Raw genomic sequence first — 72,089 nt, forward strand, 5'->3', positions numbered from 1 at the left:
CAGATGCAAAGTTACCAGCCTTGTATGCTGTAATTGTCTGAGGATTTTGTGTCCACATTATACGACAAGAAGACCTGCAGAGTTGCTGTGTGACACAGCATCATTTCACACTCAGTATAGATGTCGCTTGTCAACGGAAGTCGTCTCTTTGTACCTATTTGATTTGCGCAACGAATGTTTATCACTGTCTTCTCAAACGATGAAGAATTGAATGGAAAAACAAATATTTAATGGGAAAAATAAAGATATTTTCATATTGAGACTTTATTAAAATCTAAATTTCCTTGAAAAGTAGGAAAGTAGATGATTGGATGGACATTGTCTGTTCATATCAAATTCCCAGAGTCGTCACAGATTTGCAAGTGGATTTGTGTCCAGACTTTGACTAGGCTGCTCAAAATCAGGCATTATGCTTTGCACTAAACCATTCCATTGTAACTTTGATTGTGTGTTAGGTGTTCTTGACCTGCTTGAATGGTGAGCCTCCATCCTACTTTGAAGTTATTTTTCAGGATTCCTCTGTGTTTAACTCCACCTAATTTGTGCTCTGTAAGAGTTTTAAAGCTGGGATACAGCTGCCTTAAATTTCCCAAGAGCTTTATCTTTGACTTCACCTCTGCGTTCCTTGGTCTTTATGAAATTGTTTGTTCACTGACGTTTTCCAACACATCTCTCATCTGTTTTCACAGAACAGCTGGATAGAAGAACAGCTTAAAACCAAAACGAAATACTTTGAACTGTGTCATTTTAAAGGGTCAAAATGAAGAGGTGCAGGACTGTGTGATCATGTGAACCACATTTCTACTGTTTTCTGTTTCATTCCTCTGCCATTGTATATGGACAAATATTTGATTGTGACTGAAGCTGGAGAGTACAGTAGAGCAGAATCCTTTGTGTGCTGTCCCTTAATTAGAGGGGGAGGGCTGAAAAGAGCCCTCATTATGACATGGATCCACAGTTTCTGAACAAAACAGACACCCACTGATTGGCTCTGATCTTGGAAAACCCTCTGGTCTCATTGGGTCTGAGGGACCTGTTCAGAGCCTCATGTGGTTCTGGTGACCAACAAGAACACAGAGCCAGGAATGTTCCAGTGACGAGGTTAGCCAGATGGAGCTGCAACTATGCTGTACGGACTGTCCTTGCTATGAATATTTCAGGAAACACAGCTAACATCAAGCCATAAGTACCGTAGGTTTAATATGATAGTTATTTTTAACTTTTCTTTTCAGTTCATTGACTACACTTTTCTGATACGTTTAACCTCACATCCCTGAAACAAGGAAGTGGACCAGAAGCAGTGATGTTGGCTGTGTGGCTCTATGCATGTTAATCATTTATGTTTACGGCTCTGTCAGGATCATAACTGGGAGAAACAAGAACCAAAGGTCTCATCGACACATCATTGCGAGGAAGCCCTCTGCCAATCTCACCAGGTACGTTTGGAGCTCCACAAATTAAATCTCTTTAAATTTAGTTGAAATTCTAGCTTAATGATCTTATTTTTACCATATAAAATTTTGTTTTCACTTGTACTTATGTAATTCCAGAGATATCAAAATACAATCAGCTTATTTTTGAAAAACAATTTTTGAACAATATTATTTTCAGCACCTCAGTGCTGACATGTTAGACTCTTAAATTTCATCTTAGTGGACAGGAGGAAAGCTTAACCACGGTTTGAGGTGTTAAAAGCTCAGAATTCAATTATTCACATCAAGTTTCGTAATTATCAAAATTCCTACATTGAGCGGTTCATACACAGTGGAATATGTTCTGTCTGTTTTCCACATAAAGTCAGAAATTGTTTCTTTTTTCACACTGTACTTCGGAATTAGAAGAAGCTGCCAATAATTCAGCTTTACTGCAATAAATCCCTTTTAGGCGTTTTAACCGTTTGCTTGCTGTCATTGGTTTGGGTGTGGCCAGACAAACATGTTGCTGTTAAATTTCAAGTAATATTAATCAATGTAAAATGGCATTTGAGTCATTCACTGTAGAAGTTGCGGTGATGGCGTACAGTCACTGACATCACTTATAAGATTTAAGGCTTGATGTTATATGACCCAATGGTTAATTATTTGTTTTGCCTCCATCTTGTTTTTACTTTTCTTTAGTCTGAAAAAAGAACAGGTGAATCTGTTTGTTCAACTGAGAAATAAAATGTGACAAATAGATTCAGCTATCAACTATTATCTCAGAAAACTTCAACGATAAGAGTTTTAAGAAAACTTGTCAAAAAGAATAGCCATGTTTTTCAGTGCAAATAAAATCAGGACAGTTTAGGCCACATTATAAGTCATCTTCGTGACTTAGAAACACACCAAAAGAAAGATAAGTTGATGAGACATGATTGTACTGATGTCAGAAATCATATGAAAGGTCGTTTTCTTATCATGCAATAAGATATCTTGTTGCAAGTAGATGGAATGGCCTCCAGTAAGTCAAGAAAGATGCTTCCTCATTGCCTTTCAGAACTATAAGCTTATTTTATGGTCTTCTTTAAAACTCACGTCAGTTTAGTAAGATTTTCCATTTTTAAAACTCAATTATGACCCATTAACATCTTTTTTGTGCCCATCCTGATTGGTCATCTCTTTACTTAACTTAGACAAGTATGAAACTTGGGTTTTTCACCCGCAAGTTTAACCCAAACTGAGTCTCCTAATGCCCTCGTTACCTTCAACCACTTTTAGACATTAATAACAGATAATAGATATATGTAGGTATGTGGCATTTAGATGTGTTTTCATCTTTCAGTCTAAGATTTGCATTCTTGAGATGGAAGAAAGCAGTCTTTTTTATGTCTATGAAGCAATTGGATCACATGTCATTGTTCTGTATATGTAAATGTATATGGAGTGCATTTAAAAACAGAAGTAAGCTTTTCTCTTACTTCTAATTCTAACAAAATAAACTGGTTGACACTGAACTGAGTCACAAAAGCTAACTTTTTTTTAAATTCATTGTCTTATTGAAAAAAAAGGCCAGCTCTAGTTTTTCTTGCACAATGTTAGAAAGCATAACAGGCTACACTTATTTTTGAAATAGTATAGACTTTGTAGTAAAAGATCAGCTTATTTGCATTCTAACAAATGATATATGTGAATGTCAGATGTCGCTTTTTAATGTTGATGTGACAGTTTTAATTAATTAGTACTGCTATTTAGATTGTCTTGAAGTTTGATGAGCAATAAAGCAAAAAAAAAAAAAAAAAAAAAAAAAGATTTCCTGTTTATTTAATGATTTATGTCATTTACAGCCATGGGTGGGCTAACAGGATGGCTGCTATTACTGTGCCTTGTCTGCTCAAGCAAAGGTAGGCTTTCAGTTTATTACTGAACGATTCAATTTTCTGTTTTATCTCGACGTTAATCATTTGATTAATATTTTTACTTAGTGAATTATTTCATAACTATCATCAAATTATGTGCCACATAAATACAGTTGTTCTTGAAATTGTTATTAATAGATTTTATATTAATATTCTGTCTTTGCAGCCAATTTAGGTCCTATAATTAACCAAATGATTTTTGAAATCTGTGAGGATGTTCCTGTCGGTATGTACTGTGTTTGTACTGTGAAACATTTCTCTTTTACATGTGAACGTAATTGTGTGTTCACACATCCACCTTTTATTCCTTACACAGGTTCAGTAGCTTTTACTATACTAGCATCCGATCCAGAAGGAGATACCCTGACTTATGCACTGTCTGGGATCAATGCTGGATTCTTCGAAGTTAATTCAGCAAATGGGCAGGTGACCGTGACTTCTGCCCTGGATAGAGAGGTGAGATATTAGAAAATAAGAGACTTTACTTCATTAAAAATGCTCCTTTAGACTGAACATATATATCTATTCATCTGCTACAGACCATGGTCACGATGGGACTCGGTGTTTCTGTTTCAGATGGTTCCAATACTGTAAGTCAAACTTAAGCAACTACTTATTTTCCTAAACATCAGTTTTATTTGTGTACTAAGTGTGCATCCTCTCTTTCAGACACCAGGAACAATAACTTTAATATTACTGGACGCCAATGACAACAGCCCTGTGTTTGAAAATCCTTCTTTTGACATTACAGTGCCAGAAGTAAGCAAATAACATTAAAATGTTATATTTGATTTAAGTCATAGTTTTTGATCCAAGAATTAAATATTTTTTGAGTCTAGTTTAGGTTTCTGGAGTTACTTCTGAAGGAAAGCGTGACTTTTATTTATTTATTTTTAAATATGGTCTTTTCTTTCTGCTTTTAGAATACAGCAGTAGGATCGTCATTGTTTAAATTTACAGCAAATGATCGTGATGAATCAGATGCCGGCGTTGTCAGATACTCAATCACCGAGGTAAGGTTCTGCTGTAAAGCATCTGACTTCATCTTTAATTTTAGTCTTTAATATGCTTCAAAATAACACTTTTTACATTCTTTCCAGATAATACCACCGCAAGGAGTTGATGTGTTTGAGATCAACGATGTTACTGGTGAACTGAAGTTAAAGAGTCAGCTTAATTACAACACACTGAGCACATTTTATCGGCTCAAGGTTCAAGCAAGGGTGAGTGTGATGCTTGAAGATCTGAAATTTTATATTTCCGACAATTAAAATGAAACATGCCACTTATCCAAACACAATGACTCAAATGCTGCAATCATCTGTCTGTATCTCCAAAACACTTTCATTCTAAAATGAAATAAAAATATTTCCCTGAGTATAACATGATTAGAGACTTCTGGGATCTGGGATCTTGCTTTTTCCTTTTTACATTTTCATTAAGTATCTTTAGAGAGGATTCGCTTAAGAGCTTTTTAAATTGTCATTTGTATTGTTATTGGCAACTATTCTCATCTCATATAACTTCCTATAAACATTTCACCCACATGAAAGAAACAAATCACAAGCAGTGCAAAACTTTCAGTGTCTTTGAGAGATATTTATAAATATAAATATGAAATAATAATAAATGTCTCCTTCAGGATCTTGGAGGCTCTTGTACTGGGGATAAGGTTTTCCAGTCAAAAAGTGTTTTCTCCTTCGTGACGGTTGAGGATGTCCCAGACCTCGACCCCGTTTTCATCGGTGGTCCGTATGTAGGAAGCGTGGAAGAGAATTCTCCTGCAGTGAGTTTTTGTTATCGACTAATAAATGTATATGCATTACAGCAACAAATAGCAAACTTCTTTTATTTTATTTTTTTACAGTAATTTTGATTTAAATAGCCATAAAATGAGGTTTGTCTGAAAGTCAGAAACACTTTGACACTATAAATCCTATTTCTTCCCCTTTATCAGGACACGTCTGTGTTGCGAGTGTTCGCCCTCGATGAAGACAAGGGAATCAATGACGATATCATCTACAGCATTGAAGGTAGCTGCAAGGAATGTCACACCTTGTTACTGATGGGAATAAATAAAGTAATGTGTTCTGTTCCTGTTTCAAAGCTTCCTCAGCTGATGGCTTGTTCAAAATCTCAACGAATGACGGCATCATATCTGTGTCATCGGGAATTGACAGAGAAGTTACTGGTGACAAAGTAACTCTGACTGTGAAGGTAACAAACCAAGAAAAACCACTTGCTGGCCTCTTTTTGAAATATGTAAAGTCAAATGTTGGAATTCAAGTGACAGGCACGATGATTAATGAGATTAATTTAAGACAAAATGTGGGACCAAACATGAAGGTATTTTGTATTTGAATCAACAGGAATACCATCTGATTTTACAATAATACATTGTTTAAATTGTTGTTGGAGAGCATTCAGTTTGAACAAAGTTAAACTAATAAATCGGGCCCTAGTTTTTTGTCTTTATTTTCCCAACAGACGACAAGAAATATGATAAAAAAAACAACTAATGTCAGCTGTTTAATTTTAGGGCACCGAGTCTAAACCGAACGTCAACGGACAACCTGCCAGCGCAACAGCAACCGTTGAGATCAACATCGGCGACGTCAATGACAACCCGCCTCAATTTTACAAGTGTGAAGGCTCCTGTGTGCTAGAAACTCAATTCACAGGCGACGTCTTTGAACACTCATTGGGGGCAATTTCCATTGGCATGACAGTCAAAGATCCAGACAAGGTGAGAAACAAAACCAGTGCCTTTTTAACAAATGGCAAGCTCAGAGTGACAACGACTGCTCTCATGTTTTACAGTCTGTGCAAACCGAGCTACGGTTGGAAGGAGAGGATAAAGACGTGTTTTCTGTGGAACACTCCGGTGCTGGAGCAGAGAGCACCGTTCAGCTTCTTGTCAGGCAGCCTGAGAATCTGGATTATGAAGAAAAGCAGCAAATGGTTCTTCAGGTAACTGAGAGCGAATAAAGTAACAGAGTACAGTCGTCAATCTGAGTTTGGTTTCACATGCATGTGCCATGTTGCAGGTGATTGCTGTTGATAAGGGCAAACCCACTTTCCAGTCCACTGCCACAGTTACAATTATCATAAAGGACACCAACGACAACAGCCCCACGTTCCCACAGGACACGTACAAGATAAGTGTGGCTGAGCACTCTCCTGTTGGGACAGAGGTGAAAATAGTCACGGTAAGACCACAACCATCTGGATACTTTAATCAATTGAATTTTGTTCAAAAATTAACTTTGGGAGCATTTGCATTGTTTTTCCAGGCAGATGATCCTGACACAATGGATGCAGGCAATATCACCTACAGTCTTCTTCCAGAGAGCATGTATGTGTACCCTGATCACATTTATTCTGTTCAGTTTAATCTTCATGAGAACTTTTTATTTTGTAATTCAACGTTGGCTGATCCAAAACACCCCACTGAGCGGTTTGAACCTGTCTTTCAGACTGCAGTACTTTGACGTTGAGCAAAAAACGGGGAAAGTCTACGTGAAAAATCAGACTGTCCTGGATCGCGAGCTCAGATCGCTCTATTCAGCCACCTTGCAGGCCAGAGACACGGATGGAAAGCCCGGCACTGCGGTGCTGGAGATCACTTTGACAGACATCAATGACCAGCCACCAATCATCAACAGAGAGACGTACCAAGAGTTTGTCGATGAGGGTGGGAAGCTTGAATTCCGAATTGAGGTAAATAAAAAGCCGACTGTAATCTCATTGTGACACTTGGGAGGAAAGTTGCAATATTGCAAACCTCTTTTCTGATATAAGCTACTTTATTTAGGACTCACTCATCATTTTCATCCTAAAATGAGTAATATTTAATTGCATGTTTGAACAGAACTTTCAGTAAAAAAATGTGAATACAATACTGTTATTTTATCCTGTTACCAATAAAAAAATACATTGTCAGTGTGACTTAAAGATTTAAAGAATTAATAAATAATTACATTTTTCAAGTATCATTTAAACTATGTTGTGAATGTAGTAGTGATTTTTTTTAAATGTGTCTATATCTGGTGCATTTGATGCTTGTCCATAGATCATTAAAAAAAATGCAACTCCTTAACAGTTACTTTTGTGCTTTTCTTTTCCAGGCTACAGACGGAGACGAGGCTGGTACAGTAAACAGCCAGATTGAATTCAGCATTAAACCGAGCACACACAGTAGCAGCTTCAGCATTGACCCGAACACAGGTGTGTTTACAAATAACGGCGAACTGGATCGGGAGGCACTGGATCCAAAATCGAATGGCAGGATAAACCTCACAGTAATAGCCACTGATAAGGGAACACCTGCGCTGTCAAGCTCCGCCTTTGTTATTATCAACGTGGTGGTAGGTGCTATAATCGTTTATGTCCATCATAAATTACCACATTTTATCGAGATGCACAAACTTAAATGTATATTACTGGGATTTTATTTGATACAACTACCTAAAGTTGCACATAAATGTCAAGCAAAATATAAAGATACACTGTTTTAATTTTTTTATTAAGAAAAATTGTGGAAAATGTGGTCTGCTTTTATATTTAACTTGCTTTAAAAAACACCTCTAAATAATATCCAGGAAAACCAATTGCTTTATGTGGTCACCTAACTAGTAAACAGTAATAGTCTATGCTGCAATTAATGTATTTACTGGATACAAGGCCTCTGATTTTTTCCCCCACTGAAGAAGATTAATTTTACATCCAGCTTATAGAGTCAATTGAATTTAATCGTACAAACACAAACGTGGAAACAATGGACAAATGCATGCCACACATTTCATAAATGCTTCACATCTATGCACTTTGTGTTGATCTATCCCAAAATATCCATAAAATACAACAAAGTTTGTGTATTTTAAATGTTAAAAGAGGAATAAATTCAGTGGGTATGAATAATTATGCAAAACACAGAACATGAAGGCTCACTTTTCCTTTCTGATGGATCTTAGGACATCAATGACAACGGCCCAACTTTCAAAGCACCATCCTACAATTTTTCTGTCAAAGAAGGAGAAAAGGGCAAGTATCACAGCTTAAAAACATTTGCTTCATCCCCAACTACGTTGCAGGACTATAACATTTTCATTCATTCATTCAGGCGCATCTGCGGGTCTCATTTACGCCGAGGATCTGGATCAAACAGCCGAATTCAACCGCATTTCTTTCAGCATCATCGATGGGAGCTTTGGCAGCTTCATTGTGCGAACCTCGGCAGAGGAGAAGGGTTACAGTGGCAACATCATGGTGGACCCGGACATCGAGCTCGACTATGAGACGGCACCCAAGAAGTTCACATTGCGGGTGGAAGCTGCAGATCTGGAGCTGGAGAAAGCTTCAACGGAGGTGGTGGTGAATGTGCTGGACGTGAATGACGAAAGACCAGAGTTCACGTCGGTCCAAGACGTTTCTGTGGCCGAGGACGCCACCACAGACACGCTTGTTGGGACCTTTGTAGCTCAGGACAAAGACACCAACCATTCACTGGTGTACGAGCTGGAATCTGTCAATTGCAAGTGTAGTGACAAACTGGAACCCTGCAGCTGGTTCACCCTCGAACCGAATGGGGACGTTCGAGTCGGTCCAACAGACCCTCTGGATTATGAACAATGTGACCAAGCTGTGGTAAAGGCTCAGGTGGTGGACTTGTTCACGGAAAAGGGAGAGAACAACAGCGTTACGCCAGGTCAGGACTGAGTTGTTCACAATTTTATCTCAGTAGCAGAAAGTTGAAATTATAGTCCAATGTTGATTTCATAAAACCTGAAAAATTGTTAAAATCTTTCCTGCTGGGTCTTTCCAGGAGAAATGGTGATCAGCATCAAAGACATAAATGACAACAGTCCTGAATTTATTTACTCCGACGCTGTATATGGTGAGTGACGCTTTCAGAATAAATGAATATGTAGCTATTTTCAAAGGTTAGAAAGTTAGTAAGCATATTTAAATAATTCATATCTAACAAATCGCACACAATGAACCAAAAGGAGACAGAATATTAGACTTGATCATTTATGTGGTGAGAAAAATATCACAAGAAATGTCTTTTATATTGCTTTTTAGGGTTTGTAGGTGTTTTTTTTTCCTTTTTTTGTTACACTCTGCTACTAAGAACTCAGATGGATTTATATACTTTTGCAAATGTTGCTGTAAATATTTTTATAAGAAATAAACAGCATATTTAAGTAATACGTCACATATTTGGACAAAGATGAAGAAAGATTTCCAGGCATCCAAATTTTTGTATTTGACATTTACTGACACGCATAAGTTGTGTGAAAGTCATGGCTTCAAGCTATTTTTTTTTTTTTTTTTAATAGTTAATACTTTTAAAAAATGGACTGTCTCCATCTTTTCTTGCTGCTTTAGTTGTGGTGTCAGAAAGTGCCAGCAAAGGAACATCAGTTGCAGGAGTCACTGTGAGTATAGCCGAACAACAAATCATAGTCAACTTTTTTCTATATTCTGTATATTATAGCAATTATCTTTAGATGCTTAATTGAGCTTCTGTTTCTGCTCCCAGGCTTCAGATAAAGACTCTGGAGAGAACAGGGTGATCAAATTTAACGTAGACAAAGTTCAATTTGAGAACAGGCTCACAAACACTACTTCTGACACGCCCAGGATCCTGTTTGAGGCTGTCACCACGCAACAACAAAATATCTACGTTGGGATCATTCAGTAAGTGGGAAAAAAAAAAAAAAACAACCTACCAGAGCATTTTGACACCAAATCAATACCTGCTTCACATATTAAGTCAGACGCCGCTTGTTGATGACTTGGAACTCGTTGTTGTGTAATTGCTGTACTTGTTTTGTCCTCTTCCTTCAGAACCACAGAAGGTCTTGATCTGACACTGAAGGGGAAATATTTGGTAACGGTATCTGCAACGGACACCGGCGGCCTTTCCTCCACCACCGTACTGGAGGTGAGGGACTGGTTGTGAATCCATGACTCATACAAACATGGCACAGGGTTTGAAATGTCTGTGTTTCCACTGCCGCGTTATCTTTGGTTTTGTTTTTCAGATTTTCACCATTGACGAGGGCTTCCGAACTGAACTCCAGTTTAGAACTACAGTGACTGAGGTCGAACAGTCACTCAGTGAGATCAAAAGGTGAATTTCTTCTGTCAATATTTTTTTTTTTTTTTTTTTAAAAGCTAAGAAAACTGTTATATTACACACACACACACACACACATATATATATATATATATATATATATATATATATATATATCTATATATATATATATAGATATCTATATATCTATATCTATATATATATATATATATATATCTATATATATAGATATCTATATATATATATATATAGATATATAGATATATCTATATATATATATATATATATTATATATATATATATATATATATATATATATATATATATATATATATATATATATATATATATATATATATATACACGTGTAGAAAAAAATCAGTTTTGATTTCATTACTTAATCTCCTTCAGGGAACTCTCAGCGGCCACCGGCGCTGCAGTTGACATCGTTTCAATCAGAGACCAGCCTTCAACATCCAGGTAAATTTTTTTTTTCCAGCTAATATTATAGTAATGTCTCTGGCCAAAACCAGCAAAAAACTAAACAAAAAAAGTTTATTTTTAAAAATATGTATAGATATTGATCACTAGGTGGTGACAAAGATCCTATTAATGAAGCACATCACAACATGCAATAAAAATTTAAGAAATTGAGCTTTCATCTTAAAATCATATTGGATGAAATTATGTGATACAATGTTTTTTTTTCTCTCTTTTCTCAGGAACACCCCACAGTCCTTCATGGTGGCATATTTCATCTTTTTGAATGGGACAGCTCTCACTTCTTCAGAAGTAGAAAAGAGGCTTTCTGATCAAAATCATTTTCCTCAGCTGTATGCTCTGGGCCTGATAAATATCGTAAGCATATTCTGCTTTCCTAAAAGTGATGCTGCTTTTCTCTGAAGTGATGAGCAACAAGTTAAAAATGTAAGCCTCAATCGCTACAGATAGTGGTGATGAGTTTCCTACATTCATTTCAGGGTAGCGTTCCCGTCACTGAAACAAAACAGAATCCCGTAGTATACGGTCTGCTGGGAGTGGTTGGTGGTTTCGTCATTATACTGGTTGTACTCACGACTTCGCTTTTGTGCACTCGCAGAAAGTAAGAGAAAGAAATTTGGCAGAATGCATAATTAGCTGGAAAACTTGATATTAATGCAACTTTTTCGCATCACAGCTACAGAAGGAAGCTGAAAGCAGCGAATGCCATGAAATCGGCAACTATGCTGAACTCTGACAACCAGAAAGGCGGTGCTGTCGTGCCTGGGACCAACAAGTACACCATGGAAGGGTGAGCCCATTAAGAAAATGAATGAATATATCTAATGTACCACAAAATATTTAGAGGCACTTTACATACAGTGTGGGGGCCAATATGGGATTTTCTGGCCTTGAAAGAGCCATGCAAAGGGGGCTTTTTGTGTGTGACCCAATTGAGTTGACTAAATAAAAGCCATATTGGCTAAACTGTTATAAGTACATGCATTTATTTAAGGAGGGTAGAATTTTGAGTAGAAATTATACATTTCTACATTTCTACTCATGTTCAAGATAATGAAATTTGATTAATTTATTTACTTTAATGAATTAGCTGCTAACAGTTTTCTCTTAAGTCAATATGCACTTTGAAGACAACAGTCAATACTTTACATTTTATTAAATAAATAACAGTTTCACAAACATTTTATTGACAAATTGATATCGGCATATATTCAAAGTTCTCAGTCCAGAAATGTCTTTCTTGACTTACAAATGATCCATACCTCTAAAAAATTAAAGTAATCCTTTAAATTTTGCAACTTTTTTACTCTGACTGGAAGGAGCGTCAACATTTTGTAGAGTTTAAAGATCTGAATTGAATCTGATAGAGATAGAGAAAGCTCTAAAAAAGAAAAAAGGGTCTTCCGCCATGCACTTAGAGCTCATCAGCAAAGACAAATCAGTAAAAACATACAAAAAATCTGGTGTGCAATTTTAAGCGAGAAATGTTTGATGAGTGTAATATCAAAACACATTTTGTCTCAAACAAACTTACTGGCTGAAATTAGCTGAAATTGCCGGTGGAATAAATTATTTCATTTCATTACAAACTAAGATCAGTTTGTACCAAATACACCATATTAATATACAAGCTTAGTGTTTCAGTCATGATTGTGCACAAACCATTCATGACCAAACGGCTTCTCTTCTCTGTCCTGGTTGCTTCTTTTTGTGTTGCCGCTGTCCCTGCAGCTAAAGGTTGATGCAAACTTTCCTCGCTTACTTCAGATCAGAAACATTCCCAACCACAAAACCCTGAAACAGTTATTAAACTTTAATAATTAAACTCATCAAAACATGTCACCTCTACCATTCTCTGAATACAGCACAAAACATGAGGACAAAAGTTGACCTAACAAATATCTTCATTTAAATTCTAATCAAGATGGTCAGAGAAATGTAAGAAAACAAACAATCTACTGAAGAATGTGGTTACATTTTGAATATTCTTAGCATAAACATGAACAAACTTACAATTTTTAAAGTTATGGGGTTTAATACATAATGTTTCTTTAAATCAGATTTGCTACAAAAATAGCATGGCTAATATGGCTAATATGTTAATGGCTACAAATGACTACCAACCAAATTAACTGTAAATAGTGTGGTGTAAATCTCTCACTTTTTGTCTTTGTTCTGTTTTCCATTGCTAATCATAACTCCACTGCAGTGCCAACCCAGTGTTAAACCTGAACATCCCGTCAACCATAGCCTTGGACTTGGATTTAAATGACGAAAGCTCAGATGCAGACAAATCCAGGTAAAAAAGATAAATAAAAAATTAACTTTATCATCAGAATTTGTCTAATCTATGGCAGTCGTGGATTTTGAGCTGGGATTGCTTCCAGGTGAACATATTGTCACTGCGTGCTCCCGGCGGCATGTTTGACATAATGTTTCCTGCCACACCATGAGACATATGTTCAAATCAAAAAACTAAATTGAATGCTAAAAACATATCCTCCTAACTGTTTTTCCTTTTTTTCCCCCTTAAAGCCTCAACTCCCTGGATCACCACTATGACATAGCCACATATGAACATGATACAGATGATGACAAGGTGAGTTTGCACCTTAAAGTCTATCTCGACTTGGCCTCATCAACTGGAATGCAGATTAATTCCAATTTGCTTATCATATTACAGAAAGGGATCATGTGGGACAAAGACATCGATGAGTCGTCGGAGTACAATGAACCTCTGGGTGCAGCGCTCGCCCAGTTGGGTCAGAATAAGAAAAGCAGCAAAGCCAATACTGACCTTGGGGTTAACAACCCGATGTTTAACTCAACAGATCTGTAACATTAAACAGAGTAACAGCGATGGACAAAATCATGCAATCCAAATCAAACGCAGCTACTGGCTTCAAAAAGGTCTTTCACATGAAAACTGGAATGTAAACTTAAGTAAGCCTGTAAGGAGTAATATAAATACACTTGTACACAACAGTTTTAACACAAAACTCATGACTATATTTAAACATTTTTCTCAGTAAAATCAAATGAATAAAAACAATTAGGAATGCATTGAAATTAAGATTTCAGTTTGGCTTTTGAATCAGTTCTGCTTTCCAGACATTTCAGACATCAGCCCTGGTGTTGAACGTAAGATCTGCGCATAAATGACAAATACATACAGCTTCTAGATTGTTTATTTGATAAGTTTTTCAGCTTTAAAGATGTAGGTTGTAGAGTCTTGTTCAGAAAACACCAGAGAAAAACAAGGAATAAATAGGCATGGGCAGTATGTCAAACTCATGGTATGTAACGATAAAAGCAAAAATCTCTTCCAAAAAGGCTAAATTTGATAAGCAATTTGTACAGCAAAGCATGCAAAACATGTTTTTTTTTGGCACACCGAATCACTTCAGCACACCATGTTAATTTTCCTTGCAGATGATGCTACAAAATGAATCCAATTGAAAAGCAAGAAAATACAAAAATGCAAAGTCTGTGTATGTTTGAAATCCTTATTTATTAGTCAGTGGAAATCTTTCTCTGATTGTCAGTGTTTACCTTGAGTACTGCTGATGAAAAAAAAAAACTCTCTCTCTCTCCATATATATATATGTATATTGTAATGACTGCTGACAACTTAATGAATGTATTACATGTGCAATCTGTGAATAAGGGTGGTTTGCTTGTAAGTGGCTCTTGAGAACACGACACTCATTTCTGAAATAAAACACGTAGAATCAATTTTCAAAGCAGATTTTACAGCTGAAATACGTTTCATTGTATTTTAACACAATAATGAGTGATGGCTAAGCATAATCATACTTAAATTAAAATAGGAGTTGCACAAAAGCCTGGGAACTATTATGCACATACATCGAGATGAACTATGTAACTCCAAATTCTCGCACGTGCCATGAAAATCACCTCAGCACTGAACTGACAGGACATACAAACCGTCCTCACCTCTCTCAGCTTTAGTACCATGAGTCAGAGGAAGGAAAAGCTTGTTGCCATGGCGTCACTTGTCTGAGGTGCATTAAAAAATATCAGTAGCTCAAATGACTCACTGGATGACTGAATGGGCTGAGCAGAGAAGAGAAAAACAAAAAAAATAAAAAAAGCAAAGCCAACAATGACACTGATGCATCACACTCATAGTAACTCCATTAAACTCGACAATTTGTTGAAGTGACGTCACAGCAACTTTTACTAAAAGAACAACGACAAAATAAAATAGTATGGCTGCTTCTTCGTGCTCCGTGGCTCGGCCAGGATAAGCCTTTTGAGCTTGTTTGTCTCGTGTGAGGGTGTGATTCGTTTCTCACCCCGTCCAACACTAAACTCAAGCTGTGGTAAATCAGAGTATCACAGCCACGCAGATCAGATGGGATTTTTTCTCCGGCCAGCTGTTGTGATCCAAGACCGCCTCCTCTGTCATTCGGTAGTGTGAGCTTTGGAGCAGCAGTGTGGCTGCTGCACGTTCTCCATCAACAGCCGGAAGGGGTTTCTCCTGCGCCGGCTTGCTTTCCCATCGTGCTCCCCTTTCTTTCGCCCCCGGCGCTTGCCTGAACCCCCGCAACCCGGCTCTGCAGGCAGGGGGGACGCCGCTGCGGTGAGTGGAGGTGGCGGAGGCAAGGTGGACAGCTGTTTCTGCTTCTGTACCTGCTTCTCGAGGTGTTTCTGGATGGCGGAGCCCAGCACGGCAACTTCCACCACAGCACCGTACACCTCCCAGGTCATCCCTTTCTCGTCCCAGCTCACTTCCTGTACTGGTTCCTCACACTTCTCCTCGTCGTTTTCCTCACAGTTTTTTACATCCTTACTGTCCTGCCCTACACTTTCTTTCTGGGTTAATTTCTCCACCTCTTTGGGTACTTCCTTCATATTCTCTGTGAGCTGTTCTCTATTTTCCTCCTCCTTCTCCTCCACTATCTTCTCTTCGATGCTCATCTCCTTCTTTATCTCTGGAAAAATTGTGGCGACTGGAGTTCTCGGAGTCATGGGCGCTGTAGCAATGGAGCGAAACTCTTTTGTTTCTGTGCTCACACCTCCACATTTCCCAAGGGAGTTGGGGAAGTAAAAGGCCTGGTCCCCCTCAGGAGGGGTCATGGGACTGGTGGCCACAGACTGACACTGCACCACCTCCAGGCTCACTTGGGTTCGGATGTTGTGGCAGCCGAAAGGAGCTGGGGATTCGGGGACTGGAGATTTTGGCACGGATACATCTTTCATGTCCACTCGTGCACCTTTGAGAGCCATGACCTCTGAATTGTCGGGTTCAGTGCAAACGTTTGTTTTCCCAGGTAGTTTTTGTGGCTGCTTTGGGCTTGATTTTTCCTGAGCATGATCAGGAGCTACTGTGGAGGCCATTTCTTTTCTGTCCTCACTCTTTATGTTGCTGATGTTTTCTTCACTTTTCTCAGTTTCCTCTATTTTCGCCATGTCTGGCTCCACGGTCTGAAAATGTGGCTCATCTTCCTCGTCATTGTTGCCATAGTGAGTGACCAAGATTGTAATGTCTTGATCCATGCTCCCCATCCTCTGCTGCTTGCATTGCTGGGTACTGTCCTCGAGGATCCCCTGGGAATGTTTTACAGCAGTAGCAAGACCACTGGTGGAACTCCCTGCAGAGTCATATGAACATTTCAAAGATTCGTCGTTTTTTGACACTTCTTCGGTACATTTTGTCGTTGTGCAACTCTTCTTTTGACCAGCCTCTCTTTGCTTCTTCTCATTTTTTGTTTTCTCCTCCTTTTGCCCCGTCCCTCTTCCAACGAGCACTGGGAAAGCCGTGCTTGATGGTGTCTTTGGCGTCATGGGGGACGTGGCGACAGAGCAGAACTCCACTTGTTGACCAACCTGCAGTTCTGCATCATTGGTGCCGGCAGCGGACGCAACAGGACGAGCCCCATGCTTCCCAAAATTGCTTGGGAAAAAGAAGGAATGATCTCCTTCAGGAGGAGTCATGGGGCTGGTGGCAGCCGAGCAGCACTGGACCACTTCAAGGCTCACCTGCGTGCGCATGTGTTGCTGCCCAAAAGGGGCAGGAGAGCGAGGGTCGGAGGGGTCAGGAGTTGATGACACAGGGACAAAGATGTTCACAACATCTGCTCCGTTTCCTTTGTCAAAAGCCATGTTTTCACCTTCAGCATCTCTGTTACCCTGGTTGTTAGCAGAGACTGTGGCTTCATTTTGCGTAGCTACAGTTTGCAGGGCCACAGGCATGTCATCAGGCTGTGCACAGTCTTTAACTGGCTCAGAGACTAATGGGTCAGTGCTTTTGTCATCGACTTCGCAAAGCTCTGTATCTTTGGATTTTAGAGTTTTCTCACTATTCCCAACAGAGCCGGCATTCATGTGGCGTTTCGACTGACAGTCCTCCGAAGCTGTTGACTCTTGACATGTGCGTAAGGGACATCCCTCAGCGGCAGATCTGCTGTCTGAGTCTTCAGAAAGTCCCTCATTACTTGTCTTCTCGCAAGGCTGGTGGCCCTCCGTGAAAGCTCGCTTCTCGTCTTTAAGGCTTCCCATTCTGTCTCTTCAGTAAGGTGGTGAGATAACCTGAGGGGTATAACACGGCACAGACACACTGTTTGTGCAAACTGTAACCAGAGACCAACCCACGCATGAGCGGAGGAGAAAACAATAGCTTCATCTTTATACAAAAACACATTTTCTGCGGTACAGAAATTGTCATAAAATCATTGTTGCTACTTTCTGGAAATGTGGGGGTTATTTTAGCATAAAAAATACTTTTGCTAAACTCTTTATTTAAACTACTGGTATACCATGAATTCCTCTCCCACTGTTTGATTCGATACTAAGCCTCTCAGCTTAAGACGGCATCATCATACCTCACATTTGAATTCTGTTTTAGTTTTATCTCATCAGAAAATGCTACATGCCATGCAGAGGAATCCAAATTGAACCAACTTAGAAGAAAGAATGAGAAAACGGCTGAAAACGTAGCGCGGAGACCTACCTCAGCAGCAAAGTCCGACCTCTCTGCAACACTTCTTCAGAACTGGGTCAAACATGGCAAAAATCTCAACCCCCTGAGTGAGAGCAGCGTCTGTCCGTGCATCTCGCTTCCTCCCCCCCAAGTCTGATTGATTCTGATTGCACTAGCTACAGGTTTGTCTCTAGAAGAATCTATCTTAGACAATCCTCGCTCTTTCAGGCTGTGGCTGTCTATGGGAGGGAGGGAAGAGAAAGCTTCACATTTCCAGTTTCCCTGGAAACCAGCGTTGAGCTCTGGTAACCGAGTGGTAATGTGATGACAAAATCTGTGCTCTGCTCTCTAGTCGGACGTAAATCAGTGTAATTAGCCGCAGGTTCTCACCGCCACACAATGGCAGACAGTGAACTTTTGATCTGACATAAGTGGCTTTTCACATTAAAGAAGGCTCTTGTAATGAGAAGCTCATGCGGGGTGCAAAAGTTTGCGAACGTGTGTGTGTGGTCAAGCAAAACGTCGATCCGCGAATGTTTTGCAGGGGCCACGCGTTTGCAAGCCCTCAGTGTGACATGTGGAGATTAATTGCATAAAAATTCCTGAAAAAGTCATTCACATTGACATTGTTTACAGACGTAATATGTAGGATATAAGAGGGATTTTCTTCTGCTTCCAAAATACAATAAGACAGAAGAGCATTTCAGCTTGAAGGAGCCTGGAGGAAGCAGTGAAGAGCCTCCCACACAGCGAGCCGCTTCTAAAACCAAGGCTTTCATCCTGTTCACCCTCATCCCTTCACTCCAGCATTGTGCTTCTCATAGGATTCATGTGTTATTCTGGATGTGTATGTATGCTGTATTAAAGAAAACAAACCAAAACCCCTCCTCCGTCTTGGTTTCACCAGAGCTGTGAGCATGGCAGGAACAGCATGTTCTGGCAGAAAGGAGGCTCGCGCTCCATCCACAGCCAATCACACGCCGGCCCCGAGTTCTGTTGCCTGGCGACCATGCATTTCGACGGAAATGGAGGGAGGCGTGCGGCTGAGCGCGAAGGTAGACGAGCTCTGGTCGCACTCCCATCGGGGAGCCATCGGCCCGCCAAAGGCCAAGTCCTCAGCAATGCGCCGGTAATGATGACCGTGGTGATTCATTGATTGGAGCTTTCAGCGAGTGGCTCCACAGTTAGCAGCGGTGTTAGCTGCACGGTGGGGGTGGCGCGTTTTCGTGAGCCTCATAGGGCAGAAGTTGTTCTCTGTTTTTATTTCTCAAAAATAAATGCGATACACTCGAATGAAAATCGATACAGGCAGAAAACCGGAAGAAAACACATCTCTTAAAAAGATTCCATTCTGGAATGTTTGCATAACAAAACAAAAACAAAACAACAAACAAACAAACAAAACAAAACAAAGAAAAACCCTGCACGTTGAGAGTTTCCATCCCACACGTGATTGGTTGTCTTAAGCGTCATCGTGAACGATCAGACGTTCAGCTTGAACTGTTCATTTGGGCTCCATCTTTTGTCCGAACTCCTTGATGGTGTCCGTGGCCTTGTCGGCAGCTTTTCCGATGACAGCCTGGGTCTGCTTGCTGGCTTCTTGTGCAGCTTTAACAAATCAAAACATATATCGGCTATATATATCAACAAAAACAGAAGAAACATTCTCAGGAAGTTAAGCAAGTCATTCTCACAAAATAAATTAAGTTAGGCAAAATTTCACTCAACATTTGTTCCTGACATAAAGAGTAAAGTAACTTGTGAAAGTAGTTTTGTCGGCCAGTTTTCCCTCCTGAGCTATGGATTTCTACAGCTGCTCCAGAGTTACTTTTCAAAACTGGGAAGTGAAGTGTATATTATGTTCACTTCCCAATTATGAGCGACTTTGTTTGAGTCTATAAACTATAATATCAGTACAGTACATTGCATTTTGTTGTTGCATTCTCTCAAACTGCACAAAATATAAAAGGTGGGGATAATTTTGCAAGGCACAGAATCTAATTCTTAGTATAAAGAAATCATTTCACAAAAAAAAACATTTAACAAACTTTTATTTTACTATCAAGTGAGTAAGTAAATACTAGTTATATAATAATTCAAGAGACTTTCAATCTGAAGGTTCTAATCGCTCGCTTTTTGTATTCTTTATGGCAAAAACCTGACTTCTTTAAAGTAAATTGCATATTACAACTATTCTTCATGGCAGAAGCAATATGCATGTTACCTGTGCTAACGGTTTCTTTGGAGGAGTCTGCCACCTGCTGTACAGCCTCTTGAGCTGCCTGCACTGGAAACGCATCACAAGATCTATTGGAGGTTCACCTCAAAAGCTGAAAACGTGTCACGCATTTCACATCTAAAAAGACACATTGCTGGATTAGTCCTGTGTGATTGTACCTGCGGTGTTTGAGACCCCCTTTGCAGCCGAGTGGCTCGTTCCTTTCAGGCTCTCGAAGGACTTCTTAAACGAGGCCATGGTTCCTGTCTTTGACTCTGCAGCTTCCACAGATCTGTGTGATCCACGAGGGACGGGAGGGACTGTTTAAAACAGGCCCCCTTTACACACACCCACCTATGTGAGCCCTAAGCCTGCACGCTCCAGTCGGATTAACTGAGACAATGCTCCCCTAGGCCCCCCAAAAAAGGGCCAGTTCAGACTGGCATCCTAAGAATGACAGCATTCCTGCCAGGGGGCTCGAGCTTACTCAGCAGATTTTCCACATCCAGACCAAACCCCCCAGACAGGACTGAGCAAAAAACAAAACAAAAAAGCTACAATGCTGAACAATGAGGCAGACAGTCATTTCAAGCAGAGAAAGAATGCAAAGAATACATTTTGTTTTTCAAACTTTTTATTTACAGAGGATTTGCTGTCTGGCTTAACACATAAACCTTTACAGAGACAAGACCTGCAATTTAAAGCACATATTGATCTGACAACCATTATGATTCCAAGACAGAATATATTGACTTTAATTTGTTAAAATCTTTATTACACACAAACACACACACGCACAAGCGCACGCACACGCATACAAACATGTACACTCTGTTGGCTCTTAACAGATAGTGTAGTGGAATGATTTCACGAGTAACTATAAAGATACGATGTAAAAAACTCTTACTTCAAAAACAAGCTCATCTCCAAAGAAATCCAAAAAAGAAAACAATAAGAAAAAAGAAAACACAAACAGGCATTATCGACATTTAAGAGGATATTATTGTTCTCATATCTGCTTGCAACAGGTCATATTTACTCATTTATTGTTATTTTTTCACTCCCAATGTCTCATTGGAAGTTGATGAACATCTATTGCACAGTTCTAGATACATATACGCACAAGTACAAAGTCACAAGTCCTGACTCTGGTCTCATTTCATTGGGAGGGAATCAAGGAAATGAGACCGAGAGGACAAATCCTACGTTTCATTAAATACTTACACCCAACACATTACATTAATAACATGACATTTACAATATATAATAATATTAAAAGATTTGTCTTGAAGGAAGAACATTTTTCACTGGGAATGCTTATCTTTTTTGTTGGATTTTTTTTTTTTTTGCAACAGGGATATAATTGTAATAGTTTCAGCATTTGTCCTTTTATTATTAGAAATGTTATTGTGCTGCTGGTTGGATGATGGTTTGGACTTTTGCATTTATGCCTCTGGCTCGTAATCGTGGCTCTCCTGGTGGAAAAGAAGAACAGGAGATGAGTGTGAGAGATAGACAGGTCATATTAGTTGCACTTGAAGATTGTAACTAGTGGTGTTGCCACTAGTCGCTTGTACTGGGACGTGTGTCTGAGAACGTACGTACTGTGTGAAGAAAAAAGCTGGTCAAATTTCGACAAACTTATCTGAAGATTCAATAGTAAAACACAGCAAGATAAATTTTTATATGATGATAGAAAAGTTAGACTGCTTGGAAGTAAAATATAGAAGAATAACTTAAGGATTATGTACATATCAAACTATGTTTGCAAATTAGATGGGATTGTGGAGCCAGTCTAGGTCAAATATATACATACAAATAGGTAATGTTGCACACTGCATACATGTTTAAACCTTTATGTTGGTTTGTTTTGGGGAGATTCAAGGATTTCACAAACATGAATGAAAGAATCAAAAACAGCAGTCCAGGTATGTTTTTGATAAGGGAATAATATTATAACAAGCGTATGTAGCACAAGTGACACATAAAACACAAAAAAAGTTGATTTTGCATACAACCCTCTAAGTATCTTGGTGTTTTGCTCATGAACTGATGGTGGACAGACCACCATCAGGGGTCCATTTGCAGTACAACAATTGAAACCCCATCATGAGAAAGGAGCTCTACTTTGAGGGGATCTTAAAATGTTGCTGGGAAAAAAAAAAAAAAAATATATATATATATATATATATATATATATATATATATATATATATATATATATATATATATATATATAATATATATGTATATATATTAGAATTGTTGCCAAGAGTGATGTCACTCTATTGCAAATGAGCTTCTGTGATCCAGCCAACAGATGGCAGCACAATCCTGCACGAGCAGAAAGGGTGAGTTGTGTGCACATTCCCTGTCAGCTTGTAATACATACTGCTCTACTTAGCACAAAAAAAAAAAAAAAAAAAAAAAAAAACACACACACAAAAAAAACAGTAAATGCACATAAGTTCTTCTGGTTTAAAATTAATGCAACAAGAAAACAATGATGCCCTGAAAAAGGGTTTTAAGGCGGCTTTCACTGTGCAGCAGTAAGAATTTGTATTTACAACAACACAGGGAGACCCTGACATTACCCACAATGCATGAAGGCATAGAGCGTCATCGCCACACCCATTGAGACAGAGCTCGCACATCGCTTGTGTAGCAGAAAGTGGGGGAGGGGAAAGAGATGCAGAGGAGTGGGAGGAAGAAGAGACGGAGGAGAGCAAGGATGATACATGATAATGCCTGTAGGAGCCTGTTACAGGATTCAATTAGAATTTATTATTACTATTTATATATTAACCCATGCAGAAAAAAAAATAAAAAATAAGAAAAACACCTGTAAGCAACTACACTGTAAGGTCTTCAATCCTTATCTAATTTTGCTTATTAATTTAAAAAAAAAATCTTAACTAAAAATCCCAGAATATCATGACATATTTACTACTGAGGCTATTCAAAATCTGCTTCCAAAGCCATTGACTCTGTGCAGTCTGTCTTGCCCCTGACAGTCAAATTCCAAAAATAACCATCTGTGTCGGACTCACATCCTGCCTGTATCTATGAACAGATCGACAACGCGCACACACTTCGCTGCTGGTAGGTGGTGGTATAGTCACTGTACTCCATGTACCCTGTGTGACAAATGGCTGGGAAAGTCTTCTGATATTATTCCCAGAAAAAAGGAAATAAAAAAAGAACAGCGACCTCAGCGAGGTAGTATTTGAGAGAAAGACAAGTGGAGGGCAAGTGAGGAGGGCTATTGAAATACAATCCAGCTTGAATGTGAAGCCATGCAAAGCTTGTGAATATCGACGTGCCTCCATCTACTGTAAGTGAATGGACTCGTCCCTGCCTGCGACCCAGTGTCTTACATAACACACAAAAATGCTCTCTGCAGTACAGTCACTGGTTCATGTGAGCATGGTGAAAGAACAGACATGAGGGAGACATTCAGGCTTATGTTGTGCAGATTACCTGCTGGGACTCATCATATGCCTCCCCTTCTGGCTCCAGCATTGCCTCTCCTTGGCCTTCCATGGCCTCCTGCCCGTACTCCTCAGGCTGCAGAAAAGGGGAGAGAGAAAAATGAGACGGTGAAAGATTCACAGAAGCCGAAGAAACTAAACATATTGCTTATGAAGCTACAAGCTTCGACATGTGTTTAAAAAGTGAAATGTTCTCTTCAAAAAGCCCCGTATCTCTCATTGTGAGATCGATTTCAGTTTCTCTTTAATATGAGAAAAGTAAAGTAAAGACATGCAAAACACAATAAAAACCAAACCCATGGAAATCTTTACATTTGGCTTGGGATGTGTTGTCTTTCACTTAGTCAGCTCCAATTTCAGATCAAACCTAATGAAAAGTCAGATTGTTTTAGGAAGACTGATATTTCGAATCAAACCTGTTCTCAAAATCCAGCATGGTTGCCTTAAGCCTAAACAACTAAAACAGTTACAGAATTTTATTTCAGCACTTCTGTCAGTTTGCGTTAGGAAAGTCTCCCACGTGACCCTGTGTTCCAGTTTCAATGCTTTATTTGAAAGGGAAATCAAATGTTGTGGAAAAGCATCCAAAAATCGTTACAACCCATTGTGGATGTAATTGCTGTGGGCAGGAATGAGCTCCAGAAGCAGCCAGGCTTGCAACAAATCTAAAAAAAAGCCTCTGACTGAAGAAACTGTTGCTAAAAGACAGGACAGTACCATGAGTGTCATGACATGCATGTCCAGGATGACATCAGGCGTTGGCAAGCAGATCTCAGTTCCCATTTCACAAGAATAATTAAATGCATAATGACGATATCAGACTGAAGACAAAGAACAATACTTATATTTTCAGAATGTGCTCAAGCTGTGCATAAATATCACTGGAAGTGTTTTTATTACATTTTAATTGGTCAATATTGGGGTGTTTCTCATCAAAAATTCAGAGATGGTTTAATCATAGCTTCTGTTTCAATGAGCTAGAAATTAGAGCCACTAACAAACAAACACTTGATCGATTAGTTAATAAGCTATAAAAGAGGTTAATAGGGGTATAGCTCCATGTTGTACATCATGATGACAGTTAAATTTTACAAAACTTGTATTTGCCTAAAGTCAATGAACACCAGCAAGTGAATTTTGTCATGTTGATTATGAAAGCAGGTGCTAAGCCTGCCACTTTAGTCTGAATGAATCCATTGAAAAGTCTCTTTATTTCCTTTCAAACCACATTTATAAGGACAATTCATTCATGGGTTGAGCAGCAGTGACTAAGTGGATTGCATGCAAATCATCTTTGCTTTTGGAGAAGGCCTCAGAGAAAATGCAAAACTTGCGATCACAGGAGTTTACCGTTCTGCAAAAAGATCTAAAGGCTCTGCTACCAGTGGCAATCAGACATCTCCTCTCTTTGGAACCAAACATTAACTTCTAAGGTGATCACATCCAGTTTGTTGCAGTTTTTTTTTTTCCAGAGAAGTCCTCCATGGTGTGAGTTGGAGAAGATAAAATGGACTTCCTGCTCACCTCAACCACAGCTTGTCAACCACACTGGCTGACTTGTGTGTTGCGCTGTGAAAACACTTTTTCAACTCTGCCGCTTTATCCACAAATGGATTTTAATCATGAACGTGGCATTTTAAAGGGAAATAAATAATAGGTTGTAAAAAGAACAAAGTTCATCATATCCACTGGCATTACTTGTTGACATAGTCAACCCATAAAGTCTATGTTGGAACTATCAAAATAAAATAAATGGAATCTTCAAATCCAATGTTTGTTTTAGACATTTGTGTTAATGCAATGACACTGTAGCGTTAAAACAAAGTGGATTTTAAATATCTGGATTTGGGTGTTCTTCGAATTAAGAGGGAAAATAATTTCAAAGGGTTTTTGTGTTTCTACAATGCTGCCAGACATGGCCTGAGCAACTGATGCACATTGTGAAAAACGACACTATTCACAATTTGCATCAGCTTTTCACCCACCTGCTTTGGCTAGCCTTGAAAACAAATCTAGTGGGTCACACGTCATTTATTTTTAAACCCAGCACTAATCAAGTCAATTAGGCCACAGAGGAAGAACAGGCTGTAATCCTATGTGCTCTGGCAAGATAGTGTCTTTGCTGTAAATCCACCAATGAGATTAACATGGCCTTAGGGGATGCACCAAGGGATACCACCACAAAGACACACCTAATCAAATGGATCGCTGATTGTGAAAAAGTGAACGTGACTTGAACTGATTTCGATAACATTTTATGATTGTATTTAGGTAGACAGAGTAGAACCATTTCAATCTGATGTTGACAAAAATGTTTATGTCATAATATTTAAAAAGTTGTTTTTCATGTTCTCAAAGTATAAAGACAAGATTCTACTTTTCATTTTTCTAACTATATAGCCAACCACGTCCCTTACTGTACTGAAACACGCAGAGCATAAACTCCTCAAAACCTTTTAAGGTGTCCATAAGCCAGCAAGCCATTAGCAGGTTATCCTCTAAGATGAGTTAGTCAGCAAATCTCAGAGATGGATTGGATTAAATTGAGATTAGAGGTACTTTGAACTCATTCATCTCCTCTTACTCTTTGCCATGGACCTCAAAACGTTACTGCTGCTTTTAAAACTTGTAAAAACATCTTTTAAATCTGTTTATGTGAAAAGGTTTTTGCCAAATTTGTAGCGTGAAGTCTTGATATCCGTCCTGCAGATAATATGACTTACTTACGAATAGTTCCTAAACTATTTTATGAAGAAAAAAAAAAACAGCTAGAAATGTTCTGACAATAAGACATTCTTCTATAATTTGATCATTTTCAAATTTCTGGTGTGGTTGTTTTAATGTTTTGAGTGATTGGTGTGTCAGTGCAGGCAAATTGTTCAATACAGTGTGAACAGTGCAGCAGTCTGCTGTTTTATCCCTTGTATGTATTGAACAACTGAGTGGGCAATTAGAACAAGCTGTTATTATATTAAGACCAGCAATGTGGGATGAGACAGCTTACTGCTGCACAGACAATCTGAATAGTTAGACCAAGTGTGACTTTAATAACAGTGGAAGACCAGTTTTTATATCAGGTAAAGAAATCACATAGGATCACAAAATAAATTTCACTCAAATTTTATTGATCTACTTTAATCATGTACCCTAAAAATTTACTTTTACTTTAGATTAGCCATAAATGTTTTATTTTAAGCTGATGACATCCTGAATCGTCTTCAGTGCCTGGCGTTTTAATGAACTTCCATTGTGAAAGTCAAAGTCACAAATGCTGAAATATAAATATATTTAATGAAGTCTTTGAACGTCAACAACTTCCACCTGCAGGTACCTCATCTACATGGACGACGTGTGTTACGTTATGTTCTCTCTGAATATAAAGAAGGCGGTAGAAAAAGACGATACGTTAATTTTTTCAGTTGGTTCTGTGATGTGCTTCCAAAACTTCGGCATGTGATTGGCCGATCAGGCTCCCTGAAGCTGCTGCCTCTGGTGAGACGTGCAGCGTGCAAACTCAGACAGGAACCGAGAGTAACAGGACACGGTACCAACAAGGACGCTGCCCATTTAGAGCAAAGCCTGATCGACTTTTCATACAATAAATGCCTTTGTGGCCATTGTACACTTTACTGCTTTCATCTAATTCTAATGAGAAACTCTTGAGAAGTTTTGCTTGTTTTGTTTTCCCTCTACACTCCATGTGTTCAGTCACATCATTTTAATGCTTGAAAAACAAATCCCTTGCAGGGTTATAGTTGAATTGGCATAATTCCTAAATATCACTTGTTTTGATATTTTAAAAATGAGTCATTGAGAAATAGAGATTGGGGTTGAGATCCTAAAATCTCAGTATTAGATTAGGTACATAAATCTCCCTTCATAATACACTTATAATAGCTAATGATATAGCATATGTGACTCATTGAGACTAATTAAATATGTGGAGTACAATAATTTAAAAAAACCCATGTTCACCTACTATTGTGTTATTTTATTGGCATGTTGGTTTCATCACAGTGACAATAGGTTAGGTTATCATTTTAGTTGCTGGCTACAGATTCTTCCTGCTTATCTATGTGACTGAAATGTAAGACTGTACAAGTGTGATTTTATTTTATTAATTAATTTAACTGAATGGAAGCACACAAAGCAGTTGTGGAGAGCAGGTGTTTACATTTTTATTTTAAATGTATTTTTATTTCGGTCAAATGCTTTTTAACTTGATTTTCACTAAGTGTTACTGACCCTTTAAGATCTACGGTTTTATTATTACTGAACTCTGTGCCTGTGTTCAGTCATTCATTACTTGCAAATATTACAGGATTTTGTTTTATTTTTTGCGTTTCAAATACTTTTTCTTTCCTTATCGTCTTGTGATGTCCTGTAAAACAACAGGCCTTGTTCAGATCTTGGATTACAATTTAACAAACTCTGTTTTTGTGAAATTAAATTTACTTTTTAAGAGACACTTGGCTGGGGTAATAGATCTGTGCTTAGATTCTTTTCAACCCACAAACTAACCATGGCGAGATTTTAGACTATGGGTGCAGGACACCGTTAGCGTCTATGATTCCAGCAGTTCAGCAACTCTTGAAAAAGAAAAATCCATCTCATTTGATGGGGGTGTTTCTGAACAGACCCTCTGCACTCACGTTCATGTCAGTTGGGAATTCGTCCTTCTTCCCCAAACCAGTGGCAGCAACAATGTTCCCCATCGCTCCGGTGGTCTTCTCAGCCACTGCAGACACACACACACACACACACACACACACCCCCCCCCCCCCACACACACACACACACACACACACGCACACACACATACACACACACACACGTATACATAAATGTAACTGTATCCCGCTAGACTCTACAGACACACTACAAGCAAAATGCTGTCCTCTCGTGTTTCATAATTGACCTTCACTTAGCCTCGTAATGAGTGAGCTTTTAAATTATTTAGGTTTTGCTACAAATGATTATTTCTTAGTGTAATAACGACACTTTTAAAATGAAAGATAAGCTCGAACTCATCTGATTGAAAACAAAAAATCCAATCGTTTGTCCAGTCAGTGCTGAAAACAAAACTCGTAGGTAATGGAAGAATGATGATTTAGCTACTTTATGAAAAATTAAGTCAATGAATCAAGAAAAACTGTAAATAATAATTTTTTAAAATTATCATGTTGACTCCTCCTGCAGTAACAACAAGAGGTGAGACCTTTCCAGATAACATAAGTTGAACGTGTTACTGCGACAATGGTCTGTTTTATCCATTTAAACAGGCCAGTTTTATGTCTGAACTGTCAAATTAGAAAATGTTGGGAATTGTAAAGCCCATACTTAGTATCAGGGTCTATTTACTCCAGGGGGAATACACTCAGAGACGGTTTCAGCTAGCAATGCTAACCCCGCTAACCACGCTAAATGCAAGAATAAACTCCTAAAGACAGTTTAGGGATAATTTTGTTGAAGGTGAAATCCTATTTAACTGCAGAGCTGTGCAATGACCGTTCTGCCTTACTCACATTGTGTTGCTGCCTCTACCTCTAGGACAAATGATTTATGATTGTTCACAGAAAGCCTGCTCCTTTTTGGATCAATGTGTTCAAAAAAGATTTCTCAGCTTAACAGTTGATCATAAATTAAAGCTATTTTCTCAAACATTTGGCTGATATTGATTTTGAGTTGGATCCTGTATAACATAAAATAAAATAATTAAAAACTAGTACAAAGTGCCATTTCACTGAGTATTCTGTGAAATGGCTCGTCAACATTTCAAGATGTGCAAAGCAGAAAGAGAAAAGTTATTCATGTAAAGAAATGTAGTGTTCTTCTATCAGAGTTGCTTTGAAACCCCTGTTTCATAACCTGATGAATTTTGCTGTGTTTGTACATTTTCACTGATTCAGAAAGAAGCAGCTCTGTAGCTTCCAAATGTTTCTGTGAAAGCCATTGTTTTATTATCATAAAACATTTTGCTATTAAGCCCACACCAAGGGGTGAAGCTGCACACAATCAGACACTGTCCACAAAACCTCTCGTCTCTGCATCTCCAGTTAACGTGTTATTGATGGATGGAAACCTCACCTGTGCCCACACTGTCTTTGGCCTTGGTACCTGAAATATGGAAAGAGGGAAGAAAATTGGTCAGAAAACGAACTTGATTCCTCCAGAAACTCTTTGCTTGTGTCTGCGTGGGTAAAAACATATGTGCTAAACTTTGTCTCAGTGAACTGAACTGAGTCGCGTCCATTCAGTCTGCATTTCAATTTGTGTCCGGTCGTCGTCCGGACACGCAGCCAGACTAATTGAACGCTTTTCTGTATTTACTTCCGAGGTTCTTCTGTGAGAGTATCGCTACCAGACAGAATGAGCTTAAAACAAAGTGCAATTTTTCTTGTATTATTCACTGACCCCATGAGATAAATGAGAGGCATTAACCTTTTAGGTTTCTCACTAGTTATATAGGGAGAGGTTATAAAACTTTATAGCCAGTTTAAACTACAGTGCAGCCATTGTTCAAGTCTCTGACCTTTGGTAGACCTCATTCATCTACGCTGAACTCCATCGAGCTGTTAAGGCAATCTACTGTGTGCCTACTGATCACTCAGTGCCTGTCATCCCATGTGGTGCCCAGCACACCCTTCTTTTGGCCACTGAGTGCTGAAGAAAGACAAATGTGGATGAAGTACAGAGATGTCTCTACAAAGGTTGAACCTTGAAAGAAAACATATCAGAGTGGTGCAAACATACCACGGCTGTGATTGGAATATCAAGATGATACCAACATGCATGGAAACACATGTAAAATGCAGAGTTATATAAGAACACGCTAAAACAAAACACTGAATTTAGTATTCCCATGCAATATAACTCATTTGGATATTTTCTAAAGAAATGGGAGTGACTCTTTCTTTTTGGCCTTTCAGCCTGTAAAGTGTTATCTCTCAAATAAATAAAGGCCAAATAAATAAAGTTTTCCATGCATTTTCAGTAATCTGCAATGTATTACTATTGTATTTAAATATGTGTGTTGTAATCGCCCCCAAAGTTATTATTTTTTTCTGATAGAGATACTTTAAAAGTCTTTAAAAGTCACAGTTGCACACGCTAACAATAAATATAAGATTTCATTAGTGACTTAATGCAAGAATTCAAATCTTGTTGCTCCATTGAGTTCTTTCAAACTGTGGATTTAAAAGTATTGGCAACCTTTTGGAAAACAGATTTGATGAGAAAACGGCCACACAATCTCGAAACATTTGCTTTCCACACAAAAAAGAAAATGTGCATATGAGTTACAAAGTGCTTCTGTTGATCAGAAAGTCGAGGGGCTTTTTAAAGTAATCTAAGACTCTCTGTCTTCCTGAATGAGATGTAAAATATTGCACAGTGGGGAATTTCTCATAGCTATTTTTCAAAAGAGCTACAAAAATACAGTTCCCTAACCCCACTAATGTCTACAAGTGTTTGAAACAACTGGAACTCCAACAAATGTGGCAAGACAAGAACTGAAGTTAATCTTACTGCCACACAAATAAAGTAGTGTGGCAATAAAATCTTAAGAGCCCTTCAACGGAGGATGGCAGACCATTCTTTCAGTGTGAAAATACTGTTACAATTAAAGTTTAATTTTATCTAAGGGATTTTTCACATGTTTAGCAAGCACTTTTTTCACTTTATGACTTCTCTGACTAAAAATACAATTAGTATCATCAATATTTAAGCACAGAAAAGAATTTCCAAACGTCGATGTAACAGCAATGATTCAGAGAAGCAATACGTAAGTTATTCTATTCTTATGGTAGACATGTGGTATATGAATCAGTGAATTTGCCTGTTTACTGCAACATGAGTTGCATACTGCTTCCTCCTTGCCGCTCTCATTTTGCTCAGCTGGGTGGGTGGTCTTCAGTAGCAGCAGCTGTCAAAAGGAAGGTCTCAGATGAATAAAATCGCTGCTACCCCTCCTCCGAGAGGAGCCTCCAAGCAAACACATGAGCAGTTTTCCAGGGCACCACCAGGCCCAACATGCAGCGACAGAGAAGAAGCATAAATCGGCCTTTTCTTCCTTGCTTCCAGTGTGGGAACAATGGAAATGAGTCTGCACATGTTGTGACTGCAGACTGACACATTTGGAGTCCTGTTGAAAGTCTGGGGCACTGTTCTAAATGTGCTGGGTAGTGAGATGTCATCTGCAGACTGACAAATCTGACAATGTTGGCTAAAAATAGGCAAGGTTCTCCGAATGCGACAAAAAGAGCCAACCACTACAGAATAAACAAAACAAGCTGATGAGTTAAAGGGGGCGAGGGGTTCATGTGTGAGTGGAAATTTGGGTCTTGACAAATGTTCAGCACTTTGCCGCGTTGCTCGGTTTCTCTGAGAGACGAAGGCATAAATCCCATCTCATTATTGGGGGGATCATAAACAGAAAAATTTCTTAAGACCAATTCTGGAGGCGGTTGCCGAAGTTACAGTGAACTGTAACGTAAAATGTGGTTTAGAAAGTTTTTAAACCACATTCATTTTAAACCTTTTCACACTGATATTAATTAAAAGCAAACGTTTCTTCAGTGATTTTTTTTTTGGGGGGGGGGCAATTCTTGACTTTTCCAAGATTAAGGGGTGGGGGGCTCCGGACCCCGACCCTCCTGGATTTACGCATTTGCTGAGAGACACAGGCAAACTGAACGATATTTGTCAGAGTTGGTGCTATTTTTAGCAGCAAAAAATCTATAACACACTGCTATTCTTACTCCCTGAACTTCATCACATTGTGTCACATTACAGCCATAAATCTCAATGTACTTTGGTGAGAGTTCAGGTCACGGCCCAACAAAAAGTAGAGCATAAAATGGAAGCAAGCTCAGATTTAGAGATTGAGAGTTTTGTTCAGTCGTTCCTCAGATGACAAGCTCTGTCGTCCGGGAAAGGCTTGAAATAGAGCTGCTGTTCTTTAATGCCTCACTTTGGAGATTTTTCAGGGCTGTATAGCCCTGCTAGCCAAAGAATCCCTTGGGAATCCTCAGCGTGAGTTGGAGACTGTCTCTCTGATCCTGCGCTAATAATCCAGTCATTAATAAGCAGAAAATTGTGGATGGATAGTTCTCCTGTCAAAAGATTATCCCTCTTGAGCTGTGGGGCTGCAGCTCCCCCAGAGACACCAGTGGTCCCTTTTGCTCCTTCGTTTATAAATAATCTCCTTTTCTTTAAACACATATGGAATCTACATATTTACAAGCTAGGTGACTTCTGAAGTGAAATGGGTGAACTATTTAAGGCTTTCAGATGAAAGTGGGTCGAACACAAATGCCTGTCATACTTTTTCTTATCTTTCTTCTTCCAATCAGCAATTGGAAGAAGTTCATGGCCCGGTGCGGCACTTCCTGATCTCATAAAATTCTGATGTATGATGTTGAAGTCTATGATGTGACAAAATAGGAAAAAGTTCCAGAACAATTGAAAACTTTGCAGGAACAGCCTAAGAAGTTCCCTAAAATTACGACTTTTTAAAAATATTTAATAATCCCCAGAGTATTTCAAATTAATATAATTTGTCATTACATAGAGACATGCATCAGTTTTTATTTCCTCTATGATGTGTTGTACATGTAATTTTAAACAGCAACTCTTTGGATTCAAAAGTGGCAGAGTGAAGCACCAAAACAAAACAAAAAATAACTCAAAGAAACAGATCTTAAAAATAAAGGGAGGATCAAGTCTTTATCATGCATGAAGATGATTTTGCTGCTGCAGGTTTGGCTCTTATTTTTGAACCATGAAAGAAAGTGATCAGTCAGAAAGTCCATATTCTTTCCTGAGGTCATTTTCACACCTTCATGGACTCTGAAGGGGCCAACCAGCTCTCTCTCTCTTTCTCCCCATGATTTCAGCCCAAAGCATGACTCCACCACCTCCTTGCTGACATCACAGCCGTGTTGGGATGTAGTGGCCATCTACTACCACCAATCCACTACTGAGTCCATCTGGACCATCCAGGGTTGTACTGCAGTCATCAGTGAACAAGTCTGTCTGAAAATTAATCTTCATGTACAGCTCGGCCCACTGCGACCGTTTCTGCTTGTAAGCTGGTTAGAGGTCCAATAGGAGGTTCAGGCACCACAAGCCTCTGGAAGATCCTCCACCTTGAGGTTCCAGAGTCTCCAGCAGCTTCAAGTAACTGTTTGCTGCTTTGTAGGAACATTTTAACAACTTCTCTCTTAACCTGATGAATTTGTCTAACAGAAACCTTCCTCATTTTGCCTTTATCTACACAAACCCATCTTTGTTTTGAATCAGATTCTAACAGTACGATAATAACACTTCAGTTTTCATTAAATATCAAATGTTTTCATACCTTGTCATACGGCTCTACACTATCTGATGATTTTCGTTAGCAGAGATCTTTCCTCTTTCCCATATTGCTTGAAACCTGTGGCCTGCTCAATAATGTGGAACATCCTTCTTAAGTAGATTTACTTTAATTGAGCTCATCAGACAAACTAATCAACCAGCTCTCTGAAATTAACTATAGTGATTCAGAGTCCTGACACACAATACCATCTATAAATTTAATAGCACAACAAAAAAATGTGTCTTTATGACACTTAAATCCTATTTGCATAATAATTTGAAACACAGTGGATATATACATACATTTTGTCTGTTTAACCAGTTTGACCAGCCTTTAATAATCTGCTGCTGTGCGGGGAGAAGAGCTCCTTCTTGATACACACCACCCCAACCCTGTTTCCTCCTGCTTATAACATATACACACAAATGATGCCAGAAAAAAAAACACATGAAACCTCTGCTAAACCTGATGCATTATTTACGACTATGGCACTGCTAAAACTTACAGCGAATGCTGGGCTGCTGTGTTCGATCTCATGGGAAACTCGAATGTATTCCAACTCATTTTTGCTCTGCAGACGTTAGTTAAACGTAATCACTGATTGGTTGATTCATCATATTTCTGTTATAAGGAATATGACGAATCTCCCTGTCTGATGATGAATTAGTCTCAAAGAGCTGTGGAAATGTCCTCCTGTTGGAATACAAATTTGACCAAATGTTAACCCCAAGCACTCTTCTTTCTCCTGATCACTTTGTGGGAGAAATATTACGTCCACTCAGTCAGTGGGAGAGGTTACTGTATAAGTGACACTTATTTTTTCATTTTTTAGAAAATATTGAAGAAGGGTTGAAATGCAAAAATATGTTTGTCTTGTATCGTTTGTAGAACCGATACAAGACAAACGTGGGTTGTATAAATCAATCAAGACAATCAAATAAATCAAGTCTCACAGAACATTTAGATGATTTGCATGAAAAATAACCAGCAAGCATCACCCTGAGAGCACCTCACCTACAAACATGACTCCTTCCTTGGTCTTTTCCGCCGCCACTGCAACTCCTTCCTTGGTCTTTTCTGCGGCCACAGCCATCCCCTCCTTTGCTTTAGACAAACCCTTCATAAACACATCCATCTTGGCCGAGCTACTGTGGATAGATGGACCAGATGAGCAGTCAGTGACAATGGCAGACCAAAATGAGCTTCAACGTCACATATATTTTAAATCCTTATCGCTCATGTGTATTTTTGATTATTTTGCATCCTAGTGCTTGGCTAGCTGTGTGTTTATGAAGCCTTGATGTAATTTAGTGGAACACTAGTTGGAGGTGGTGAAACAGGCAGCACCGCCTCCTGTGGTAGATCGTGACGGCTGCAGTTACACAGTCAGCTGCCAGTGGTAAAAAATAAAAAATAAAAAAATAAAAAACCCTCTCTGCTCACTCATGCATTCAACCCCTTTTTTGTCAAAATCATGTCAGTGCATGAAATATTTATAGGGAAAAATATATTTGAATGAAAGGGCTGGTCATGGAAGAGCTCCTTAATTATTGCTCGAATTAAATGTTACTCCAAGTGGCAGCGAGAAGACAGGACTCCACCTGGTCTGTTTTACACACCAGGGACCACACAGCATATACTATATTACATTATATGAGGAGGTTGGACATAATGTATATTTTAAGGGCCACACTACGTTGCTGGAGGAAGGGAGGCACGATTAAATCACCAGCACAAGAAACAGTCTACTATGAAACGAAAACCAGCCTCAGATTAACAGCTTGGACTAATATTAGGCGCCAATCCCTTCGGAGACTCTCTGGATGGTGCAGGTCAAGCATTCTTCATCCAGCATCTGCAGCCTAATTAGATGCATCAAGTTACACCATCTCCATCGCGCATCCGTCTTTACGCACACATTCTTTATTATTATTTTTTTTTCCCCGCCGTGCTCCAAATTCATCGCGGTCTATAAATTTACATACATCTACTTTCTCCACCAGCTCCGGGTTGCTCGATGCACGGCGCAAACTATGTGCGACGACGCTCCCGGGCATGGCCGTCAAATGGTGGTGACCTCTACGCGCGCAGCCGTCAAACACGAACAACGAGACGGCTCGCGGAGAGTCGTCCTTACCTCTGCTGCAGATCGCCTTCGACTTGTCCCCTTATGGTCCGGTCACACCCACGCGCGAAAACTACCGTCTGACTCGGAGGTATCTCTCAGATGATCTCTCGTGGGCCTTCCTCCAGCAGATCTCCACCGAAACAGGGACGGCCCCCTTTTACAGTGCGGCTCAGAATATCACGTATGCCGCCCTCCTTCCTCCTCCTCCTCTTCCTCACGCCCCCCCCCCCCCCCCACACTACCTCTTCCCTCACCAGTCCCCTTCTCCATCGATCAGTCCAGATGCTCCTGCAAAGGAAATCAATTTAACATAGCCCGTCTCATCGTCTGCTTTTTTATTTATTTATTTGTTTATTTATGTATTTATTTTTTATTTCCCTCCACACGTCAAACACAGTAGATACATGTAGCGCGGAGGCGCATTTGTGTTTTCTAGACTCAATTATAAACTTTACACTTTTGAATTTTGTGGTCAACAAAGTTAAAAAGCGTGGATCATTTCCACAAAGCGTGGAAATGATCGGGGTCTTCAGCGCTCCGAGTCGCTCGTTTGGACAGCATGGCCACGGGACGGAATACACGACCTCACAGTGTGAAAGTTGTGTCAAAGGCTGGATATTTATTTATTTATGTTCTGCTCTCGTTGTTTGAACTGAAAACACGATTTGATGCACATTGTTGTCAGAGTTGTCATAATTAATGCAAACTAGTTCATGTTTGTCACACTTTTAAACTGAAAGGTCTCAGTATCGACTTACTAATACGTCTCTTAAATGCACAATGTGGGGACACCAAAGAGGATTAATGCTGGTGGCTATTGGGCTACACTTGTAATATAGCAAGTAGCTTTTAAATAAAGTTTGGGACACCTAATTTTGCATCCACACTTGACGGCGCATTCAGACATGCGTCCCTTAATTTAGTAAACACAGCACAACAATTAAAATGAAACACAAACTGAAAGATACATCTGGAAAAAAAACAAAACAAAACAGGCAGCATCCAACAAGGTTTCATTCAGATTAGTCCGTCCAGTTCCCATTACAGCTGTCAGCCCTGCTGATTGCTGGCCCACGTTACCATGTTGATGAAAAAGGGTTAAATCCCCTCCACCCCAGCCCCGTCGTCCCCTTTTCTTTTTTTTTAAACCCTCAGTCGCTGACGTACGCCCAGTGACGATATCCTCCACGTGAAACGAAATCCTGCCTTTTTTTTAATACCCCCAGCCCACCACCCTTTTTCCTTCCCCCCTCCTCCTCCCAGTTTGAGGAAATCCCAGACATGAGTGGGCAGCCTGTGGTTTTCATCCAGTTGCTGGATCTGACCAGAATGTGCCACATTCTGCAACAAGGTGACCTAGAAAGGAAAGAGGACGGGCAAGAAAGGTATAGGTTTTTTTTTCTGAAGCCACGCACCCTCAGAATCTCGATATCATCACCTCCCAAAAATGAGCTACAGTTAAAATAAATGAACGAATAAATAAAATCCCCTTGATAATCACAGTCACGGAAGATCTCAGCTCTTCTTGGTACTGAAATGAATTGCTGTCCATGGTGCTGATCCGCCATGTCCGGTGGAGCAACAACATGAAAACAAAACACGAATAACCGCAGTCAAATTTTTTTTCAACAATCAACATCTTTAAATAAAACTGTATTATGTTTTAGTTAGTATTTAATCAACTGAAACACATTTATTTGTCGCATAAAGGGACATTAAACGTGTTCAGTGGCTCTCCTTTGGTTTGTCCTGTTTTCTTGTGAGCGTAGTCTGCCCTCTTGTGGCTTTACGCGACAAAGACACGCTGATCATTTTTAAATTGCGTTCTTTCAGGAACGAAGAAAGTCTTTGTGAGGCCAGGATGCTCCAACAAAAATAGATAAATAAATAAATAAATAAATAGATAAATAAATAAAAACTAATAACTATTCTAGTTTTTAATGGGCAGCTTTAAGCAGCTGGCAATTCTTTCAAGAAACTTTGAGCAGATCTAGTTCACATTAAACATTCATTGTTGACGGCCACTTAACCACAAAAAGAGAAATAAAACTGCAAGTGTCTAAAATATTGTTTCTGTATCTCCCTTGAACGAGCTCTTTCTTACAGAATTGCATGGAAACAATCTAAACATGGATTCTTTATGCCTTTCACACAACAGTTAACAACTCCAATGCAAAATCCAAGCGGAGTGTAGGGTCATTTCACAACCTTGTTTTCTGTCTGCCATTTGGGGTCGGGGTCCGGCAGGAGGACCGGGCCATCTGATGTCGGGTCTGGGATCCGGTGTGGTTTCATGGCTCGGTGTCGTCTGCTCTGTTGCGACGTGCTGTAAGGTGAGGGGCTGGATGTGGTGGGGGGTGTTTGCAGTGGGGCTGTGTGTTTAGCTCGTGCTGTGCTCTCATCAGCTTTTGTGGTGAATGAAAAGGTTAATAAATCATGGAACCGGGCTTCCCACTGTGGGTGTGAGATTCTTTGCTTCTCTGCTCGGGGGCATATGTTCGATGTTTGTGTGCTGGTTGGGGGTGGTCTGTGGGTGAACTCATGTCAGAGCTCATTGGGGGTGGGAGGTCCATGGAGTTGGGGTAAGAACTCACTGGGAGTTTGACAGTGTTTATTCTGGGGGCTGCTCTATTTGCCTGGCTCATGTGGAGCGTGTGGACTCTTTCAGACCCCGTCTCTGGATGTGATCAGCGTCTGGGCCCAGTCACTCAAGTGATGCCTGCTTCTCATCTGGGATGATGGGCTTCTCTGCTACTGGAGGTTTAGGTGGGCTGCTCTTCTCCACCCTGGAATGACAGGAACCTCTCCTGGGTCATCGGACGGGTTGCCCCTTTCGGAAAGAGTTACCTGTACCTAAGAGTACAGAGTTCAAGTGGGTGTATGGAGTCCAAATTTGAGTGCCTTAACATTAGGTAAAAAAAACTTTTATTTAAAATATTGGTTTATACATACATACACACAAATAGTTCTTAGTTATAACATATTCTGATTATTTTATCTTTTTATTTTAATAATTTTTTTATGACGGTTTATTATTTAAAAAAAAACTTGCCTTATAAACATAAGTGTACAGACGAATCTTTGACCCTGACAGCAGAAAGGGGCAACACGTTTTCTCTCCCTGTCCAATGATTTTAATTCATCGAATAGATTACAGTAATGCTCTGCTTTCTGGTTTTCCCAAAAGATCAATGACTATATTATAGCTACTTCAGAACTAGACAAATGCAGAAGCGAACTCACATCACACCAATTTTATTCTTTCTGCACTGGCTACCTATCCATCTTTTAATTTATTTCATTTTATTAGGGAGCCCTAGTTCCCTGACTAAAGACACCCAAGTGTGTTTAACCCCAGTTCCCTAGTTCCCTGACTAAAATGGGTCTTAGCTCACCCTGTTTTCCAGATTTATTTCAGTCACACAGCCCCTCCAGATTCAACAGATCTTCTGCACAGGGTCTTCTGTTCATCACCGCTCCGCCATCCATTCTTGACAGCTGGTATCAGGTTTTTATACCAATGTAGAAATATGTTTTCACCATAGAGGACACATGGACAAACATTTTAACGTCGGTCTCCTCTTTTCAAATAAAACTCTTCCAAAATTCTTATGGATCGTTCAGATATAACTTTTCCAAATCCAAAGAACAGTGCACCATCATTTATCCACAGTTTAATTTATTATTTTACATCTTAATCTTTTTAGGATTATCAGAGCAGTTCTCTGACTTTTACAACTGTTTGTGCCATGGTAAGCAGCAGCAAAGCGCTGTGGCTCATGAAAAATGTATTTTGTCATTTATGGTGTCTAAACTATATCACTGCATCCTTTTATTGGTTCTGTTCTTATTTGTATGTTTTTACAGGAATGTCTACATTGAAAAGAAACCACGTTTATTTGCATATGCAAAGGCCTTGCTGTTCAAAAATGTCAGTGCTGGACTTATCCCTTCATCTGTTGTTATTTTAATACCTGAACATTAGCAGGCAAGTATTATTTTCCTAATACTCAGGCGCTGCCTTTATTTTTAATTTTGATATAAGTTACCAATCTATTGTTGCACAGAGCTCTTACAGATATTAGATAGTATCCACACAGTTATGTCTAATTTTGAGAAGGACTGAGAATTTCATAAAGATTTATTACAATTTTGCAGTCAAAAAAATTTATCACACAAAAGGGACTTTGAAAAAACAAAAAAACTTCTAAAGGACCAGTATTATATAACTTCTGGGCATAGCACCACTTTATAGCCCAATCAAGTAACTATACTACCTTGAGTTGTTGCCGTGTAGATCAAACACGACTTGAAAACAATTTGATTTTGCAATTTGACGCCTTGAAATTGGGCCTCTGTCTCTTTAAGAAGCTCCTGCACATCAGTGACATGCTCCCTTCACCACATCATCGCAACAACGTCCCTCTACTTGGCCTTTAACAACAATTTACTAGCATTGCACTGGAAAATAGTTCATATAATAAGCTCAGCAGATGCACAGCTCCACCAGGTGTTTGCTAATTGCTGCTGCCGCTCCTCTGAAGTTGCTGAGTCGGGGAGTCGCGAGGGATGCCTGCTCTGTGAGGCGGAAGCTCGGCTGGAGACTCCAGCTCCGAGGAGAGAAGGCGGCGCCCGGTGAGACTGCATGTTTCTGCACCCAGAATAACTACCAGGGGAGATTAAAGGATTTCTCAAACATGCATGATATAATCAAAGCAACACTCCAGGTATGTTTTTGATGAAGGAATGACATTATAACATGGTATAAAGCTCAAAAAAGTTGATTTTACATGACAACGTCCCTTAATGTTGGAGATTTAGGAGTTCTTGTTGTGATGGGCAGATACCTTATTTACCTGGTTGGTGACCCATTTTATTTAAGAATCATTCCAGTGACTACATCGCAGTTGGATTTGGTTCTGATTGTCCCCCCCTCAGTAAAAAACTTTTTCTTTTTGACAGCATTTTAATGATCAACATGGCCTATAATCAGCTCTCAGTAGGATTAATTTTATTTAAATTAAAGGAGCTTGCAGTTTGCTGCTAATAAAGGTCCAGTGGGCGTCCTTCGAGGATTCAGTTTTCCAGTCCATTTAATAAATATCTCTTTACTACACTAAATTGCACAACTCCGATGTAAACAACTTTCATTCTTGTAGTCCCTTTGAATTGAGACTCTGTGGATTGGAATAATATCTGCCCCTTAACCCCCAAAACGCTAAGACATGCTCACTGGTGCACAGCTGAACATTGTATTTGCACCGGTTTGTGCGCACTGGCTCATGCAAATGAGTGACATCTGAAGGAGGCTGAGCAGAACTCCACAGAGCCAGCAGGCCAAAAATAAAGGTGATTCACCGTGCGCTATGATCTCGGAAATAAATTGTGCAATAAAATGTTCTCTGCGCGCAGTTCCTAAATCGCAAGCACAGCCGGAATCTCAGCCTCAGTTGGCAGAGGTCCCCACAGCCCCCAGTGAACCCGTCTTTATTTATCATGCCCTCTTTTTACAACCCGCGCTCGTGCGAGGCCTTTCCCCTTAACAGATCCATTGAGTGGATTCAGTCAGTCAAAGCAAGCATCATATAATTCCAGTCAATCTGTGTTATAAAATCTTGACATAAGCTGAGGCCGCCACACAGCAGAAATTTACAGCTGTTTAGACTCCAAGTCATTTCCCTGTGGCATGTGCATACGTACTGCATCTGCCTTTGGAGCTAAGTGCAAATAAAAACCTTGCCTAGGGAGGACTTCAAACGAGAGTTTTACTCCTTCTCCGAAGCGGGCGTGAATGATTGGTTACACACACTGCATCAGACTGCATTTAGTCTACCGTAAATGGGGAAAGGGAAAATGAGAGTGCTTGCTGCAGGTCTTTCAATAAAAAAAGAAAAGAAAAAAATATATATCTTTGATATTTTTAGCACTGATGAATAGCCCAGTAGGACACGGTGGGGAGGTTTTGATACCTCTAGGTGGCAGCAGAGACTGTTTGTCTTCATAAAGGCTGTGATCGCTATTCACAGCACTGACCAGGGAGCCTATTAAGTGAAGACATACATGGATCAATGTACTTTAATGCATAACCAGGTTTGTACAGGATGCAGTGTTCACCTGTGTGTGACCCTCCTCCTGCGGAGCTAAAGTGTGTCGACGTTATCACATACTGCAGGATGCTGCCGCCACCGCCGTCTCCTAGAAAGCTCTGAGCTCTCTGCGTTTGGCGGCAAGTTTACCTCCGACATCCAAAATGGCTTGAGATGAACTCCTGAAACACAATCAAGATGGAAGGAAAATAGAACAGATCCATCACCTGACCTGGAGAAACTCCTGCCCATAAATGCTCCTGTAGATGACTGATGCTCTCTGAGGGCTTCTGTTTTGTCATGCATGCGTGCTCATCGCTTTGATCAACAGTGTTTTTTGAGAAAGTCAGTCCCTACAGTATATACTGATAATCAGCGTTAATTTATGTAACATTTGTTGTTAGTCTGCTTGTTTTAATGATTCTGCACATTGAACTCTCAGTATGCTGATTGAACTATCCTTGGGGTCTACTAGCAAATGTAGTAAAATTAAAGGCATTATGTAAATCGAACAAGTGCTCCCAGCTATTCTCCATCTTTTTTATGCACACAGGCTTAATTCAATGAATCTTTGTGAAAGCACTTTCAGCAGCGATGGAGCTCGATAGGCAGCACCTGAATAAAAGCCAAGCTGCACAGATTAACAATGTGACATACTGGAAGTAATATTGCAGTATATTATGTCATGGCAATTTGTTAAACTGCTCTGAGACAGAACCATGACTTGTCAGCTTCTGTCTGCAAATTTGCTGCACTGATGAAAAGGCTGTCCATTCAGTGGCCGAGCAGCGCAGATCGTCACTTTGGGAAGTTAGAAAAGTAATAGTTTAAAACTTTTCCGGAGAAAAGACAAATATGCTTCAGGTAAACCAACTTTTCTTCGTTTTTGCAAACACTGGATAGAACATATTCATGCGATGTGTTTGTAGTCAAGCGTTTAAATGTCTCAGTCAGAAATCCAACATTTGGAGCTCCCTGAGCTGCCTCAAATTTGGTATCAGGTATTGTTGAAGCACATCTGTGACATAGTGAAAGTTTCATGTTCACATAGTGCTGCAATGTAATAACATAACATAAATATATTGGACAAAATATTACAGTGGCTATATGGGCTTCTGCAGTGTGCTAAACTGTTTTGTAGCAATGCTGCATTTCTAGCCACTGCAGGAAATTAGAAGTAGCAATTTCAAACAACAAGGATAAATAGTGTTTATTCTTTTAATCGCTTTTTTATTTCTTTTGTGATTTTTGCATTTAATCCAATTTAGAAGAGTTCTCTTAGTAGCTGGAAATCCAAGAAATCCCCCAAAATGTTCACCTGCCCCAAATTCAGCATCCAACATCACTGCCACGTGTATGAAACATTTAAAAAGTTGCAGATATGATCTAACAATCAGTCATTGTTGTATCACCTTAAATTAGTGAAACACATAGTAGAATATTTATTGTGAACATGTTCTTTTAGTGTCAAAACCTGTAAAATGTAAAGAAATAGTTATAATATTCATGTATTGCTCAGTTACCCAACATCAATGTGACATACTAGATGTATTTGTATGTATCACAGCGTATTTGTATGTAAACATGATATAACTGTTTTTTCTTTTTTTCTACAAAATTTGAAAATGTCCATTAGAAAATCAAGGTTTTGTTTACATCTAACTAAAAGCTCGGGGTAACAGCTTACCACCAGAGCATGTTAGAAAAGTCCTACTTTTAAAAACATATCTTTTTTCCATTTTTAATTATTTTTTATATCTTACCTTTTCACAACTATCAGATAGATATTTATGATGCATTTTATTTGTATTTAGAGTTTTCTGGAGTTTTCTGTCGACAGGACAAAAGTCTTCACTGACCACTGAAGCGACTGCAGATGCAGTTTTTAGCAAAAATCGCAGAGCTGATATAAACTTTTTATAGGCAATCTTTATTGTCAATATCAGATGAAACTAGTGACACGTGCTCTAGTATATCCGTCTCTGCATGTTTTTCTGGAGTCTTTGAAAAGATAAAATGGAGACAAATACATTGTCATCTTTTTATTGAGCAACTTTAAATTCCTGCTAGCTGAAAGCAACATTAAGAGTATTTTATGGCAAATAAGGTGTTAAACTGTCTCAAGACAGAAGTTAGAGGTGTAATATTTTTGTTTCAAAATTTATTGCTTGGAAAAAAAACAAAGCACAAAAAAATGCCCATCCTTGTTGCCTTTTTATTTTTGTGGTTTTTGACAGTTACATAAATCCATCACAGCTGGCTGGTTGCCTGCACAATTGCCCTGCTATTAATTTTGGTGCGCAATTGTATTACATAATGTGTTATGCTACTTCATAGGAGAATCAAACAGCTGTGGCTATTGGTTGCTCTGCTGCAAGCATTGTTCGGCTTTTCGTCTCGGCTGCTCTGCTAGACAAACCGTTTCATCATAAAGGGGAGTCGTAACAGGGTGCTGTCAATATTAAGCCACATCAGCGGTAGACTTATCCACGGCGACTCAATATGTTCTCCCAATGAATTGTCAGACTCTAAAGCCAGGCAGGTTTGGGGTGATTTATATTCTCTTATCGGGCCGCGGCTAATTTAAACACAGCAGTCGTACAATGTCATCAGTGACAGACGGAGAAGTCAATCTCTGTTACACAGCGGCATAGATGAAGAAAGACAGCTGGGCATTTGCTGCAATGGATTCCACATGTAGGTTTCCCAGCAGATGGTAGTGCAGCATCACTGAACAGCTTCTTGTACGGCAGGACGAAAATGGTGCAGAAGAGAAGCCATCTAAAAATGACTGCTGCAGATTCTGAAGTACGAGATCTTAATGGGATAATAGGGCAATATCTTACCTACATCCTCTTTGTGCAAGACAGCACATTTTAAAGAAAAAAAAAAGGAAGGGAAATTATGAATGACAGTATATCTTTCAACACAATCTGTATGGTGCACCCAGGGGGACCATTAGAAGTGGAGCACGCCGATTGTCGAGGTGCAGTGAACGTGTGTGCTTCTCCAGCTCAGACTTGAGTCACTTTCAAAATTGAATCCGACAATAAGTGCTATCATAACATTCTAACTGCAGATTAAATACTTGGTACAGCACAAGCCGAGAGCAAACAAGGATCAGAGCAAATATCAAGTTTGCTCAGATGTGAGGAGTTAAAATTGTCTGCAGGGGCTTTATTTGCTTCGCAACTTCTTTTTTTGTGCTGCAATAGGATTTATAGCTTTGGTGTCATTAAACATAACCTTTTGTTAGGCGCAGTGCAGGCATCGTATCGTAGACATTCTGAGGTTGAATGTGAAGAAAAGGAACTTTCTTTTTTCTGCCAGATCTGGCCTTCTTTTAGGCTCGTCTCAAAGAAAGAGCACACTGAAGCGAGATCAAACTGGAGAGATGATAATTGACTTTGCACCCGAACACAGAAGCCAAGCTTTACCTATCTGCCTTGGTGCATTCCATCAGATAACTCTGCTCTCTCAAAGGTCCTTGAAGAAACAGCGTCGGGCCGACTAGAACACTGTCCAAAAACACAAAATAGCATGCAGTGAAACAAGTGGCGATGCAGAAACTTTAAAATGAGAGCTTTAACACCAAATTCTTCAACAATTATAAAAGAATTTCTGCAGTCAAAGACATCACAGCCTATGTTCTGACCAAACATATCAGACCAAAAAACATCAACCACAAGTTCTAAAGCAAATCAGTATCCTTTGAAGTCATGCAAAACAGCCCTCATCAGATGAGAGCTCTGCAGACTGAGACATCCAGCATATAAAAAAAATGCAATGATTTGAAACCTGGTTAGCTAATGAGTTTTCACTTCTATCTTCTCAATTTGTACAGGCTTTTATGCCAAGGCCTTTGAGGCTTGTCTGTGCCAAGGCCTGTAATAGTGTTCCCATTGTTCGCCTGAGAATATGGCATTTTTTTCATAAAAATTAAGCAGAGCCCATCTATATTTTCTTTTCTTTTTCTTTTTTTTACCCACACGGGGAAAGACAAGGAGATCAGGAGAATTTGTTCTGAATTATAGATATTACTGCAGTGAAATTAAATTCATAAAGAACAAAAGGAATAAAATCTTAAAAAGGCTCAGAAGGCAGGATGTTTCACAACTGCATCTTAGCTGCAATCTGTTGTAAGCAGCTCATTTTAAAGACTTCTAAAAGCATATTGCTCATTACTTTTTCACTCACTTCTCACATCAACCTCACAGAGTGAACTCGTGCATTCTTACAGGCAATAACCATCTGTATTAACTATGATCTGAAGATCCCTGTATACTGTGTATATTAGAGACTCATTCATACAATAGACTTGAAGTGAGACTGTGATTACGTGATTATTTCCCTCATGTTCTGCTCTCTGTCTTTGTGAACCACATGCTTATACCGACCTCTCATTGCAGTGGATGACATACTGTATGTCTTGTGTTCCTATGAAATTGGACTTGATGTCATGTTGTATTTACAAGTACCAAAAAAACATTCAAAATTTTGAAAACAGTTCAAGATTTTTTGTCACTCTTTGATAAACTGAAGCTCATATATTAAGTTCATTACACATCAAGTGAAATTTGCAATTTTGATGATCATGCCTCAAATTTGAATCCTGTGAAAAAGTTCAACATCGGAAACTCCTGGTGTCACACTCTAATCGGCTTATAAACTCAGAACACCTGCATAGGTTTATTGAGCCTCTACATGACCTCTCAGTCTGAGTCAGTAGGCTGCAAAAAAAGGAAAAGAATGCTGACTGTCACTGACACCCTTCACAATGAGGGTAACCTGAGTTTTCATTACACCTCAGTAGAACCAGAGGCTAATTGTCTCCATGCCATGCTGCACTGATGCTCTAAAACAAATAATATTTTTTATTGATTATATGTCACAAATGTATTTTTTTTTTTTTTTTAGACTGAGGTGATGCTTATTAAGCCACTATATATCATACTGGTATGTTGGTATATGACTTTGCACATGCCAACTTGGGTAATATCTCATTTTTAATCCAAAGACTTTATTTGATGTCAGGCCATCGTTTGCAGCTCAAACAGTTTGAATTCATCTGGGAAAGCTTTCCGCAAGTTTTAGATGTGCGTTTGTGGGAATTTTTGATTTCTCTTCAAGAGGCTCATTTGACATCAAACACTTATGTCGGATGAGAAGGCCTAGAACAAAGTCTCCACTAAACTTTATCTGGGTGAGGTGAGGTTCTGAAACTTCAGGAATTTCTTTCATTAGATGAAACAATAACAAAGATGTAAAATTATTTTCATTTACATTCTTCAACACAGGTATGGTGATATTGCTCTGTTAAAATGATCATATATGCATTTTATGTCAATGGCTTGGGGATGCATTTCTTCTTGGGAAAACATGTCTCCCAACGTACCTGTTAATGTCTGACAAATGAGTTGACTATATCAAAAGAGACAATAATGTTTATAGATCCTCACCTGAGCAATGACTGCATTTCTTTCTTAAGGTGTTAAATTTAAGCTGTAGCATTGCACCAAGAGTGAAAATTGCGGCATTATAATGTCTTTAGGTATGTCTAATCCATTCAACCATTAATCCCTAAACGGAGACCAGAGGAAGCCTTACAGCCTCGAACAAACCTGTAGTATCAGAGACAATGGTGGGTTGCTCTTCCTGTGCAGACAAGTTGCTTTTCTTGTCCCACTTTGGTCAAGAAAAGGAAAAACAAAATAAAATAACACAAAAACTAAAATAATTCACACATGGTAGAACAGCAAAGCTTGTTCCATGCATTACTCTGCTCATCCGTCTTATTATTCAAAGAACGTCCCCTCAGCTGTTTTTAATTATGACTATTTTTGAAGATAAATGTCTGGGACATTTGAGATAAACATTCTGCACTCAGTACTGTATGTTAATGTTTACCCAACATGCACTGAATGGGTCAGTCTGCAGAGAAGACGCAACCTCAAAGCATTTTTAATGAGACACTGAGGAGAAAACTGAAACAAATGCATTCGGTATGAAAGTTAGGGAGTTCTTTACAGTCTCACCCTCTAATTCAATCACGCACGCATAGAAACATGGAGTAACTCTAACAGGCTCAAGGTTGTTGCTCTTATTGAATATATCAACTTAACCACTGATGTCATTGATCAAAAAGCCAATTCCAGTTCTGTTATTACGTTAGAGGGTAAAACAATTGCCAAATGACTTTGTAAGGTGCACTCACTTGGTAAACAGATCTGAGATCCATTAAAGCCTTGGAGATTATCAAGCCTCAGTCCAACAATTTGCAGAGATTGCTCTAAACACCTTGTCGCTGACCTTCCTCATCTGGTTGAAAGTCAATGGCAAATGTGGCAAAGAGCCCACCGACACCCCCATGCACTTTAATTACGGCGCATCTTTGCTGCTGGCTATTTCCCTGTCCTCTCGCCCCATTTATGTAACAATGTGTCCTTATCAATGCCTTGGACTCACACACACTGTCCAGATGTGCCCCTGGTATCTTCTTTCCTTCCTGAAAGAAACAACACAGCATGGGCTTCATCTCATGAATATTAATGCCCAGAAGCAGCTCATTGTTGTGCTTTTGTGGTTTACTGTAGCTGCCTCTCTCTGACCTCTGAGCGAAGAACGTGGATGTTTTCCATGTGCTTAATCATAATGCACAGCACCTCGTTCATTGATAGGTTAATGTACCCGAGAGGATCAATCCAGTCTGGCGCGACAGGCATTTAAATGTTCGGGAAAGGCTTAAACAATAAACACAGTCTGTCAGGATCTCGATCCGGCTTAATTAGACGCTGTTGCGTCAGGTCTGATGACTGCTGTGATGTGTTACTGAGGATAATGAGTGAAAACAGTGCTGCTTGGGAATGGTGGTTTAAACAAAAGCTCATTAAATGTGCAAAAATAGGACTTTCAACATGTATTTTGTTTTGTAAAATGTGTTCCTAAAGATCTGAGTATTTTCACACTAGGGCCCTGAATCAAACAAATCGCAAAGCTGCCTTGGTCTCATTTCTGCTGCAGTTATATAACGTCGTACTGAGATTGTAGATAAGGGAAGGTATCTTTAGCAGTTCCCTGATTCAGCAGTGACTGGCAGTGAATCAACAGGTAAAGCATCCTTTCTGCTCTATTAATCTCCCTATAACTTTATGCAAATCTGCCTGGCAAAAAAGAGAGAGAGGCTTCACCTGCCTCTGACACAGAAAAGCAACACACAAAGTGTTTTATCTCTCCATGTCATAATGTTTTCTGTCAGGTTGTTGACGAGACGGCATATGGAGTGCAGACATAAGCAAACTGTTTCTTTTGCTCCCTTTTATGGTGGAAAATAACACCTGGGTTACTGTAGCTTTGTCCTTTGAAGGGTAAAAGCAAAGCTTCCACATGAATGCAGAGAAAAACATTTGCTCCAAATGAATAAATAATAAAGGGAGATGAGGTGTTTGCATTAATTTGCAAAGCACCACCAAATGCAGGGAATTTTCACAGACCTTTGAGCCAGGGTTTTTTGGAGGGATCATTTTCTCATGGCAGGGTTTTATGACATGCAGCCAAAAATAGCAGCACTTGGGAGAGGAAAGTTAACAAATGCAATGCAGTTGACAGTAAATTAAATAGAAAGCATTGTGAATCAAAATGTAAACCAATAGAAATTGGGGTGTGTGTATTTGTATTTATTAAGTATAGAGAACCAGAATCTCAATATTTACCAATGAAGGGAGGTATTTTGTGAAGATGAGGACCTTTTTCTGGTTCTCACGGTTTTACACTTCTTATGCACTCAACACGTTAGATTCAGAGGCTTATTGAATAATTTTCAATAAACTGGAATTCAATTAAATTTTGGTTAAAGTTGTAGTTAGGCATTGTTTGGTTTCGTTAGCGTTATGGTAAATGTCTGCCATTTCCAAAAAGGAAAGATATCAATACAAAGTCCTATTTGTATAGCAGTACAAGGATGTATGCGTCTGTGTGTGTGTGTGCATGTGTGTGTGTTTGCATGTATTGTGTGGCTGTGGGATACAGAACATTAAATAGAAATATAGATATGCCTACATTTTCTGCTATGGCTGCTGATTTTTCTTTGTTTTTGCATCTTGCATATTTATTTGTGAAAGCTTTGATGAGACTCACTGAGCAAAACCAAAGAAGTCATTATATCTGAAAGCATGAGCATCTGCAGCTTGATTGTCTCTTTTGTTTCCCAATGTCTGGCAAGCTATAGCAGAGCATTATGGTCCAAGGGCTGGAAAGCCTTTCCCTTTTGTTAATGAAGACCTGAAAGCAAACACAGCCATGTTTGCCAGCAGCTGGTTGGTGCAACATGGACATCCTCAGTTACTGACAAAAAGATGAATTCCCTTTGAACCTTTTCACATTTATCATGGTACAACCAACTTAAATATATTTTAATGCAATTTCATTTGATAGAGCAGTATCCAGTTTGTAGCTTTTCTGTGTCCAGTACAAGGTTTGTGGCAAGTGAGACTTTTAACAGTTGCCTTTGTTTTGCCACTGTTGGATAAATTGTGATGTTATTAATCAAATATTTGTTATTCTCATTCATCTTTATAATGTGTATTTTCTTATATTCTTTTATTGTTTAATTTATCTTAGAATTAAGAATGTTTCTGTATTTTTTAATTACTCTGATTTCTTTCTCAGAAGGCCTCACTGAAGGAAAGCAGTGACAACAGGTTTCTGCAGGGTTATCTCTCAGCGGGAACCTCTGCCTCTTTGATCGGCTAGATAGCTATAAAACTATGACCGTGAAGATGTACAACTTGCTCTGTTTACTCTCTGGAATGAGACTATCAAATGCAAGATACCTTGTGTTTTAGTTAGTGATTGTCGTTGGCGCTGTAGCTATGTGATGAAGTGTTTTCCCCTCCCTTTAGAGTTACAGCATTCTTTGTGATTAGGGTCCTAAAAGCAATAAAAAGAGAGGAGCAGGGAAATGTGTTTTCAGAGCGTTAGGAGATTGAAACTGAAAGCACATCTCTGTCTGTTCTCCTCGCGAATAAGAAAGAATCTAACTCTCTTGTCTTTCCTGTGTTTGTTAATCCGTGTTTAAAACGTGTTAAACCTGACAGCCACTTTTCTGTGAAGATCAGATTTAGGATATTAACTTTCTAACAGCTGGAAAACTACCTCACAACCTAATTCCTGAATTAACTGATGTGTGCTTTAAGTCTTCATGATCTTGTTGGTTTACTAATGTTCTCTAAACGCTGAGGCCTCTAAAGAACAGATGAATTCATGTAGAGAGAATAATGTTCAATAAACTGGAATAAGTTTACTCATTAGGGGACCTTTGAAGATCGTTGGTTGCCACTGATTTAATGCAGCATCTTATAAAAGGGGGATGAATACAAATCATGGTATATTTTTTAGATTTTCATTTAGAAAACAACGTGTTCTTTTTTGCTTCATTTGACAATCATAAATGACTGTATCGTTATGTAACTTTGTCAATCGCACCAAATATCAATAAAATACACAGCAGTTTGTGGTTGTAAAGTGAAAAAACTCAAAAGGTTCAAGGGGTATGAGTCATTATGCAAGGCATTGTAGCTCTAGTGGACATGCTCTGTTGTAAGTCTGAACTGCAAAGCAGGTGAATTACACCTCTTGCTAAACAGCTCAGCTGAATTAATATGTAGCCTCAGGCTTGTGTCTTAGCAGGGGTCCTCAAATGCAGCTCTGTGCTGAAACGCCTGAAGCAGAACTGAGTTGGTTTTCCTCCAATCTTGCATCATAGCACTCTGAACAGTCGCCTTTGCTCCTTTTCCTTCTGTGCTTAAATTATGTCTGCCTGATGATGAAAAATCCTAACAATGGAGCTGAACCTTCCCCCAGCCTTGCCTTGGCAAGAACTGAACCAAGCAGAATAAAATAGCAAGAGCAACAATTTGTCCCAAATGGAAAATTATTTGTGAGCATGAAGTATTACATCACTTAACTGGAAGACTTGGGGAAAGAAAAAAAGAAGAAGAAAAAAAAAAACTTAATTAGCGCCTCCGGAGAACAGAAGCAGGTCCAAGATTTCAAGGGTAACGCTCAGCCAAAATCTCAGCCAATATATTATCTCTCACATTAGCTGATACCCTGCTGCAAGAGAGCACTCTTTTCACTTAGAGATATACAATATGGCAGACATGAATAAGTATGAGTTCTGGTCGTAAGCCCAAGTATTCTCCATGTTTAATTAACCAAGCTGTCAGGAAGCTACTTGCACTCCGCTTTTATCCCAGTCAGGCCCGTATCATACCCTCATTCTCCATGTATGCATGAGTGTGTGAGGGAGAGAGTGAGAGAGGGAGAGAGAATGCAAGTGTGTGTGTCTTCAGGGAATCAGCATCTTTGTGTTTCATCTCTGTTTTCATTAATGGAAAGAAGGTGGCGCTTGCACTGACCTTCTGAAAGAGATGAGACGCGTCTCAAACTTGAGCCCCACAGACTAGTTGGAGTCGAAGGTCCTAATTGCCATGTGATTGCCCGTCATGAGTCATCATGGAATGAGGTGGGGGAGGTGCTCGTCTCCTTTTTCAATGTCGCTCGCTTGTGTGCAAACACACGGAGCCAACAGATGGCAACATTGTTCCTCGATGAGCGGAACAGGTTACTTGGCAATCCGCCAGTGAGGAAGGGGCGCATTGAGAAACCCTCAAAAAATAAAAACAGCCATCAAATACAAGTGTGGGCGATGACGATGTGACTAATTGTTGCCATGGTGATCTGGTCTTTGAGATAACGTCTAACGGTGAGGGAAAAAAAAGGAGCCCGCCGTGCAGACAGCAGAGGAGAAAACAAGAGAGGAATGGAAAGGAGGATATGGCGAGGGTGAAGGAAAGAGAGCAGTAATGGTTATGTCTGGGAAAGAAAAAAGAGAGAGAGGTAACCCCATAATGAAAGGCCAATTCAGCTCCACCTCCCTCAGACACACGCACTCTCACACTCAATTCAGTGATGTAAATACCATGCAGCTGAGTTATTCAAGAACTTCTCACTCTGCAATTATCGGTTTTCAAAATGGATTTGAGCTGAACCTGGGCGGTGAAGGGTCTGTTGGAGAGGCTCCTTGCAAACCAAAGGTGTCAAAAGGAGTTTAGGTAAATGAGCCAAGGGAATCCTTTAGCCATGTTTAATTATGTTTACAGGATGCTTAAAAGGGTAGAAACGTGATTACAGTCTCAGATTAAAAAAAAAAAAAGTCTTTTCACTTAAGTCCTCTAAATATCAGAAATTACACGCTCTTCTCTTTCTGTCTGAGAGGGAGAAATGGATGTCTACCTGACACACACTGCAATTTGGAGGATGTAGTTATCCTTTCAATCATACTCTGGATCCTTTCATCAACCCTTGTGTACGTCTGAGGCGGTGGAGGCCTAAGACGTGTTGTTTCCTCAATCAAGTGCCAAACCATTGTCTGATGTGTTTATGTTGCGCCAGGGGGAGGGACACCTGTCTGCAAATGGACTTTGTGTGACTCCTTCCATTTGTTAAACAGCAACAATGAGAACTGGTAAAAATCCAAGACAGAAAAAAAACATTATAGCAAGAAAAGGTATGATTGGAGGGTAGGCTACAATGCTGCATAGGTTACATCTACAGGACTTTGACTTTTATTCTGGTTTCAAGAGCTTGATGTGATAGAAATCTACAGTTGTGATGCTATCTCAAAGAGCTGACTGAGCAGTCTGTTTTTTGTGGAAGCTCTGATCCACTGTTTTCAGCAAGATGTTGCAAATGTTAGTGACTATTGCTTTAGTGGCTACACAGGAAAATTAAAGGTGATAACATTCCCTTTAACGTTTTACTTAACCTTAACATAGAAAGTACTTCTGGATCAGCGCATATGCAACTTTTTGGAGAGTGTGTAAATGCTCTGTGATGAAATGGGCGCGAGGCTTGGCCTGTCCTCTAACACTAAGAAGACAGAAAGTGCAGGAATATAGATTCTGTTGAAGACCCCTGGTCGAACAACAGAGCTTAGACAGAAGCTCTGTCATAGGTCCACCCACAAAAACTTGGACCACGGGTTGGCTTTCAGTAAATCATACCAAAGTATCAGCTAAAGCCCTCACCCAAATTCAGGTCATTTAGTGCCCTGTGCTCCAATAGGTAAGAGCCAACCAACCTCCATCTGGTGTCACCCTTGCCCAGTCAAAAGAGCGAGCCAAGGTCAATCGCCTGCACTGCCTGCCTATGTAAGAATCTGATGCGGAAGTTAAGTAAGGTAGACCTCAATTAAACAAAGCAAATAAGGTGACAATGGTAATGGTAACACTAGAAAAAAAACAAAACAATAACAACATATCAACAGGGTATTGTGGGGATTCTATAAAAGACAGAAAGTGCAGGAATATAAAATCACCTTGAATGTGGCACAAACATAAATTTTGCTTTCAATCTTCAGCTATGACCAATCCCTTTTAGTCTTGATGCAGCCAAAATACAAAAACCCTGTTGATTCTATCATTCAGCAGCATTAACAACTTTTTCTATGAGTGATATCAGAGTTTAATCGAATAGTTAATATCTGTTAGAAAGTCTTAAAAAACATCAGAAGTCTGACAAGGCAGACTTTGATGTGGTGTACTCTGGTATTTCCATTTCAAACCCTGGTGTGCAACGGAGAGCTCCCATCCCCAGAAGGAGGCTCATCATTTCAACTGAAAAATATCATGTAGTGTCTTAAAAAAAAAAAGTCATGCTAATCCGGTTTTCCCTAAAGTCAAGGTCAGCTGTTTAATAAGGCAGATAGAAATCTTCACTGGGCTCACATTTCCCCTTGGCGCTATCTTAGAAGCAACAGCATACTGTTGTGTTATGTGTTATCACATGGGAGCTGCCGCTGGTGTGGGAAGCTGTGCTGAGCTGTGGCTTTGTGTCATATGACAACCTGCTACCTGGCAATAGTTTCCACTGGGGCTGAGCGATAAGGGGGTGGGGGAGCTGCAGATAAGATGTCCCATGCACTGGATGTGCCAGGATCGTCTGCCGCTTTCGAGGCAAGGACTGATCACTTTTAAAGCAGTGTTGAGGCTGCCAGGACTCTGTTTCACTCCAAGTCCTGCAACACGAGCTGCATTTGTTTCCCGCAGCAGGAAGCTGGCTTTGTGACGCCTTTCATGTCACTCACTGAAATGTCATTAGCAGCAGGAATTTGTCGTTGCCCATTATTGAATAGCAGGCTCCACTGTACGTGACTTATTGCCACCCAGTGCCGCCGACTGCAGTGTGCCTGATAACGACGCGGGAGTCTGGATTTGTCCTCACTCCCACGCTGGCTGCTGCTAAATGACAGTGAAGTGACGATTCTGACATGATACATGTTGCCTTTCACTGCGCTAAATTCGTCAGCAACGCTCATCATTGTCACAGTGCCCCTGCTACTCAGTTCTGTAGTTGTCACTGTGATGTTACCACAAAGCCCACCTCATGTTTTTTTTTTTTTTTGCCTTGTCTCAAATCATGTCCACTAAAGTGTCCAAAGCCTCTCTGATTTCAGAAAAATTGTTCCAAGTGTTTTTGTCTAGCCACTTAGTCCAGAGTGAGACTTTTTTGTCATGTAATGCACCACTCTGTCCTCTCTGCTCTCGGTCCGTGTTTACAGGACACTTTATTTCTGCAAGCACTCTCAACAGGAGCATGTTAAATTAGTGGGGCACGGCTGCATCTACAGCCAGCTAAGAGGACATGATTTAAACCATTTCACTGTGTATGTGTGTGTCCCAGGCGCTTGTGAATAACTCTACATAATAGCAATCAGCTATAAGGCTTCATTAAAATGTAAATTTTACCCATCTCTCTGGCGAGTCTTTACAGTGATTCAAAAATAGCCTCGCCATGGCCTCCTGGGGACTCAAATAAGGATCTAATTTTGGTGTCTAATCTGACACGTTGGTGTGAGTCGAAATGCAGCGGCCCATCTGATGTGAAGGCAAGTGAACACTTAGAACCGATGCTTGGCCGGTTTTCAGACAGTCCCGCTTTCTCTGTTTGTTTCCTTTTCAAGAGAAAGCACAAAGCTAATTAGACAGCTGGTGTTGAGCCAATTCCTGTCCCTCAGCCTGTTGTTTACCCACTTTTTGCATAATGCAGACGTGATTGTTGATATTGTTTGATGTGGCTACGTGGTCATAAGGGGCCGTTTGGCTTATTTTGCTCTGTGCAGCCTGAGTGGCAGGGCACATAGAGCTTTGCTAGTTCGGGGAGGCACTTGTGCATCAATGGTGTGTCTTTGTTCTCTTCGTTGCAATTAGACGGCATACACAATTAACAAATACCCAAAGAGACGTTATTGCCATTTTGGATCATGGATCCACAGGACACCTTTTTTTTTTCCAGGTCACATTGGGCATTTTCTGCTCTGAGATTTTAGACATGGTTAATGGCATTTATTAGAGAAGGTTGTTATAGGCACTGAGGTTGCACTGGGGTAACTCGTCCAATCCATATATGGAGGCATTACTCTTTGACACAATCGTCAAGGGTTTGAGTCCCCACCTATTGACTTTTGCCACATGTTTCCCCCCTCTCTCGCTCAACTCTCTTTCCTGTCTGACCACTGTCAAATAAAGGCCACTAGAGCCAAAAACACCTTTAAAAAATAAAAGAGAAGGTTACAATAGGGTAAATAAAAAAGGGACGTTTTATTTAGGTCTCTCTAAAAAATCTAATTTGGGGAGTTAATTTAATTTACACAAAATGTATATCAAATGCAATATATTTAATTTATTTTTATTTTTTCATTTTGTTTTACTGTCTCGGACTAAAGCTTAAAATTTTACACAGTTTAAAAACATTTGCTCACAGCAAGTAAGCATTGCACTCATGTAATATTACGCATGTGTTCTTGTATTTGAACAAAAATGATGCTCACACACATCAGTTATTGGACTGCACTCAAAGAGCAGGAATTAGATACAACTTGTGTACTGGTGGATAGTGGCTAGACTTTCAGCCAGTTCAGGACAGAAGAATATTTTGCACTTGTAAACGTAGCATCTCAGATCCATATGGTGCTTGTGGCTTATGCTGAGCTTGTGTGAGCTCAACTTTTATCAGATTTGTTATGAGTTGTACCTTTATGGGCATGTCAGTGCTCTGGCTCTTGCTGGATAGAATCAATATATATCAAATCAATCCGCATGGACATCTCATATCTTTCCATTTATTGAATCCCTTTGCTGTGCACATAGTCCCTTGAGGTGACATAAGCAACATAGAGATCAGAAAGAATCAAGAAAAGTATTTTTAAACCTGTTTTTGCCATTGGATTTTTTGTAGCTTGAGAATACATTTGTAATTATCAAAAATAGAGGGAAAATATTTGCTTAGATTAACGTATACAAATAAGTATGTGTGCAAAATGAAAGAAAAATCATAATCTAACTATGCATTTGACAGTGTTTCATACACAGATAAGGCAAGCTGTGCCAGATTTAATTTTTATATGTCAAATCATTCTGTAACTTAAGCTCTGTTATCACAGCAAAAGCAATGCACCCAAACTTGTCAAATTCACACCGCAGATCCCAGCACTGTTCAGAACGGATGCACATAAAAGGCAATATATATGTTTTAAACACTCGACACGACTTGATGTTCCACAAATCCTCTTCATTTTCTCTCTTTTAGACTCACATATCAGCCCGCTCACCGTCCCAGTATATAGTTCATGGCTTGATTATCCCTGGGAGGAGTCAACAAACCTAGTTTTTGAAGTTAAATTCAAATAAAAGGTGGCATAGTAAATTGTGATTTAAAATCCTTGTGATGTATATTGATGGCTAATTTAAATGCTGTCAAACATTGCATTTCCACTTTATCCTACTCTTCGGTCCCACACTGGGCCCAAGACTTGAGTGTGTTCGATCGGAAGAGGACACCACTTGCTGGTGATTAAAGTTTGATGAAGCATGCATCTGCTTCCAGACTCAAGCGCCCTGTGGCTGCAATCTACTCTTCCCAAGCGACGGAAAAGTTATTTCAGTGTTTCAAAACAGCATTATGAAACACTTACTGCTTGTGGAATTCCTTTGAATCCAATAATTCAGGTGAGTCTGCTGTAAATTATATATTTGTTATGTCACAGTGCAGACAGAACAAACTGACCTCTGCGGGATTGACAGTGTACTGCTGACGATCCAAGACCAAAACTTTCTCAGCCTTCAATCATTTTGTACTTGATAGTGCCAGAGAGCACTTTAAAAGAGAGATGACACTGACAGAATGATGTGAATCTAAAGAATTGAACAATTTGTACCGCATTAGAAAAAGTGCATTTGTGCTCATCTCTGTTTTTTTTCTTTATACCAGGAGAGTCTCTGTCCTTACAGCTCTGAATAAAGCCCACATAAATGGGTCAGCAGGAAAAGATTGTCATTGAATATCTTTATTCCTCTTAAATAAATCAGTACCATTTAGCATGTAATACAGTCTCTTTTTCATCTATCTTTAATTTATCGCACAAAGACAGCCAGCTTTGCTCAGACATACCTTCATTTCAACACTATTTACAAAACTGCAGAATATCTGGAGCAATCACATGCAAATTAGAGAAATGTTTTGTCAGAAACTTTTGTACAATGGAAGACAAACTTACATAAATGTTTACATAATGAAGTGGAGAACACAAGCAGGACATGTGTTTGAATATAATTTGTTTCCTCAAACTAAACCTGAGCTTGATTGTCGGCGTTTGAATGGGCAAAATTAACCAGTGAAGGATGTTTTACAGCCAAGAAAGGAGTTGATTGTTTCCAGTATCTTCAGTACAATAGCAAGAAAAAAAAAGAAATGAGTCTCAGAACACTGAAATAGTTTAACAAAAGAAAGTGATCTAAAAGCAACAGGAGAACCCATTTCAGCACTTGAACAAATTGATTTCGACTGCTAAAACACCGAGGTTTGGCTCCAACAAGAAATGTTCTGGAAACTAAAAGATGTACGCTGGATCCTAACCTGAACAGAAAACTGTGGAATTGAAGTGTGGATCTGAAGAATTCAGCAAAGAACTTTTTCAGATGTTTTGGAAAATCTGCAAAGATTTTTGCTTTCATGCTGTAGAAATTGTGTTTCAGAAAATCATGTTTTGTTTTGTTTTTTTATTTATTTTACCCCGTTTGTGTATCTAAATTGAATTTATGCAAGAGTACATTTACAGAAAAGTTTTTCAGTCATGTTCCTTTTTTTTCTTAACATAGCAAGAATAAGAGATATTTAAGACAAGTAGAAACTTATGGAAAAGCTTTGTAAAAAAAAAAAAAAGTTTGTGCTGATTAGAGAAAAAGCAGCATGCAAAACATCTAAAGAGCCTCAGGCTGACCCGGAGCAGTCTGGAGTGGTGGTTTGTGCTCTCACCATAAGCTGCACACTAAACCAAAAGGCCCCCCATGGGTCAGGGCAAGAGAGGACACCAGTGGTGTTTGAAAAAGCTTTCATGGATAAGTCATATTTTGTTTGTAAGTGTAGTGCATATTTGTTTTCAAGCATCCAGATAAAGCCCGCAATAAAAACTGTAGACACACATTAGTACCGTATCGACAATCTTCTGCTATAAATGACTGGGGAAAAAATGAAAAGTCAACCCACACATACTAAGAATACAAACTAAATAGAAGACAGAGTGCTATGATGGTGAAACAGTACAAATAGAGTTTAAAAAAAGGCTTGCAATGAAATTGTCTTCTTTTCAGCTTAATCACAAGATGAAAAAGTTCAATAATTTCTACTTCTAAATTTAGGAAGCAATGACCAGAATGACCAGCGGTACAAGTGTTGGCACACCTTAAAATTCACTAATAAGTGTAAATTGATGAAATTTTAGGATCTGTAATCATTTGTCCATTATATTAGTAATATAAAATGAAAAGGTCAATTTCTTTTAATCATTGGGCATTGGGCTAGACAATGATCCACTTTTATATTGCTAATATTCATAATGAGGAGAATAAGTAAGACAAAACAATAACTAAAAAGAGTTCACCACCATTGAAGTTCAATGAAGAAGTGGTGCTGAGACATTAGAACAGCCATTAGATCTCATCCACACGAAGAAACGCCAGAAAGAACAAATTCCTGTCCAGCCATCTTAAATGGTAACATATGGAGAGTTAGATAAATCCCAGTGTGACTTTACAACTGGGATTTGGTCAGGTGAGACCACGACTGCCTCCCAAACATCTTAGACAGGTTTGGTATGAAATAAAACAGCTAATAAGGAGTACCTGTTTAGGCACGGTGAAGGATGTGTGACCCTGTTTTCTTCCAAAGGTGTTGGGAAGTCTTATACAGCGGCACCGGAAAGTGAAATACCAGGCAATCTTTAATAAAAATAGTAAGCAGACTCAAAGTGAGTCATCTCTTGGACTTTCAAAAGCCTAACGATCCAACATCAACGGCTCTATCGCCATCACTGACCAAGACCTACATCACATAGAAAGCCAGTGACATTCGCTAATGAAAAAAATAACACAAGACGATGCAAACAGAAATGCTCAAATGGTCTGGTAATCTCTCGCCTTGTGAAAATCCTAGATGACTTGTTGCTAACCTACTAGAAAAGTGGTTGTAGAAGGTGTAAAATGCACTGCTATGATGTGCAAAGCAATATCCGCACCACCGATAATTGAAATATTGAATAAATATTCTCTTAATAAAGGTAGCCTTGTTATGTTTTTGTTGAGTCTTTTGTTGCTACTGCAATAAAAGATTAATCATCTTTTAATGCTTTTCAAACATCTTTACCTGGATTATCAATACATTTGGCAGTTTTCCTATGTTAAAACATGTTTTTACTGAATTATTTCAGCACATTGTTAAAAAAAAAAACAAAAAAACATTTTAACACCTGCCTCAAAATACACATTTTTTATCAAAAAAAAAGTCAGATTACTTAGAATCGCTCTCACACACCTGCTGAGATCAACCAGCCAGATGCTGTGCTGGTGGTTGGCTCATGATTCCAGCGCTTGTGGCAGCTGAAGCCAAATATGCGAATGAAGTTTCTCCCCAGTGGAAAGTTCAGCTGTATGGAGGCAGATCAAGAAGATTTTTCTCCTCAAAGGGTTTGGTGCCGGCGCCCCAGAGAAGGATTTGAAAGCAACAACAGTTGCCGTGTTTACACTGTTCTCTCTGTGATTTGGTGTAAATACTGTAACTAGTGCAATCCTTTTCAGGACAAACCCAAACTCTACGGGTTCGGAACATGTCGTTGACGTAATTCTGAGGGATGGAGCTCAGCTGCATGGATAAATTCATATAGTAATAAAGAATGATGAATGCATTTATCACCCCGTGCTGTGACAAAACATTTGCTGCCTTACATATTTCTTCTGGTTCTGCAATACTTAAAGCTCCCACATACCGACATGCAGAGAAGAAGAACATATTGTCACAAAGCAACACACTGTTTTCAGAAGGAATAATGGATGCCACCATCTATGGATCAGTGATAAAGTTATTCCGAGCTGAAGATATTGTCACAAAATCATAATACGAGGGAAGCTAGCAAAGTGAAAGCACAACCAGAAGTGATGGCCTTTTGTGGAGAACTGACTACAAAGTCTGTTTGAATGTACAGTTGGACCAGGTTTGGTGGTGACATGTGACATGTGTGATGCGTTTCAGACACGTTTCATAATCTCATGATGATAATATGTTTGGTTCACGGAGAACAAGAAAGAGCAGGTCACATTTTCCTCAGTTTAAGCAATGAAATGTAGGCGTTTAAAGAAAAACAAAAGAAAATAAATAGCTAAACAGTGAATAACTACTGACCTGGACCAAAGACAGAAAAGAGCCCTAATCCAGAACTGCAGAAAATCTTAGGCAAGGGAGTAATTGGTTTCTTTGGGCCATGCAGCAGAGTGAAAAGCTGAAAGGTTGTAAGAGGGCTCAGACGTTGTTGTTTCCCAAACCACGATGTCAGTGACGGTTTCTAAAAAGCCCTCTTGTTCTCTTCACATCACATTGATCATTTCATCAGTCTTAGCCCTTTCAGCCAGAGGAGAAATTAATAGTTTTCACTGGGAAACTTTCTCCTGCAACATCAAACATAATTGCATGTTGCATGAAAAAAAAAAAAAGAAGAAAAAATTCAAAAGAAAAGAGGACAGAAATGATAGTGCCAACTGAGTCGTAGTACAGCCAGAAAAAGAAAACAATAAAACATCCACACACCCACAGAGAGGAAGCATGGCACCAGAATTCAGTTGTTGCTGAATTTATTTGTATTTTTTTTTTATGTTTGGATCTTATGCCAGCACACGCAAGCCTCACTTTCCTTCTACAGTCAGGCTGAAAGAGATGAAAGCAACGTTAGGACAGTGAGCACCTGGTTTAAAAGCTAAACTCTTCATTGCCTTTGTAAAAGGTGGGGGTTGAAGCGTTGAGGAGATTCAGATCACGACGCACTACTTCATCTTTAAGGGGTGGCAGGGGTTTTTATGTTTTTATTTCACCGGGCCTTCTAACCCACCATTGTCCTTTTGCTGAACGCTCTATTCATAAATCATAAAAAAATGAAAGATGTTGCTCAGTTTGTTTATGCCCCTTTATAATAAGATTTTTTTTTGTCCCTGTGTGGCTTAATGAAGTTATCACATTTAGGCTCGTGTCCTCCCAACCTTTTTTTTTTTAATCTGGCTATGTCGATATTGTCAGAAAAAGAGCATCTCTCATACCTGTGTTCCCACCCATGGGCAGGCTGCAGGACGGCTTCTCCTGTCAGTTATGATCAACAAACCAAATCAATCAATAGATGTTGCATTGAAATGTCTTCCATCAAAGCGGAGGGAGTTTGGCATTGTGCGCCGCTCAGGCTAACGTATCTTTGCCTTCACGTTCCGGTGTGTGTGAGCGTGTGTGTGGTTGACTGCTCGAGCCATGTACAGTATGTGTTTCCTCAGCACTTGGCCATAGGAGCTGTCTGCTGTATGAATAAGGGCAGTCAGTCACCGACACTAAGGAGAACATTCATCAAATAATTTCCCAGCATACACCTGTTTCTGTTGGCTGCGGCGTGGCGTCGCTCTCGGTGGCCTCCCAGCTGTGGGAGGCCACATAAATGTGGCATGTATAGCCACATTTATGTGGCTATACATGCACTCACTTCTTATTCCACAATGACCGTCACATTTTATAGGTAAATAAAGCTAATGTGCCTTGGCATGACTGGCAGCCAACAAAAGGGGTGTTAATGGTGGGCCTAAATCACCAAAACACCAGCAGGTGCATTGAAGGAGCACATAAAGCAACGAGACAGAGTGATAATCCCTCACGGTTGGCTTAAACTGAGATAGAGGGGTGAGACCTCACACTTGGCCAGTAATGTGATACAGTCGTTGCCTGTGGCAGGAGGTATAGACGCCTCCTGTTCTGTGTAGAAAAGACCTGCAGGAATCCTCAGTATCCTCCGGACCTAATCGCTTTGCTATAATCAAAATGCGGAGCTGCTTGTGGAGCATGATGGCCACTGGTTCCGTCTGACACTCACCGTCTGATACCGAGCCTTACAAACGCTTTTATACTCCTTTAAGTCGTTTCCATTTTGTTACGAAAACACAAACTCGTGTGTGGATTTTATTATAGAACTGTGAAGTGGAAGGAAATGAAAACAAATGTTTTAATATTTTTTGACATATTAACATTTTAAATGTTTTTATACATTAGCATACTTTTCATTAAGTCGTCATTTCAGTACCAAACATGTCTTTTTTTATATTGGTCTGAGGTAATATTCTACTCTCAAATGTTTTCTTCTGTGTCTGTAAGCAGGGAATCATCATCATTAACTGGAATAAAGGCTTTTAAACATCAATCTTCATAATTAATCTACATAATGTTTTTATCACTTTGTGAAATTAGTTATTGAAATGAAGAAACCTTTTAAAAATATTCAAAATCATGTAAAAGTGCTCCACTTTGTTGAATCCCCCTTTGCTACAATTTCAGTCATTTTTGAATATATATCTAAAGGCTTTGCAGCAAAAGAGTGAAATATTTACCCATTCTTATTTCAGGTTTAGTAAGACTTAACATTAATAATGTGTAAACACAAACTTTCAAGACTTCTCACTAGTTTTTCAGTCAAAAACACCTCATTTGAGATTGAATCAATGCCAATATGATTTATCTGTTCCATCAAGATTTACAAATAAAGTAAAATAAAATATGAATTTTAATGCCGCCAGACATTTCAGATTAAGTTCATAGTAAAATAAATAGATAAGTAGCAGTACTGTAGCTGAGGCTTTGACAAGTTTTAGCATGATGGTGTCACTATGGGGACAGCAGGAGGATGTTCAGTGTCACTTTTTCTACGTCAATATTGTTTTGCATGTGGGTCAAAAACTTCAACTTTGGTCTCATTTGACTGTAGCACATTTTTCTACATGTTTGCATATGAACTCACATGACTTGCAACAACCTTCACTCACCATCTCCGATGTCTTTAATTCATCAAAGACTGGATTTGTGGAGAAACATATGTCCTGTCAGCAGTTTCACTTAAAAAGTTGGAAAACCACAAATACTTTCCTTCCACTTCATAATTGTTCACTACTTTGTGCTGTCTATCACATAAAATAAAAAGTTTTGGCTACCCAGGCAGATTCTGCTTCATATGTAAAAAAATAAAAAATAAAAAAAAACTTTGAAGGGTATGAACACAGATCTTCCATTTTTCTATTTACATGTTGCTTATTTCTTCACGTGCTCATTTTTTTCTTGCCAACTTTGCTGTGCACCTCCTTTATTTAAAGCAGACGGGCATTATTAGTGTGACCCACCGGATGATGTGCGTCACCACTTCATATTTCTCCCCCCTCCCCCACTGTCTACAGCTTTTATTATTACCTCTTATCTTTCTCTGCGTCCCTGCTGTCTGCCATAATGCAGAGGAAAGGCCTCTCCACTACTCCAACATGCACAACACATTCACGACTTTATCGATTTCCTTTAAAACTTGCAGAAAGCAGGAAGAAAGTGAGCCTTAATATTTCCAGCTCTGCACCACCTGGTCCAGGTTGCTAGGTAACACGGTGCACGGCAGCGTTTGATGTGTGTGCTGCGCTCTTTGCAAAAGGCTTTGATCCTCGGCGAACTGACAGACTCTCCACAGTGCTACCTTCTCCTGGTAGTTTTGGCACCTCATCACGCTGTGGAGACTAAAGTGTATCTGAAAGCTCCCGGGTGAAATGAAATACCCACCTTGTTAGGCAAAAAAAGAAAAAGGCAAGCTGTTCAGAAAAGTTTAGGCTTTAAACTATTTTCATTAAGACTGCTAAAGGACAAGGCAGACGATGCTTCCAAGTCTTAGAAACATCAAACAAAAACGGAGTAGTGAAGTTGCAAATTTGCTCCGTGCCGTTTAATATGAACAACTGCAGCAAATTCTTTGTACAATGAGGTTTAAAGAAAGCTGCGTAACGTGGCATAAAAAAAAACTATCTGCCAGATATGATGCAACATGGACTCTTTCCTGCTTAACTGTTGCATAAAATGAAACCTTAGTGTGCATCACATTTTTTCTTATAAGTTTTACCTTTTCAAAAGTTAGTTGACTTTAAAAAAACATGATATATACCCTCTTTCTTTTAATCTATGACAGGCAATTACACCTGAAAGACACATTGGTAACCTATAAAACACATTATTTAGAATTAAAGTGGGAGATGATAGTATGAACATTTCTGCAAACACATGTGCATCCGTCTCTGTTGCACCATTAAGAAGAACTGAAAAACTCATGCAGATTTTTGCTTTTGTGCAACTTTATCAAACAAAATCTCGTACAGCGTGTGCAGTTCTCTCTTTTTCCATATTCACGAGTCATGAGCTTTCAACTCCCATCATGCATTGTGTCGTTCTTAAAGGCGTATCATCAAGACAGAAGTCTATGACAAAAACATGAAGTAGTTTTAGTGCATATTTAACCATAAATCAAATGAATTGTCCTAGCTAAATATTAAATCAAATAAATGCTTGCCCAATAAATAATTATATGTATTAATTGAACATTAGCACGTTCCTAATATATTTTCAGGGCTCTACATTTTTCTCGCTCCATGAAAGCAGTTATACGCAGTTTGTGAAACAGAATCTGCAAGGCTAAATCCCGAGGAGCATGCACTATGACTGAGCCGAGGACACACAATTAGCTGTGTGCTTTGGCACAGAGGTTGTTCAGCGCAGCCATTAGATAAGCACAGCTTAAAGCTTACCTTCATTAAAAACTACACTACTGCTTTTTTTTCTGCTAATCTTTATTCATAGAATGGATTATTTACAGATGAATATGCACACGCAGGTTGTCCATGTGCACATAAAAGTCTGCAGTATTTTTATATTTGTTCCATAGCAACAACTCTGCATCTTGCTGGATGTTCATTGACTGGAAAAGTTCTCCTATGTCCAACCAGCGGTGGGCTTTCTCTGAAACTATGTCTTACTGAAAATTTGCTTTCAAGAACCTAAGAAGCAATGCAAGCAATGAAGAAAAACAATTACTGGTGGTCAGACATTGCTGATCAAAGAATAATACCGATTCCTTTGGCATGTAGCCCTGGTGCTTGAGGCATAGCAGAGATGTGGCAGGTGCTAATCCACTCCTCAATGTCGTTTGATCACTGAACTTCTGAAGGAAGACTTTATTCTACTAATATCCTCCAGACAAGAGAAAGCCATCAGAAGACCAACTCACTGTGGTCATCAAGAATCAGAGTTGCTCCCAAACACCATTAGACATTAGCAGCAGTCTGAACTGTTGATGTAAGGCAGGACGGATCTGTGTTTTTATTTTGTTTACACCAAATTCTGATCCTTCCATATGAATGTCACAGCTGAAGTTGAGTGTCTTCAGAAATAGTAGCTCTTTGCTCAATGTTTCAATTTGGTGAGTCTGTGTGAAAAGCAGACTCATTTTCCTGATCCTGGCTGACAGGACTGTCTGAGGTGTGGAACTCTGCTGCTCTAGCAGATCCACTTCAAGTTGCTGTGCATTCAGACATGGTATTCTACACACCCTGGTTGCAATTTGAGCTACTGTCTGCATTTCATTGTCTTCATCCAGGATGCCCATTCTTCTCTGAGCTCAGACATCTGTCGAATGGAGCTTCTGTCTGGTCAAAGAAAGTCTCTATAATTGGGCCTTAAAGGTTTTACATCATCTCCACATACCAGCTTCTGACTGGAAATTCTCTTTTTCTTTTGGCCATTTTCTGTAAATCTGGGGAAAGCTTGTAAAAGATTATAACCTGGTAGATCAGGAGTTTTTGACATGCTCAGACCAGTATGTCGAGTACCAACAACCATGTTTGAAATCTCTTAAATCTCAGTTGAGTTGCTCAGTTGGAGCTTTAGAAAGTTGTCTTCACAGGTGAGACACCTACACGCATAAAGTTTTTGCCATTTAACTGTTTGTGTCAAGCAGTTACAGATGTACCTAATAAAGTGTCCTGAGAGTGCACATAAAATGACAATGTTGATAATTATTATTAAAGATAGTTATTGCTAATTCTATCACATCAAATTATAATGTAATTTTTCTTGCCAATAAAATGTTCTCAGATTAAGGATTGAATTTAGTGGATTCGTATTATTTCTAAATGTGTTCTTTATTTTATTTTTCAAAAAACATATGTATATATGTTTGTTTTATAAATCTGAAATCTAAATGATCTCATAATGATGCTTTTGTTCCCTCAAATAGTGACAGCAAAAATAAAATTAAAATATGTAATGAGAAAGGAACAATAGCAAAGCGGGGAAAAAATAATATTTTTGGCAAAAATACAAAGGTCAGGTAGAAACATAATACTCCATAAAAGGGTTGCAAACAAAGCCAAACTCTCATCTTGAGAGTATATAACCTTCAAGTTGGAAGAAATCAGGACTGAAAGGCAGAACGGTGGGTAGTAATAACAAACAGACTCTAAACTAAAGATACAGGGACATACATTCTGATAGCTGCCTTGAAGAAGTCTATTAATTTAATATTTCAGTCCTGCAATCTTCAGGTTAAAACTTCAAGTCATTTGCATATCAAAGTAATGTTTTATAAGTAACCGCTTTGATGTGGTCTTCTGTGTCAGTCTTTGATACCCCAGAACTGAAATTTTGACTTCAACAAATTGGAAAGATGCACTTACTTATGGCGATGTCATATGAATTAATTCGAGAAAAAAAAAAAAAAGTCAGGTGCACAAAGTCTGAAGCCAAATAATCAAGTCAAAAATTAATCATGCAGCCACCAGTTTCCATTCTACGCTGACTTGCACAACATTTAGATTTGGCCGCGGGAGAGAAAGAGTGAAATGAGATGTGCAGCGGCCGGGCCCCCCGAACACAGGCGCATTCCAGGTTGTGTGAGGTTATTACAGGTTTGATTATTGAGTTCCACAGGGCAATTGGCTCAAATGAGGGCTGACAGCTTTGGAGGGCAGCAAACAGCTGGAGAGCTCATCTCTGCCAGCAGCCATATTAAGACCAATTCGCTCACAGGTGCCTCAGCTGCTATGATCTGTGATTAAGGCATAACTAATGAAGAGTTGATGAAAGTAATCAGGTGCCACTGCATCTGCAGATGCTTTCAAGATGCTGGAACTGTGCCCTCCTGGCTTTGGAGGAAATAAACATAAAAACCCAAACAGGAGCTGCATTGATAATGACAACGAATTTAAAATTTAAGGGGTTGGGGATGGGGGGGCAACATTAAGAGCAAATCTTCACCCACAGCTTATAATGTCATTACACCTTAAAAGTCTCATCTGTCACAGACGTTTGAACAACCGCCAGTACACTTCAATACAGCATCACACATGCATTAGTCCACTTAAGCAATTATTATCCGTAACTTAGCAACTAATTAACCATCTGGCAGCCAACACAAAGTGATCACTGCTTTGTTTTCAATACAACTTCAATAGCCTTTTTGAGGCAAAGTCGAAGCATGTTTGGGCTGAATCAGACTGTGGTGTAATGAAATCATTCTTTGTACACAGGTTTTGAGGAGATGGCTGAAATCCAGCTGCATAAATTTTTGAGACTAGCACTGATTGCGAAGTGATGTCAAAACCTGTTGAAAATGAATTGACATAATCTCTGCTTTGTGCAATATGTATGAGCAACCACTCACCATGACAAAATGAAATCTGGCCTGATCTGCTCTCTGCACAGTGTGGGTCATGTAATCGTGCTTCGCAATGGTTATTTCCTACTCTCATTTTCTGAAATAAGTGAGATAACAGAGATCAGTGTAGAAATGGGCCGATAATGTGCTTTTCAGGTTCAAAGGACTCCTTGTGATTTCACCTGTTGCAGTACTTCCAGCAGGACTTTGATGTAGCTAAATAAGCCACAGACATCCTGACATGCATTGGGCATAGAGCCACTGATATTAGCAGCAGCAGGTTGCATTCATCATTTAATTCCTTTATGCTGCACCTTCAGCCTATCACCTGTCGCGCTGGCACAACCCAGCAAATAAACGACACGTGGAATTAGGTGGGCGTCTCTACCAGTTAAGATGTTTGCAGCCCTAACGTTGCAGTCGTCAAGAGAAAGTTGCGGGATCTAGCTTTTGTTTTTTTTTTTTCTTTCGCACTCGTCTTCCTGTTGACACACGCCACATCACTGTAGAGGACACAAGGTTGAACTGCGTCTCAGGGCTGTTCCCATGTAATATTCATTGTCGTCTGAGAACACAGCGGCCTCAAGTTTTAGATCAAAAGCACTTCAATTCAGCAACAAGGGAAAGCACTTGAGTGTGGAGGAGGAATTCACAAAACATCGTGGCCTGTCTTTGATATTTCAGTCTTCAATCGGCATCTTTGCAAGAGAAGAAACAAGCTCCATGCCTGTCAGGCATACTTTATAGCCAAGAGCTGCACATTTTAGAGTATTGATTTATATGAAGTTGTGTGATCAATCACCATTTAAGCTCCAGCGTTACTTAACAGAGGACTTCTTTTTTGCATATTCTGCATTTAGTGAAATGCAGTGTAAGCTCTGTGTAGGCTTTCATCTATTCTTAAGTTTATCTCATGTTATTTCTCAGCTTTCAACATTATTAATGTAACCATCAATCCTTCTATGGCTCAGGCAGCTTAAACAACGTCCATCTAAAAGCAAATACTTACTACGAAGATGATTTCTGACTAATCAGTTTTTTATAAAAAGGGCTCAATTATTGTGTGAAGAAAAATCCAACAACAATATGAACCCAATTGCCAAAGTGCTCGCAAACCCAAAGTTTCACATACGCACCAAGTCAAAGGATGACCAGAATTGAAATCAAAATTGTGCAAATGAACGTACAGCATGTTATCAATGTGGGTGATGCATTTCACCCACATTGATAACATTCCTGAAGTGAACAGAAAGTACATAGTGCCATACTTTCCATAGGAATTAATGATTGTGTCTTAAAAAATTGAGGCAGTTTCAATCAATCAATCAATCAATCAATCAATCAATCAATCAATCAATCAATCAATCAATCAATCAATCAATCAATCAATCAATCAATCAATCAATCAATCAATCAATCGATTGATTGATCGATCGATTGAAATGTGGCCTGAATGAAAAGAACGTTTAATGCATTCTGAAGTTTTATCACATTTTGTATTTTTAATTTAAAAAACAAGCCTCATCAGATATCCTAATTCATTACATATGAATGTGCTTCATATAATAACTGGCATTATACTCAAACAAACAAAATTAGAAAGAGGGAAAAGAAGATAAAGCATCTCTGCAACACCCCTGAAGAGAAAACATCAGTTTTCTGTGACAGATCAGCCCACCTGGGTCCAGCACTGATGATACTATGAATTGCTGGAAAAGTGTCAAATTGATTTAATGTTTGGTCCATAACAAAAAACCCTCAATTTGTAATAGACTGAGCACAACACACCTTCAACAAGCACAAACTCACCTAATAATCCTTGACAGTTTCAGCAACTGACAACTTGCACACCATATAAATGTTGCACAATGTAAAGAGTTGCAGTAAGTTTGAACACTTATCCTGTAGGAAATATCCAGAGGAACTGCAGCAAACTATGCGAACCATGCTAATTGCTTATGAAAAATGCTAACGACAACTCCTACTGTCACCTCTGTAATCAGTTTGTCTTTTTTTATCTGCATAGCCATGCAACACTGGCTGCTCTGTGCAGGCAGGACATTGCCTCTGGTCCAAGTATAAATCATGAAGGATTGGTGCATCTCTAATTGACAAAGAGAATAAATTTAAATTGTGCATCATGATTTATAACAGGAAGTAGCACAACCCTATGCATTATATAGCATAACATTATTCCCATATGTTTCTGTCTCTGCAAAATATTCATCTGTATTCTAATAAATCTATGAACATTTCCCCTGAATGCTCTTTTTTGTTTATTTCACTCCAATATATAGATATTTTATGGACTTTGTTTAATTTTAGAGCTTAATTGTGCACTTCAACAATTAAGTAGAAGTCCGCCAACACGAACTGCACTTGAATCTAATTTCTGGAAAGTGCACTTAAGCCGATAAGTTCATGTTCCTTGTAAAATAAGTTACAAAGTGTATCACTGACTGTGTGGAAGTCAGAAAGTCATAGGGATTCAGATTACAACAGAAATTTAATAAATGTGTAGCCTTTCCATGCTCATGTCCAATAAAAGCCATCGGGATGAAACACAGTTATCATTGATGACATCTCTCAATGAAAGTCATTTAAATAATTCCAAGATGCAGTTTTCCTCTTGAGGGAAGCAAATGTACGTGTTGCCAGCCAATCAGCTCTCTATGGACGGGGAGGCTGTGTTAATGGTATGCATGAGGCAAAAGGACAAAGACTATGACATCAGTGGTTGCCCTGAGCTGCGACTACAAAACCAAATAAAGAGCTGATTGCACG

General features: G+C 39.2%; 3 protein-coding genes across 4 annotated transcripts; 1 reads left to right on the forward strand and 2 right to left on the reverse strand.

Moving 5' to 3' along the window:
• Positions 1-1,346: 1,346 nt before the first annotated feature.
• On the forward strand, positions 1,347-13,878 carry cdhr2 (cadherin related family member 2). 2 transcript variants are annotated; one of them, XM_055034619.1, is made up of 31 exons: positions 1,347-1,436; positions 3,263-3,319; positions 3,501-3,560; positions 3,651-3,790; positions 3,874-3,924; positions 4,004-4,093; positions 4,258-4,347; positions 4,435-4,557; positions 4,977-5,120; positions 5,292-5,367; positions 5,442-5,551; positions 5,874-6,080; positions 6,155-6,304; positions 6,382-6,543; positions 6,628-6,689; positions 6,811-7,054; positions 7,462-7,701; positions 8,308-8,377; positions 8,457-9,041; positions 9,159-9,230; positions 9,725-9,774; positions 9,879-10,036; positions 10,187-10,283; positions 10,384-10,472; positions 10,851-10,919; positions 11,162-11,297; positions 11,420-11,541; positions 11,617-11,730; positions 13,150-13,239; positions 13,476-13,539; positions 13,624-13,878. In XM_055034619.1, exons 2-31 carry the CDS (start codon positions 3,265-3,267, stop codon positions 13,777-13,779), a joined length of 3,876 nt encoding a protein of 1,291 aa, XP_054890594.1. In that variant the 5' UTR covers positions 1,347-1,436; positions 3,263-3,264; the 3' UTR covers positions 13,780-13,878. The 2 variants fall into 2 exon arrangements, with proteins under 2 accessions (XP_054890594.1, XP_054890595.1); XM_055034620.1 differs by lacking the exon at positions 3,501-3,560.
• A 270-nt stretch (positions 13,879-14,148) lies between these two features.
• LOC129362848 (G protein-regulated inducer of neurite outgrowth 1) lies at positions 14,149-18,238 on the reverse strand. The gene is made up of 2 exons (XM_055034621.1): positions 17,917-18,238; positions 14,149-17,495 (listed from the first exon to the last, which is right to left on the reverse strand). The coding sequence occupies exon 2, from the start codon at positions 17,463-17,465 to the stop codon at positions 15,369-15,371; it is 2,097 nt and encodes a 698-aa protein (XP_054890596.1). The 5' UTR covers positions 17,466-17,495; positions 17,917-18,238; the 3' UTR covers positions 14,149-15,368.
• A 2,482-nt stretch (positions 18,239-20,720) lies between these two features.
• Positions 20,721-36,264, reverse strand: sncb (synuclein, beta). Its single transcript, XM_055034627.1, has 6 exons — positions 36,090-36,264; positions 34,967-35,100; positions 29,683-29,712; positions 28,248-28,333; positions 23,585-23,671; positions 20,721-21,579 (listed from the first exon to the last, which is right to left on the reverse strand). The coding sequence occupies exons 2-6, from the start codon at positions 35,085-35,087 to the stop codon at positions 21,550-21,552; spliced, it is 354 nt and encodes a 117-aa protein (XP_054890602.1). The 5' UTR covers positions 35,088-35,100; positions 36,090-36,264; the 3' UTR covers positions 20,721-21,549.
• Positions 36,265-72,089: the final 35,825 nt, after the last annotated feature.

The sequence above is a fragment of the Poeciliopsis prolifica genome, unplaced genomic scaffold, assembly GCF_027474105.1.
Source record: "Poeciliopsis prolifica strain line A6 unplaced genomic scaffold, Auburn_PproV2 SCAFFOLD009, whole genome shotgun sequence".
NCBI classification, from domain to species: domain Eukaryota; kingdom Metazoa; phylum Chordata; class Actinopteri; order Cyprinodontiformes; family Poeciliidae; genus Poeciliopsis; species Poeciliopsis prolifica.

Coding starts and splice junctions, on each gene's coding strand:
- sncb (XM_055034627.1), bottom strand. CDS start 35,087: ATGGATGTGTTTATGAAGGGTTTGTCTAAAGCAAAGGAGGGGATGGCT. Junction 29,713..34,966: donor GGAAGGAGTCATGTTTGTAG/GTGAGGTGCTCT, acceptor TCCATATTTCAG/GTACCAAGGCCAAAGACAGT. Junction 28,334..29,682: donor CAAAGACAGTGTGGGCACAG/GTGAGGTTTCCA, acceptor GTGTGTCTGCAG/TGGCTGAGAAGACCACCGGA.
- LOC129362848 (XM_055034621.1), bottom strand. CDS start 17,465: ATGGGAAGCCTTAAAGACGAGAAGCGAGCTTTCACGGAGGGCCACCAG.
- cdhr2 (XM_055034619.1), top strand. CDS start 3,265: ATGGGTGGGCTAACAGGATGGCTGCTATTACTGTGCCTTGTCTGCTCA. Junction 5,368..5,441: donor TATCATCTACAGCATTGAAG/GTAGCTGCAAGG, acceptor CCTGTTTCAAAG/CTTCCTCAGCTGATGGCTTG. Junction 10,284..10,383: donor CCTCCACCACCGTACTGGAG/GTGAGGGACTGG, acceptor TTTGTTTTTCAG/ATTTTCACCATTGACGAGGG.